At 45.1% G+C, this 69,090-nt stretch overlaps 8 protein-coding genes and 2 pseudogenes across 9 annotated transcripts; 4 read left to right on the plus strand and 6 right to left on the minus strand.

The window, feature by feature from the left end:
* The first annotated feature begins 1,476 nt into the window (after positions 1-1,476).
* Positions 1,477-3,562, plus strand: LOC101754716 (ent-cassadiene C2-hydroxylase). The gene is made up of 2 exons (XM_004982969.3): positions 1,477-2,439; positions 2,550-3,562. The coding sequence occupies exons 1-2, from the start codon at positions 1,543-1,545 to the stop codon at positions 3,168-3,170; spliced, it is 1,518 nt and encodes a 505-aa protein (XP_004983026.1). The 5' UTR covers positions 1,477-1,542; the 3' UTR covers positions 3,171-3,562.
* A 2,159-nt stretch (positions 3,563-5,721) lies between these two features.
* Positions 5,722-7,938, plus strand: LOC101755125 (annotated as a pseudogene).
* An 861-nt stretch (positions 7,939-8,799) lies between these two features.
* LOC101755532 (RNA-binding protein 39) lies at positions 8,800-15,244 on the minus strand. Of its 2 annotated transcripts, XM_004982971.3 has the most exons (14): positions 14,627-14,768; positions 14,214-14,259; positions 13,914-13,986; positions 13,774-13,830; positions 13,415-13,470; positions 12,291-12,504; positions 11,825-11,911; positions 11,674-11,748; positions 11,492-11,575; positions 10,692-10,756; positions 9,940-10,156; positions 9,676-9,764; positions 9,275-9,389; positions 8,800-9,165 (listed from the first exon to the last, which is right to left on the minus strand). In XM_004982971.3, the coding sequence occupies exons 1-14, from the start codon at positions 14,631-14,633 to the stop codon at positions 9,127-9,129; spliced, it is 1,224 nt and encodes a 407-aa protein (XP_004983028.1). In that variant the 5' UTR covers positions 14,634-14,768; the 3' UTR covers positions 8,800-9,126. The 2 variants fall into 2 exon arrangements, with proteins under 2 accessions (XP_004983028.1, XP_004983027.1); XM_004982970.3 differs by lacking the exon at positions 14,214-14,259 and having other exon boundaries at positions 14,627-15,244.
* Positions 15,245-34,318: 19,074 nt separating this feature from the next.
* On the plus strand, positions 34,319-35,524 carry LOC101756206 (expansin-A15). Its single transcript, XM_004982972.3, has 2 exons — positions 34,319-34,551; positions 34,659-35,524. The coding sequence occupies exons 1-2, from the start codon at positions 34,422-34,424 to the stop codon at positions 35,291-35,293; spliced, it is 765 nt and encodes a 254-aa protein (XP_004983029.1). The 5' UTR covers positions 34,319-34,421; the 3' UTR covers positions 35,294-35,524.
* Positions 35,525-38,635: 3,111 nt separating this feature from the next.
* LOC101759741 (expansin-A28) lies at positions 38,636-40,048 on the plus strand. Its single transcript, XM_004986499.2, has 3 exons — positions 38,636-39,009; positions 39,138-39,456; positions 39,556-40,048. Exons 1-3 carry the CDS (start codon positions 38,877-38,879, stop codon positions 39,866-39,868), a joined length of 765 nt encoding a protein of 254 aa, XP_004986556.1. The 5' UTR covers positions 38,636-38,876; the 3' UTR covers positions 39,869-40,048.
* Positions 40,049-41,418: 1,370 nt separating this feature from the next.
* On the minus strand, positions 41,419-42,684 carry LOC101756611 (expansin-A31). The gene is made up of 2 exons (XM_004982973.2): positions 42,495-42,684; positions 41,419-42,387 (listed from the first exon to the last, which is right to left on the minus strand). Exons 1-2 carry the CDS (start codon positions 42,616-42,618, stop codon positions 41,753-41,755), a joined length of 759 nt encoding a protein of 252 aa, XP_004983030.1. The 5' UTR covers positions 42,619-42,684; the 3' UTR covers positions 41,419-41,752.
* Positions 42,685-53,451: 10,767 nt separating this feature from the next.
* LOC101757025 (expansin-A31) lies at positions 53,452-54,690 on the minus strand. Its single transcript, XM_004982974.2, has 2 exons — positions 54,465-54,690; positions 53,452-54,356 (listed from the first exon to the last, which is right to left on the minus strand). The coding sequence occupies exons 1-2, from the start codon at positions 54,586-54,588 to the stop codon at positions 53,722-53,724; spliced, it is 759 nt and encodes a 252-aa protein (XP_004983031.1). The 5' UTR covers positions 54,589-54,690; the 3' UTR covers positions 53,452-53,721.
* A 3,384-nt stretch (positions 54,691-58,074) lies between these two features.
* Positions 58,075-59,216, minus strand: LOC101760151 (expansin-A31). The gene is made up of 2 exons (XM_004986500.2): positions 59,064-59,216; positions 58,075-58,951 (listed from the first exon to the last, which is right to left on the minus strand). Exons 1-2 carry the CDS (start codon positions 59,179-59,181, stop codon positions 58,320-58,322), a joined length of 750 nt encoding a protein of 249 aa, XP_004986557.1. The 5' UTR covers positions 59,182-59,216; the 3' UTR covers positions 58,075-58,319.
* A 3,508-nt stretch (positions 59,217-62,724) lies between these two features.
* On the minus strand, positions 62,725-63,752 carry LOC101760561 (annotated as a pseudogene).
* Positions 63,753-67,238: 3,486 nt separating this feature from the next.
* LOC101760971 (expansin-A31) lies at positions 67,239-68,410 on the minus strand. The gene is made up of 2 exons (XM_004986501.2): positions 68,189-68,410; positions 67,239-68,080 (listed from the first exon to the last, which is right to left on the minus strand). The coding sequence occupies exons 1-2, from the start codon at positions 68,313-68,315 to the stop codon at positions 67,449-67,451; spliced, it is 759 nt and encodes a 252-aa protein (XP_004986558.1). The 5' UTR covers positions 68,316-68,410; the 3' UTR covers positions 67,239-67,448.
* Positions 68,411-69,090: the final 680 nt, after the last annotated feature.

Below are 69,090 nucleotides of genomic sequence, written 5' to 3' on the forward strand. Positions count from 1 at the left end.
CACTGACTTGTATACGTAATTATGTATTAATCATGGCTCGTATATTCGACCGGTTCAAAGGTATCTTTGGCCGGTTCACTTCTCCGGTTCAAAGTTATCGAACCGACGGTTCAATCGGTTTTTAACAATTTGACCAGTAAACCATTAAACCGAAGGTCTCACCGGTTCGATGACCGGTCCGGTCCTACTAACTTTGGCGGAGGGGCGGGCGGGCTTGCGCGGGCAGCGTAGGCCGTGAGGCACGCGGGCCACAGCGCGCGGCGCAAGCAATCGTCGCGCGCCGACGCTGTCCCACCTACGCGCCGCCGCCACCAAGCGCCGGATCCGTGCCCTTGTGGCCGCCCCGCATCACCGGTCCTCCCCAGAACACCGCCCCGCATCACGCACGGGATCCGGCACCGGCCCCATCCGCGCTGCTTCTGCGTCTGCCTCCTCACCGGCGGGGTTGTACTGTAGGCGAGCGCGGCTCCCCGCGGGCAGCACACGCGATGGCTCTGCCGGCAAGCGTGGGCGGCGACGACCCCATTAATCAGTGCGATGGCCCCGCGGAGGCCACTCCCGGCGACCCGAGCGGCCAGACCGCCGGAGCCACAGCCACGAACGGGTGAGCTCGAGCTCCGGGGCGGAGAACAGGCGCGCGAGCTGTGGCGGGGAGGCCCCTCGTGGATGACGGCGATACGTGTCGCTGTGCGGGGCGGCAGCGTGAACGGCACGGGACGCGGCGTGACGGTCCCGGGCGGGCGGAGGCCGAGAGTTCTGGAGTGCCTTGTTTCCGGTTTTTTTTTTACCGAATGCAAACTGTGGGACCCATAAACAGTACCACGGCCTCTAGGAGCGGTCCAAATCCAGGAACATTAGTATATGTAATAGTAGACTATGCTTTTTTAAAAACATTTGTTTTCTATTCGGTAGCTTTCATCGTAAATATAGTACAATTCTTCTTTTGGTATTTTACAGTTGTCTTCGCTCTAGACATTTGGAATATAGCGTCAATATTAATGGTTCCTAGAAAGTTTCATGGTGAGAACGCGTCATCAACAAAGTTGATATGGTAGGATCATTACGAGAGGAGAGAAAAGGAGAGTTTAATCCTCACGACACTCTACCGGTTCGGTTACCAAAATCCATAAAACTGAATGAAACTTGCTCTCGTTTAGAAGACCGTGAAACTGAAAGAAACGTGCACGCTTCAATTATCTTCACTTGTAATAGCGTGAGAGGTGTTTTTAATTATTTTGGAGTTTGAATCGTATAGATATACATAGAAAATAGAAAATAGATAGATAGATAGATATAGTATAGATAGATAGATAGATAGATTAGTACTACTTGGTTGACACATGGTCCAAACGTCAAACCACGATGTTTTGGCCTGGACCGTCTTCATTCCATTTCCACAACGATATAATAATTTAAAAATGTTAGCATCCTCCCCCGGTCATTGCTACTACTACATACTATAAATTTAGCCACGGCAGGCTTCACGACCCCAACACGAGCAAACAAGTTAATCTGCCTACAAAAATCAAGTAGCTAGCCACAATGGAAGACAACAAGGTACTCCTCGCCGTGGCCTTGGCCGTGCTGCTCGCCGTCCTCTCCAAGCTCAAGTCCCGGCTCGTCGCCAAGCCCAAGCTTAAGCTGCCTCCGGGGCCATGGACGCTGCCGTTGATCGGCAGCCTCCACCACCTCGTCACCAGCCCATCCATCTACCGCGCGATGCGCGGCCTCTCCCACAAGTACGGGCCGCTCATGATGCTCCGGCTTGGCGAGGTGCCCACGCTGGTGGTGTCGTCGCCGGAGGCCGCGGAGGCGATCACCAAGACCCACGACATCACGTTCGCCGACCGGCACCTGAACGCGACCATAGCCGTGCTCACCTTCGATGGCACCGACATCGTCTTCGGATCCTACGGCGAGCGGTGGCGCCAGCTCCGCAAGATCTCCGTGCTGGAGCTGCTCAGCGTCGCCCGCGTGCAGTCGTTCCGGCGCATCCGCGAGGAGGAGGTGGCGCGGTTCGTGCAGAGCCTTGCCGCGTCCGCCGGCGCCGGCGCCGCCCCCGTCAACCTGACCAAGATGATCTCCAAGCTCATCAACGACACCTTCGTCAGGGAGTCCGTCGGCGGCCGGTGCAAATACCAGGACGAGTACCTGGAAGCCTTCGACACTGCGGTCCGGCAGACGTCGGTGCTGACCGTGGCTGACCTCTTCCCGTCGTCAAGGCTCATGCAGGTTCTTGGATCGGCGCCGCGCAAGGCGCTCGCGTGCCGCAAGAGGATCGAGCGCATCCTGGAGCAGATCATCCAGGAGAAGAAAGAAGCCTTCGATTCCGGCGACGAGACCGCGCACGAGGGCTTGCTCGGCGTGCTGCTCAAGCTGCAGAAAGACCGCAGCACGCCAACCCCGCTCACAAACGACACCATCCTCACCATCATGTTTGTAAGTTCCACTGCGATGATACCAATTTTGCCAATTCGTCACTTTGATCTTTCCTCGTCTCATTATTATTCATCCCATGGTGATCGATATTTGTGACATGTGTCTTCTAGGACATGTTTGGCGCCGGCAGCGATACCTCTTCGACCACCCTGAACTGGTGCATGACGGAGCTAGTCCGGTCCCCGGCGGCGATGGCCAAAGCGCAGGCCGACGTCCGTGAGGCCTGGAAGGGGAAGACCATGATCACCGAGGACGACCTCGAGGGGCTCAGCTACCTCAAGCTCGTGATCAAAGAAGCCCTCAGGCTGCACTGCCCGCTGCCACTCCTGCTCCCACGCCAATGCCGTGAGACGTGCCAGGTCATGGGCTACGACATTCCCAAGGGCACATCGGTGTTCATCAACGCGTGGGCGATTTGCAGGGACCCGAAGTATTGGGATGACGCTGAGGAGTTTAAGCCGGAGCGGTTTGAGAAAAATAACATTGACTACAAAGGAACAAACTATGAATTTCTCCCATTCGGGTCCGGCCGCCGTATGTGCCCAGGGGCAAACCTTGGAATAGCCAACGTTGAACTCGCACTGGCGAGCCTTCTGTACCACTTTGACTGGAAGTTGCCTGACGGGATGGAGCCTAAGGATGTCGATGTCTGGGAGGCTTCAGGACTGATCGGAAAGAAGAACACAGGCCTAATCGTGCACCCAGTTACCCGCGTTGCTCCAGCTAGCTAGTGCATAAATAAGGTGGACACCAAATGCTGCATATGAGCCAGTTCGGCTATGGCATGAACCATGACTGATCGTGGGCTTATGATTAGTCTGATACTCTGATGGAAAATAAGTCATACTCCCTCCGTCTCAAAATATAGGTCATTTTAGTTTTTCTAGATTTATAGGTGTTTATATGCATCTAAACATACAATATATTTAGATGCATACAAACACATATGAACCTAGAAAAGCCAAAACGACATATAATTTAGAACAGACGGAGTATAAGAAATATGTATGCAGTCGCATATTTAGTTGTCAAAGTCCATGTCCATGTACTATCTGAGTGTACGACAAAAGTGAAGAAGTTACAATGTGCTAATTCTATGATAACAGTAACAGACTTTTTATAATTGCCACCTTCCAATCCATGGACGTGGACTTTGACCACTAATATCTATTATATTATATTGTTCATGATCGTGGCAATGACATTATATGAAAATAATTTTCAAATATGAGTCCAGTGATACTAAATTTGCATAGTATAACAATACATATTATTAAGATAATTATTGGTCTCAAACATTTAAGATGTTTGAATCTTGGAATGAAGGGAATAATGCATTCAGATAGGCTCAATTTAGTTGGTGGCAGACACAAGGTTTATGGAAACTTCCTTTCCATAGTCTACCCCTAAACCCTAGACTCTCTCAAACCAGCGTAAATGTGAATTTAATTTGAATTCGAACTAATCCAAAACTTGAAAAAAATCCTACACAATTTCATAAACCTCATTCTAGTATTGGGTCAAAACCTACTCCTGTCACCGAAACCAGCCCAAAAGGCTATTTTTCTTTTTCTTCATTTTCAACATCACTTCCTTCCCGGGTCAACATTGCCTTTCCACCCTGTCTTCCATCTCAGCGGGTCCGTCTTCCCCTCTCATGTCCGTCTCAGATTGGATCAACTGCATTTGTGAGATTCAAAAAATGTTACAAGTCCAGCATTCTTTGCCGGGCCCACTTTTTCAAAAAAAAAAGAGATTCAAAAAATGTTCCAAATTAAATGCAACAATATAGCAGGTGCTCATCAGTCCCAATGCTCCACCTTGGTGTTCACTAATATACATGGGCCCAATTTGTGTTTAAAAAATGTGAAGATACTTAATTTGCACACTCAAATTTTTAGGAATATACTTAAATTGGGACGGAGGGAGTAGATCTCACGTGGGTGAATGACCTGACTAACCACCCGCCACATTTCACCTCTTTGTTTGAAGTGCACCGCTAATATATTACTAGTAAGTAATATATTCAAATGCTTCAAATCAGTGGTCCAACTGATCGAACCACAAAACTAACAATCTATAGACCTTGTTGGTTCAATTATCGGTATGCTGTCAATAACTATAGTGAGGTGGACACATCCTTTGTAAACATGGATGGAATGATCATGTCCAACCTTTCCTTGAACAAAACAAACACAAAGCGATGGTACTCTCTCCGTCCACACATGTAAGAATTTCTAGATGTCAAAATTTGCTCACAGACTTATGGACATGCGACATAATCCATCAGAATGGACATGATCTACCGCTACAGAATCCCTACTGGCGGTGAAACTACATCAACATCTCCCAGTACGGCCGCGGTAGCTAGACCTAGTATAGACGAGCGGCGTGCAGAAGATCATATAGTATCATACCGTTGAAAGATACTACTCCCTCTGTCCTAAATTACTATTTATTTTGGCTTTTGTAGATACATAGCTTTTGCAAATTATGGATGTAGATGTATGTATGTCTAGATACGTAGCAAAAGCTACATAGATACAAAAATCAAAATGAATAATAATTTGGGATGGAGAGAGTATAAAGATAGGATGGATTGGTGAGAATACGACGACCTCGCCTAGCTGCTAGAGACGAGAGCTCCTGCCTCCTGCACCTGCTATATTTGAACATACTTTTGCAACTTATAAGTCGGCTGAAAAGCTGAAACAGTTGATTTGTTGTGAGATAAAAATATTGTTCGGTGGCTGATAAGCTGAGGTGAAAAGAGCGTTAAGTTTGAAAAGGCCATTATCTAAAAAAGTTAACCTGTGAGATTATTTATGTGCATGTGCGTGACGCGTGATGGGCGCGTCCAACCATGTGCTGGAAGCCTGGAAAGGAATGAAACAGCTAGCTAGCTAGCGGTCTACCGGTGTAAATCAAGACGACGAACAATCAACGGTCAAACAATCCTCTGTAAGTATTCAGTTTTCGGTCTAGCTATGCTAGCAATCCCTTCGCAGTCCAGGCTGAGGTTGGCTAATGGCTAGATCCGTCGTCCACAGCGCCCGTCCGTCCGACGGGAAGAAGCTGCACTCGTCAGGCACGTGCTGTCCGATTTCCACCTATACCGGCCGGAGAGCTAGACCACCCAATATATCCAGAAGCGAAGCTCACGACTTCTATCCGTGGCGTCGCGTCCCTCTTGTCTGGAAAGAATATGACTTCACCCTTTTCCTCGGTGAAAACAGAGCATCTCTGACCGTAGAGCGGAGTCTGCTTAGCGGGTGCTGGGGCATGGGCCGGGGTGCTGCTGGTGCATCCCCTAGCGGCATACCTCTGGCAAAGAATTCATATTATGGCCAAAAGCACCTGCTCACTCCGTTTCAAATTGTAAGTCGCACTCCATTTCAAATTGGTCGCCCGTTTCAAATTGGCCAAAAACAACTTAGGAGCAGAGCAGTGGTGAACGACTTACAAAATCACGTTGCTCGTGTTGGGCGGCGGATGTCCAATTGGTCGTCCGTCTATCAAGAGCAGAAACGTACGTCACTGACTAGACTAGCTAGCTTAAGATTTATTTGAATTCACATGGAGAAAGATCTTGCCTGTAGGATGTAGTATTTTAAATCTCCGGCTAAGGCGTTTAGTGATTGGACTCTGAGCTAGTAGTGTGGAGCTAAATAGAGTTATAGCAGCTAAGTAGTATATTATAGTATAGAAAAGCTATACCCTACCTCAAACAACTATAGTGAGCTATAGAAGTAGCTATAGCTGGAGATTTAAATACTTGGGTAAGATGGCAATCAGGAGGTATAGAATGCAAAGCATATGAAAACAAGCTGACAGACAAACCCACTTCATAGTTCCTTAACTTCGGTGAATCATTCCGCCTCCTTCAACCGTCAAGCCACGACATTTGATCCGGGCCACCGTATTAATTCCCGCATAAACTATGCAATTAACGTTGCATCCTCCCACGACTTCTACTATATCATAATAAACAGATGAAGCCCAAGCTGAACCTTCCACCGGGGCCATGGACGCTGCCGGTGATCGGCAGCATCCACCACCTCATCGCCAACCCGCTGATCTACCGCACGCTGCGCGGGCTCGCGCAGAAGCACGGCCCGCTCATGACGCTCCGCCTCGGCGAGGTGCCCGTGCTGGTCGTGTCGTCGCCGGAGGCCGCGCGGGAGGTACTCAAGACGCACGACACCACGTTCGCCGACAGGTTCACCAACGCCACCGCCGCCGCGATCTCCTACAACGCCACCGACGTGGCGCTGTCGCCCTACGGCGAGCGGTGGCGCCAGCTCCGCAAGATCTGCGTGCTCGAGCTCCTCAGCGCCGTCCGGGTCCAGTCGTTCCGGCGCATCCGCGAGGAGGAGGTGGCGCGTTTCATGCGGAGCGTCGCCGCGTCGGCCGCCGCCGGCGACGAAATGGACATGTCAGCGGCGATCTTCGGGTTCATCTACGACGCCTTCATGAGGGAGTGCGTCGGCAGCCGGTGCAAGTACCAGGGAGAGTACCTCGACGCCTTCCACATGGCGGTACGGCAGACGTCGGGGATGTCCGTCGCCGACCTGTTCCCGTCGTCTCAGATCATGCAGATGCTCGCCACGGCGCCGCGCAAGGCGCTCGCGTGCCGCGACAGGATGCAGCGCGTCCTCGAGCGGGACATGAAGGAGAAGAAGGAAGCCATGGACAGCGGCGACGAGACGGTGCACGAGAGCTTCGTCGGCGTCCTGCTCAGGCTTCAATCTTGCAAATGATGTATATACAATGAACAATGTTATGGCGACGAGACGGTGCCGAATTATAACTGTATCGGCAAATGGCCAAGGCTTCAGCCGCACGGGAAGTGCAGGACGGCAATGGCCAAGGTGCAGGCCGAGGTGCGAGAAGCCTTCAAAGGGAAGACCACAATCATCGAGGATGACATCGACAGGGCCGAGCTGAGCTACCTCAAGCTCGTGATCAAGGAGACCCTGAGGATGCACGGCCACCTACCGTTCCTGATCCCACGCCGATGCCGCAAGACATGCCGGGTCATGGGGTACGACATCCCTGAGGGCACAACAGTGCTCATCAACGTTTGGGCGATCTGTAGAGACCCCAGGTACTGGGACGATCCCGAGGAGTTCAAGCCGGAGCGATTCGAGAGTAACATGGACTACAAGGGGACGAACTACGAGTACCTCCCGTTTGGATCCGGTCGTCGTATGTGCCCTGGTGCGACCCTAGGCCTTGCCAACATCAGCCTCGCACTAGTGAGCCTTCTGTACCACTTCGACTGGAAGCTCTCTGATGGAGTTGAGCCTAAGGACGTCGATGTAAGGGAGGCCGTGGGAATAATCGCAAACAAGAGAACCAACCTGGTTTTGCGCCCGGTTACACGCATTGCTCCAGCAAATGCGTAGATGAGGAAGACACGGAACGCGGTCGCATTGCTCCTCCTAATGCCTAATTAAGTAAGGGAATACTAGCTAGTGCCCAAATAATGTGGACATGATGCGGAAAAATCATGATTGATTGAGTAATTTAGTTATTTAATCCACGAGACATCAAAAACATTGTGTTAAGAAAGTGAGTTTGGTTGGAATGGGAGGTGTGGTTGTGCGCCCCAAATTCAGGTGCTCTCCAACTTGAATTTTGGTGCCTATTTTCTTCCTAATGAAAAGCCGCTCTAGTTCCTCCTAGATTGGCTCTCTTAACACTGTGTTGGTAACGCTAGCATATGCAGCTGATTTCCTGATGGTGTAGTAGTGGTATCTGTGATAAGGATGGCTATGCTACGTACACAAGACTCACTCTGTACAGAGAGAACAATTATGCTTCCTTCCACGCTTACTCCTGTCTATCTCCGGCCATCCCGAACAAGGGAAGCTCATTCATTCTCTGATGGTGAATTCTGGGTTTAATTTGTTGAACCCCGCACAAGAAGAGGATAGAGAAACATACTATCAACTAACGAACGATTACATGGCTCAAGTGTGGAGGGCTTTTATTTTTTGATAAAGCAAGTGTGGAGGGCTTGGAGATCACTTGCGGCAGAGCATATGGTGCACATGCGGCCTGGTTTCGGCAGCTCGCAGCTTAGGAGAAGGCTAAAAAACGAAACAGTTAATGATATGTTCAACACAAACGAGCTTAATAACCTGATTCAACAGTTTGCATGAGCATTTTCAACATTTCCTACAGTAGTCACATGTTCAACCGAAGTGAACATGCCGCCCGCGTAAGTCCTCCACATGCTGTGCCAGTTTCCGCTGCTGACCGACCGATCATTCGATCGGCACGTTCTTCGAACGTCTACGGAGAGGAGACCCGTGGCGGTCGACGTTTGGGAGGCGTCAGGACCAATCAGTAAGATAACACAAACAGCACGCTTTCACAACGATGCCACGATGCCGAAGGATGCCCACGCCGTTCAGACAGACTTTCCAGTTCAGTTCATTTCGACATAAATCACCCTGTCGATCACGCATGCTGTATACTAGGATTCTCGTTCAGAGGCCCAAGAAGAAAAAAAGGAAAGAGGGCTGGTCACCATGTGACGCCCTACAGTACATCAAACATTGGAACTGACGCCAAGTTGCAACTATCCTGCCGTACAGTTACCACGGTGTTCGTCTAACTTCCAACAATACAGCACTTGCTCCGACCAAATATTTGCCAGCTCTTCCCCGCATAAGCTGTTCACAAGTTTGGGAACTTCGCACTGTACTCCTGCGCGGTCTGCACAAAGCAAAAGGGGAAATGTTTTGAAACGAGGATTAGAAAATAGGAACAAGTTAATCCATTAGCAAGACAAGGTGGTATCGAGAAAAATATATGGTCACATTACCATAAATGTTGCTGTAATCATTTTGCCGGCAAACCATCTTCCATGAAGTGCTTGTTGGGCCTTCGCTGCTGCAGTCACACTATCAAAGTGCAGATACACAAAACCTGCAGTATTTCTGTTCCAACAGAAATAGATGCGACAGGTTAGACAATGGGAAGTTGAGAAAACACTGCTACACAAAATGAACCTATAACCAGTAGTTTCAGAAATAATAAGATAAAAAATAAACGCAAATCAAAAGGACTAGTAAATGTTGGTAGACCAAGAGAAAAAAGGCCATTGCTCTGATTAGGAACCATAAATATAATTAAGTTGTCCAAGCTGACTGCAATTGCATTAATATACCAACGAAGGACACCAAAGATGATTTCTAGTATTACAGAATGAGAAAGCCAACTTACTTGTCAACAAAAATGTGCTTCACTGCACCAAACTTGGAACATTCATCTTGGACATCATCTCTGATATCCAAATCAAAATCAGGATCTGTCTGCAAAAATGAAACCGCCATCAGTCAGGATGGAAAGGAGGCGGCAAGTGCATAAAATTGGACATAAAAATGGAAACAGCACCATCACCACTAGTGACAATACATTTAGAATGAGCCAAAAAAAAATATCACAAACACCCAAGACAAAATAAAAGCATATGCAAAAGAGGAATACCTCCACTGTGGGGTCAAACATGTTCTTAAGCAATAAGAATTCTGTAGGTGCTGACATGATCGTAGATTGACTGGTGACAGGAAGCATAGGTGCACCAGGAACTGATCCAACAGCAGGAATAGTTGGTGGTAAAAGAGAAGTAGCTGCTGGGGCCCCAAGAACTGATGAAGCTGGTCCTGGTATAGCCACCCCAGCAGTGCCAATACCACCAGTTAAGCTGTAGTTCACCAAAAAAAAAAGAAGGAAAGTCAAGGAAAACACATCTAGCATATTGTTATGGAAAAGTACAACTAAAACATTGCGAAAACAAGCTGAGATCCATGAAGATCGAACTTAACAGTGAACATACTGAGAAAAATAAGTCCTGATGCTAATATGTAGATGTCACTAAAATAGGTTTGTACAAAATGATGCTACCCAACATGCTTTTATCAGCATCCATAGAGAAAAGAACTATCATCATAACATCTAAGATAATCCAAAGCAATGTAACCACACAACATGCTTTTATCAGCATCCATAGAGAAGAGAACCATCATCATAATTATCTAAGATAATCCAAAGCAATGTAACCCCATCCCCAACCTTACAGAAATTTTTTACGGATTAAGTTGGACGCGTCTAGATGTTGCAGTTCAGCTTCGTTAGCTTGATTTCAGTATAGCTTTCACAACTGACAAAAGAAAATTGTAATTTGTTTATGGCACTATCCTAGTTAAAGTTAGCAACTGAAGCATGAAAGGAATCAATACCTTGTTGCAGTGCCACTCCTGTCCAATTTGAGCATAAGAGCAGCTCTGGAGCTTGCATTTAATGCCTGCACATGTAATACACGTCTCAAATACATGGGCATAATCCTTTAGCAAAAACTGGTATATGTAGGTTGACATGTTAACCACCCCACCCCTTTTCCCCTCTAGCATGGCAAGAGCAGAAAACTTAGAAGCCAACAAAATGGTCTGAATGATGAAAAATAAATATAAGATGAATGTAAGTACTCAAGTCACATATGCTTAGCGCATAGTCATTGCCAGGATATTGCTAAATCCGCAAGTTATGACAAGATACAAAAAGCATAATATAAATGAATCCAGCTATGATATGGATTCAAGCCCAGCTGTTTTCCTCTCTGGAAATATATGTAGCTTGCAGATTGTAGAATATTGAAGATCCAATAATCTGAACTTCTCATGTCAGCAAGATCTGCAAACATGACTCTATCGCAGACAAGTCTAGCTGTCATACAGTATACAACTTACATGGCACGTATTTCGACCTATCCCAATGGCTAACAAGAACTTAGAAATATCAGTTGTTGCATGACGCCTCGAAAAGAATTTCCCAAAGTTGTTACAAGTATCTGAAGAATAACCCCCAAAAAAATCTGAAGCTATGTTTTTAATATATTTAATATTTGTGAGGTTAGAATCCTCAATCCTCTGCTTCGCCCAAATATTAAGGTTTTATTCGTATAAAAGAAAGCATAAAAAAATCCCCAATTATATAAGGTTATCAGACATGTTGAACCAAATACCAAACAAAGTTTACCCACCAAGCCTCCACCTTCATCATCATCTAAATCTCCAGTAGTTGCTCCACCAACTTGTACTCCCACATGATCAGTAACAGCTGAAACCTGATTAAAACAATAACAGAAAGGTATTAGATGGATGAACAATTGTCTACCATGTATTAATCTATTCAGGAAATCATATGAAGGCTATGAAATGTTACCTTAATAACTCTGCCAGCGATATCAAGCTGCCCATTCAAGCTCTGCGCAGCTTTTGCATCTTCAAGCCGTGCAAACTGCATGGGGCAACAATGTGTTGAGCAATTGAGTACAGGAGAGTGTCAATGACAGAACTTCAAGTGAAGAACTTACCTGAATGAAACCATAACCTTTGCAAAGTCCAGTCATTGGATCTACAGGCAGCTGAACAAGCTCCACTTGTCCAAATGGTTCGAATACCTAAGAGAGAAATTAATCATGACACATAAGAGGTAGTGAGGAACTAAATATAAGCCATTCCTCTTAAAAGAGAATAGAAAGAATCCTCAACTAAAACATAATTTTAAATATAGATTTGGGGAACCCAGCAACCAACAAAACTAACACAAGCAGCATTATTGCTTATACTTCAGACAGCATAAGTGACACCCTCAAACTCGCAGGAACTACCAGTAGACCAAAATATATTTAATGAGTGAAGCACCAACAAACCCTAATACATCTAAGCGAACGGATGACAAGATGCAAAAAAAGCTACTTCTTGTTGCTTGAGAAAGGAATGGTGCATGCATAGCTTAAAGGAATAATAAGTAAAATGAGATAAGATAGGATGATTAACCTGTCTCAATTGGTCTTCAGTTATATTAGAGTGAAGATTGCCAACATACAACTTTCTTGCTCCACCTGAAGCCGCACCACCAGATGTCGCATTGGACTGAACTAGGTTCTTTTCAGCCTCAGATGGCTTAACCATCACTGCTTGCCCAAGAAGCGGTTGACCAGACAGAGCAATTGCCATGGGAACAGACATCACGTCATAAAACTCAATGTACCTGCAAATTTAGATATATGCTTAGTACAAACATCAAAGCATCAAGGGAAAGACATTTCCTGTCAAAAAAGGAAAGAAGGTCAATAAGTTGGTCATCATATGTTATGATATTTCATATTTTCACAGAAAACTTCAGGCATTTTGATCAAAATTTGTGTAGGAGGTTTTCGAACTTGGTTCTTGGTTGCCCCCTTTATTGCCTAGAAACCTGCACCAAGTGTTTGTCAAATACACTGGAATCAAACTGTCCTCGACTGCTGACTGACATCAGAATGATCTAATATTCCATCTTACTTGTAAATTGCCGATAATCCCAGCAGGAAGACCAAATTATAAAATTTCAGTGTGCAATCCTGTTGAGTATCACAAACTGATGAAAAATGATCCCCAGGAAAATGCCAAATATGTACTACAAAAGATGCTCACGCAATCATATGGATGCAAATAGATTAAAAAACAAACTTAACAATTCGATAGGAGAAAATCATATATCTATTTTGATAGATGCAAATCCCCAATATGCAAAAGTTGCTCAAAAACAATGTTTCTAGTAACTCCATGTTAGCACTGATGCCTTTGTAGATATACTTAAAGATCAAAGGGCAGGACAATCGTTTAAAAAGATGTCTATGCATATGATGAAACTACCAACTAAAAAATGGCCTGTGATATAATCCATCCTTTTTTCCACTGTATATATTTTTCAAGGTTGAAGGATTTCATGAACGAGTATGTGCTCAGAGTCATCCAGGACACAACCAAAATCCCTAATCCACCCTAATCCAGGACCAAAGTTAAACCCCTGACAATGCCCCACCAAATATACTAACCTCAAACACTTGACACACACACAAGGGCTCCGTGCATCTAAGCTAATAGAATCTGGATTATAAAAGGAATATAGTACTCACCCAACTCCTTTAGAACGTCGTGAGTTTCGGTCCATAATAAGGCGAACATCACGAACCTGCAAAAAGTTAACACAACCAAAAATTTAGAATCTATCAAAATCCCAAGCATACAATAAGTGAAACATTATCCTCTTTTGCAGAGTTCAGACACATGTGACATTGTAAGCATGCAACATTCATAAATACAGCAATGAAGTCCCATCCATGGGTATTTAACAATGAGTTCCATTTCACTAAAATACAGCAATATGTGCCACATCATCTGTTTAAGACTTAAAATGCATGAAAGAGGCACAGCATACAGCTGCCAAAGAACATTTATATAATCAGAAAGTAGTACAAGGCCAGTATGCTCTCACCTTTCCAGCCCTTGAGAAGAACTCATAAACATCTCTTTCGTCTGCCTTCAGTGATAGCTGCGGTAACGCTTACAGGCATTAGCTTAATGAGTTAACCTATAATGTACAAACTAGTGAAGTACATCTTATTAAAAATCAACCTGGAAGGCAAATACAGTCCTCTGGTCCCTTTCTGGATCAACTTCTGGCTCAGCACCATCATCTTTCCTCCGTCTGCACATCAACAAGAAAAGAAAAGAAATTTAGCACAGCAGAATAAGCAATGCATAAAACAGTAGGAAATAGAACTGTGACTGCAGATGGCATAATGTTTTATTAATTTGCAACCCTGATAAGAACAAACCATGAAATGCCTTCAAGCACCCCAACCGTGCCAACCCAACCCCTTTTGTTAATTTGCAAGTGACAAGGATATTTTTTAAAAAACAAGGAATGGTGACCTGATATCTTGAGTCAGGCCCAATTGTAGATACCATCTGAAGAGATCTGCGAGTTCCCATATTAATATTCAATAGTAGATGATACTAACAGTAAACTACAGTCATCTGTAAGCAGACCAACAGTCATAAGTTGCATATCACAACATATAGACATAGCTACAAAATTCCTACAGAAATAGAGAATCCACCAAACAAATACAACCCCAAGCTATATAGCCTCTTAAAGTATGCACGAGGACAAGCCCCACGGTGGCAATTGGTAATTGAAAATCCAAAGGACTTGTTACGAGAAAATTGGCCTCTACGAATCTCAACAGACTTACAAAATTGACAATCGAAAGGGCTATTGACTTGATTTGCATCGGATCTGTCCCAATAGCAATATTGCAGAAGGAGAGACCATGAAATCGAACCTGACATCACGGTCACGGTAATGGCCACGCTCGCTGCGCTCGCGCTCCCGCTCCAGCTCCCTCACCATCTCCTCCTCCTCGGCGCGGCGCCGCTCCGAACGGCTCCGACTCCTCCGCTCCCGTTCCACCTCCTTATCTCTGGGCCGGTGCCTGTCACCCCTCTCCTTCTCCCGGTCCCTCCCCTCCCTGTCCCTGTCCTTCCCGCGGCTGTCGCGGCTCTTCTCCTTATCCTTGCCGTCATCCCGGTCCCGGTCCCGGTCGCGGTGCTCGCGGCCGCTGCGGTGCCGGTCGCGGTCGCTGTCGCGGTCCTCCCCGGAGCGGGAGCGCTTCGACGCGCGGTCCTCGCCGCCCTCGCGGCGGCGCGAGCCGCGGTCCTTCTCGCCGGAGCCGGAGCCGTTGGCCGGCGGAGCGGCGGGCTCCACCGCCTTCTCCAGGTACTCGTACTCGTCGAACTCCATGGCGGCGGTGCGGGATGCGGCGCTAGAGTGGATCCGGTTGCGGCGGCGAAACCCTAGACGGCGCGCGAGGAAGATAGGGAGGCAGCCAGACAGGAGAACTAAACCCTAGAAAAAAAAATGGGTCTCGGCCTTCTGGATTGGCCCTGGTTGTAGCGTGTTTGGTGAAGCGTGTTTGGTGTTTAGTTCACCGTACCTACGTAATATATGGGGCAGTCCCATACCATACCGCCGTACGCAACTTTAAGAAAAATTCAGTGGAATTTGGATCATTTTTACTTGTACAGTGATTACATATTAATATGATAGGGACATCCTCCCTCCATTTTAAACCGTGGGTCATTTTGATTTTTTTAAATTTATAGTTTTTCTATCCATATGTACATACAAGATAAATAAAAACGATATGTAATTTGGAACAGAGAGTAATTAAGAAATCACATATTTAAGAAAGGAAAATAAGCCAAACTTGTTTGAGGCACTATTGTTGACTACCAAATGATCTCCTTTTGTGAACTGCTTTTAGAAATTGGACCAATGCCAAAAGCTGGAGCAAAACGAGTGACATGTGGCCATGTCAAAATTTACCGAAATCGGAAGTACAATATGAAGGGGCCAAGTGTCATTAATGTTTTAAGTTTAGTTGCTACTCATTGATACGAGGAAGATAATTAAAAAATCAAATTAAATTGGGTATTGGTCCTAGAGTTTTTGGTACATGATCTCTCTTGGTACTTTTCTAAAAATCCTCTTTAGATATAGCCGAGTGAGATCTTGGATCGCAGATTTAAATGCAACGAATCTAATTGTTTAAATGGATCATCAAACATATTGGCCGTTTAAAAATTATTGCACCTTTGGAGCTTGCTATTATGAAGAAAAATACGTCAAGCCAACCAATAGAGAGTCGCCACCTTAGAAACAACTTGAGGGGCTGCAAGGCCAAAATCTCGCTACATATTTGCCACTCTAGGTTGTGCCCAACAATTGGCTTGGTCTTCTACTAGGAAGCTGAAATTTTCTAAGCAATGGTAAAATTTGCCCTTGACATAACTTTGTTTTCACTTGCCATCAAACATGGATTAAAGAATGGAGATTGCACCCATGTACCATCAACAAAATTAACATTGGTTAGGTCTTAGAATGGGTCAAGGTTGGTCCAAAAAAACATCATAAGGTTAGTATTACTCCCTCTGTTTAAAATATATATAATGTTTAGGATAAACATATATAACCTTATTTTTTATAATATTATATAGACATGTATATTTTTTTATGCGTCATTGTTTAAGAACTTACATTATTTTTATAACTTATATTTTTAGCAACTTATGCAGAGATCGAATAAAAACTTTTATTATATCTCTATTATCAATATTCACTATGTCTTCGCTCATATGAGACACTCATATGAGGGGTTCAAGCTCTTATCTTGATAAATCTTTGAAGATAATCCTGGAGTGATTTTTTTCCACATGTTTGCAACAAAACATAACTCTTGATGATAGCTCTTCATGTTGGAAACCTTGATGATAGCTCTTCGGGTTGGAAACCTTGGGAATTTGTGTACAACTTGTCGCACAGCTAACCCATGCATATATTTGCCCCTTCGACTGTTGGCTACACTAAACATGTGTTTGGTTGCATGCACCACATGATGCATGCATGGATGATCCTGGATGGGATGGTTCAACCAATTTACTTGTACCATATGGTTCACTCTAATTAGTAGAATAATGTATTAAGTGGGATGGTCTCATCCTGGATGAGTTGGTCCAATTCATCCAACCAAACAAAGGATGATTATTATTTTGAATCATTTCATATATGAATCAAATGATACAACCAACCAAGCACACCCTAAGTTGGGTGATTACTGTGATGACCATGATGAAAGCCTTGCCCATTACCATAGAATCTTCTCCTACCGAAGCAAATGTGGCTTCATATCTCATTACATATTCCTTTGGATATATATGTGTCGCCTTTCGTACCATGGTAAGAGTGGAAGCTTAAGCTTCAGAGGCCAAAGCATGTTCTCTAGCTCTATCGATAGTGGTGATATGGGATCTATTATATAGCGATTTCGACCAAGCTACATTGCCCTCGATTCTCTTAGGACTGGTTGTCGAAGAAGCTAAGCATTGTGTTACTGGTCTTCGTATTCCTATTCATCTTCTTCGTGATGTGTTTCTTGTTGCAAAGCTTGAAGTTCACTTGCCTGCTATATATTGAGCTTGGTTTAACGGTTCTTGAGCTTGAGATGTTCTTTGCCTGATGGTTGGTTCTGTGACTCGAGCTTGAAGTTACTCAAGGAGCACTCTCTTTCTTACTAGTTCCTGGCGAAGGGTTTTGTCTCTTAATAATACTTCTTGAGTGCTAACAGTTTGAGCTTCAAGTGGTTGGGAAATTGACTTGCCTCTTGCTTGAGCATGAGCTTGGTCTTGGGCTTAGGCTCGAGCTTGAGTGGCTTGTGCCGCAGATCTTGTTGGTACTTGAGAAGTAGTTGGGTGCATTACCTTGTATCGTCGAGCCAATGTTGCTTGAACTCTTCAGCAGGTTGTAATGTCTTTGACTCTTCGCACAAGAGGACGGCATCATGAAGATTCACTTTGAGACCTTCGTCAATGACCTCCACATAGATGTTTTCCTAATCAAATATTTGATGTGGTTGATGTGAGAGGACTATCGCAAGAGGGTCAGCCGCTAAAGGGTCATTGCAGAATTTTGCAGGATTGGAAGTGTTGGGAATGTTAGGTGTTTTCCTTACAGCATGTTATACTTCTAAACACCACCGGTGCAAAAAAGATCATTGGATGTTTTACACTTCGCAGAACTGAAAAAGACATAGGAGCCCCCAACGGTCCAACCGCATAATAGTAAGGGAGAAAAACACTACCACCAAAGCTTAAACAAAAATAATATGAAACACGCAAATAAAATAAGAGTTAGTCTTTATTTGGCCCATCAACTTTTGGGTTTGTCTAATTTTGACCCTAACTCCAATACCCTATAAGTTTGGTACCCCAATTTTCAAATATGTCTAGTTTTTTTTTTTGCCTCTCATCCTAGTCAAAAATAGTTTATAGCTGATGTGGTAGTGTTTTTAAATTTAAATAAGCGGAGAATTTTAAATATGGTAAAAATTACTCAAACGCCACCAACAACTACCGAAAACATCCTAAAGATAAATTTGGACACAAGAAATCCCACAAAGTAATTAGAGCTTATGAGAATAGTTCTATAAACTGTCAATAAAAGAATAAATAAATCTTAAATTTATTTTTAGATTTATTAAATCTTTCATTCGAAGAATGCAAAACTTGTATCAAGAGTTGAAGTTATTTTTTAGAATTTTTTCTTTTCCAAAATACAACGATGATTTTTCCCTAATTTCTTTGAAGGTTTCTGAGTATTTTCCCCCCTCGCTAATAATTTTTTCTCTCATCTAAACTAAAAAAATTGTCACATCAGCCCTAAAACCACTTTTACCGACTCATCGACTAAAACTGGATGGTATTGAAAGTTGGGCACCCAAATTATGCGGTATTGGAGTTGAGGGTTAAAATTAAATAAATTGAAGAGTCCAGGGGGCAAGATATGGACCTTTTTAAAGCCAATATAACAAAGATCATAAGAACAGCTATCTGAAAACCTACTACCAATCTGAATGATACCTTCCTTTGTGTTTCTCATATGTTCAAGTGGATAATTCCGATTCGAGGATTAGCTCGTCATTATTTGGTTGCAAGACAGAGACTCAAAGGAGTTGAACCACACATGCGGGGGAGCGGGGGCTGAAAAAAGAGAGCATTGGTGAAAAAACAATGACTTATTTGTTTTTAATTGCCCGTTTGTTCCCCTTCCCCTTGGGATGGATTAATCTACTTTGCCGGTTTTAAAGCCAAATGGATGACTAAATCTATTGAGGATCTTCTTGAAATCATCAACTCCAAGTCGACACTTTTTAGTTTAAGTGCCCCTATATTACCGAAGATGGGTGCCGCTAGGTACAGTTACACCAGTACAACTTAACTACCCTCGAGTTCACACTATTTTTTGTAATATGGTTGCGCACGCACTGTCGTACATACATCTATGGGCATACCAAAAGGTTTGGACAGTCTTAAATAGAGGGCTGGATGCCGAGACGTATCTGACATGGAAACTATGGAGCAGGATGGTGTAGCCTACGTGGAAAGACAGGAACTAGTCGAGAATTAGAAAAAGTACTCGTGGTAACTCCTCTAGTCGAAATTCTTGTAACCAACCGACCTGTAATCCTGCCCCGGCAATATAAGGTTAGGCAAGGACCTCCTACAAAGTAATTCAACTCAACCAACACAGGACGTAGGGTATTACGCTATTCAGCAGCCCAAACTTGTCTAAATCGTGTATCTGCGTTTACTTTCAAGTTCCTGATCTCGGCGAGCCCCACTAACCAAAACACTACCTTGGGCACCCCCTTGGTAGGTTGCCGGGTCTAAACACCGACAGATGGCACGCCAGGTAGGGGATCTCACCGAGAATCCACTGGTGAACTCGATGGCACAAGTCATCATCAAGCTAATCATCGCATTTGAAGCAAGCGCGACATTCGTCTTTGGCTCCTAGATTTTCATCGCAGATGGTACTGGAAATTTCCACTGCCACATCGCGTCAACCCCGGAGAATAAGCATCAAACCATGAAGATCCAGTGCTAAGCTCTAGAGGATCTCGTCAAGAACTTCGGCGGATTTTCAATTTCTGACTTAGTCAGAGGCTGAGGGACAAGTCCGAGTACAACTCGACTTCTTTCGCCAGACGGATTAACCCACATGAGCTGGCACATAAGCCATCGTGCGAATCGGATTGCCACCAAAGTCGATTTCCGTTCGGACTCCACAACGCGGCCACTATTTATTAGGCAGCCCTGTCCAGATCACAGTCTAATACAGATATGATCAAGGACCTCGACTACTACTCGGACTCGGACGAGAAGATTCCTTTATCAGGTCCGCAGCAGGGCCTGGTAATTACATCAACTCCCAAGGTAGATTCGTCTACTGGCCCAACATGAAGCCACCCGTTGTTGCAAAAAATGACGATTGACGCCTCATCGCCTATCTCGACACTCTTCCATACCAGGAAGGAGCTCTTCTGTTGCCCATCTACGAAGAAGACGGCACCATGGAGGTTATCACCTCAAGCTCAGGAAGCTACTCTACAGAACAAGAACTCTTCGCTCTCATTACTGGACAAGAGGACGAAAAGGAAGAGCAACGAGATAGAAACCCACGATATGAACATCACTCAGATGATGTCTTGTAGGATGAACTCACTGCCAACATTGTCAAAGAAGAGACCAAAGCTCAAAGAACATGACGACGAGCAAGCAACGCCGCAAGAGCAGAGCGCGGCCGCCGCCTTGCAGCGGACCTACCAATCATGAACTTGGACAACGCCTTTGAAGCAATTCAAATGCATCACCATTGTACCCTACTCGCCACCATCGCATCTATTGATCTTATCACCCGCGCGATGACGCAGAACAAGTACACTAGGAAATTGGCTGAACTGGCAAAACACGCGTACAAACAACTCGATCAACAGAATCCAATATAGTCAGTCCAACGCACTGCATCCCAGCAAAGTCAACATGGCAGCAGCCATAGAGACCCTCCGTCAAGACCAAGTCAACTCGGAGGCGCTAGGCCAAACCAAGCTGGAGCTAAAGGTAGTCGGGCAGGACCCTCGGGAGGTCGTGGCCACCGTGGGGATAACCCAGAGCCTGAACGTCCAGCAGAAGACCTCCGCAATAGGATCAACGCTAGCCGCGATGCTCGTACCATCATCGACGAATGGCGCCAGGAGCGCGAGCAAGAAGTCAAACATCCAGGAGATAATAAAAGAAGGATAGCCGATGGTTTGCAATCAAATCGGCTACAGAAGGAGCGTCAATGCTGATAGAGACTGCAGTGATAAGAAGAAACAGAGTATTTCCGGTGGGACATGAAAGCAAAGGTTTCATCAAGATGAACTCCTATTAAACAAAAGCAGAATTAACAGTTGATGGCATGGTTGTCAGCAGTATGAGTTGTTGCTCTATTCATGGCGTTATCGGCCACCAATTCTTTTGATACGTCAGCCAATGAAGACAAATTTTGAGTTATTTTTATGATCCTACAGCTGATGACGGGTTGGTCTTTGATAAAAGTGGGATTAATTAACTCAGAAGATATTTTTATTCCACTAATGATCGACAGCTGATGAAAACTATCAGCTATTAGAATTTTTGCTCTTCTAGAGCGCGAGCATCTCGAGCAGTATCATCAACTTCTGAATAAAGGAAATTGGGTATCTAGCTTCTTATTTAGTACGACTTGCCCACATTGCTGGGATTTCGTCGGCTTTCTGGAGAAAATATATTTTTACCTCATCACCAGGCCTAATGTAATTAAAGATCTGTCATGCGAGTTGGCCTTGTTGGGCAATTAAAGCATTGGAAGCAGGAGCCAACGTTAACCAGCTTATCGGCAGCGGAGGCTACTATGTTTGGATACTAGGTGCTAAACTTTAGCAGTGTCACATCGAATGTTTGGATACTAATTAAGAGGATTAAACATGAGCTAATTATAAAACTAATTGCAGAACCCTGTGCTAATTCACGAGATGAATCTATTAAGCCTAATTAATCCATCATTAGCAAATGGTTACTGTAGCACCACATTGTGAAATCATGGACTAATTAGGCTTAATAGATTCATCTTGCGAATTAGACTCCATCTGTGCAATTAGTTTTATAATTAGCCTATGTTTAATACTCCTAATTATCATCCAAACATCCGATGTGACAGGTGCTAAACTTTAGCAGGAAGTATTCAAACGGGACCTAAATGCAACAGCTGATGAAAGCTAGCCGATGCCAGAATATGTTTGGGTTGGACATACTTTTATCGGCTATTCTTTAATCAAAAGTGCATGGGCCACAATCGGCTACCAGTGATGTATTTAAATTAGCAAAGGGGAGGGAGCCGATAGGCCCAATTAAATTAAGATGACGAGAGGACTCTGGAAATCTGGCTAATACGGGACCTGCTTCTTCATCGGCAGCAGGAATCTTCAGTGATATGACAGAAAGCTCTTACGGCCGATGAGTGGTTTTGGCAAGTAAGGAAAATGAATTCTTCCGCACAGAGACGTCAAGGTATTGTTAACGTTATTATATCGGCTATTAATTTCGAAGCATGAAACGTTCGTACTCCGAAATTAGGGGGGCCTACGTGTTGACAACAAAAACTTCACGGTTACTGCAGCAAGTTTTTGGTGTCCACAGACTGATCTGTTGTTTCCACTACCAGCGAATTCATCAGCTCAGAGTGGGATCAAGGCATCAAGCCGACGAGGTTCTTTATATTTCAAGAGAAGTCGATGTGACTTTAAATATTGCAATCAGATGTTATTGGCCCTAAAGACAAGTATCGGACTTCTATAATTAGTTTCGGAACATGAAACCTTCGTACACCAAAATTGAGGGGCCTGTGTTGACACCGAATTTTGACTGATAAATCCGGTGAAGTCCGGAGTGAAGAAGAACCATCGGCAATCAGTATGCATCGGCAGGAATCCTGTGTGATGATCATGCATCCAGAGTAAAGAAAGGGAAGGATGGCGTTAAGAGGGAAAGCTAGCATGTGCATGCAAGGATGATTAAAATAATTGAAGTCTCAGGTAGCCACGAGATGGCATTCAGACTGTTGGAATTAAATATTCCCTAATCTAGATGCCTTGGCCGAAATCAGTACATAATAGAAACTTCATCGAGAAGGATTATGCGGAAAGGGAATTAGAGTCCATGTATCTTAATATTTCCTTTTATTTAGATATTTTGTATTAGGCAAGTCTTGTACGACTCGTGCTAGGAGTCATTAGTTCAGGGTATAAATATGTGCCCAAGGTCATTGTAATTATCATCCAACGATCAATCAACAAACATATTTACCTTTACGCATCTACCTTTCAGCTTCACGCCATTGCCCTAGGAGTAGGAGTAATGTAGCTTCTTGACGAGTTCCTTCTAGCAAGCTGGGCTGCATCGATTTTGATCTCTGGCAAGCTGCAAGTTTCGTCACCAGGTGTTCTAGACTTTAACTACCGGGCGCATCGCTGTGGTTTCGTCTAGTTTCATCTGCCAGTTATCGAGTATATTGGATCTTCGACTTACAGCGCATCACTTCTGTCTCGATCTACGGTATTCATCAGTTATCATGCCTTGATTAAGATTGCATCGACTGATATCTATTTAATCTATCGTCTTGCCGTCCGGTTTGCTTTAATTAGCTCTAGATTGTATCATCATAGACGATAGATCACTTAATAGCCTGTTGCATCTTAATCTTGGCTATCCCTCGAGTGCTGTTGGAATTGAGTTCCATTGTGATTGGATTCATTGGCTGGCGGGGTTTACATTGACGTCCTGCTGAGTGTTTCTAGGCTGCAACTACCGGGTGCATCGCTGTGGTTTCACCTAGAAATATTGGTAGCAACATTAGTTTGAATCTCATTGGCTTGTGGCTCTGCCTATGGTGGAGCAAGAGCTCGACGTCGCTCCATTTCCTATCGGCTTTCTAGCCGATGGTTATTGCTAAATTATGTTGAATCGGCTGGATAGCCGGTGAACTACTCACGCTCATCAGGATACTGGAATCAGCCTCGCAGTCGATAATTTATTCATCATGCATTATTCTGCTACACTATCATAACTGTTGGTGCCAGGATCACATCGGCCTGATCGGCCGGTTGCCTCGAACTTCAGAAGGATTATCTTCACCTTGTCAGTTGAATGGTCAAACTGACTGGCACGCCTGCGTACACCACGTGCGTCGATCTACAGGACCCGCACCAGAGTGAAGCAAATCTCCCAGACCTTTTTTGTGTTAGTACTAAAGGTCACCACCCGATTTTTGCATCAACACACTTTTGGCACACTCGGTCCAATATCTCTTTAACGAGGATGTCGACAACTCATGGAATATCGAGCAACTCTGTTGATTTTATCCCTAAATTTTAATTTACATGTTCATGTGAATCAGCCATCGACCCTAGTTGTAGAATTATAATTCAATAAAGCAGTCATATTTTTTGTTGTAATTCGACTAGCTATTTCTACCTAAAGGCGACTTGCAGAAGCAAGTTTGTAGACCTATTCAGCTTCCTAGGCAAAATCGTCCAATTGTGGCTTCTAATAACAAGTCTACACACTCTGGCCATTATTGCCCAAGTGCGGCTTGTAATAACAAGTGTGCAAAAATTTTAATGAGTTATTCAACTCACTGGATAAAATTGCCCAATCGCGGCTTGCAAAGCAAATCTGCAGTAAACTTCATGAGTTAGTTAACTCATTGGACAAATCTGTTCCTTAGTGGCTTGCAGAAAAAGAAGCTATCAATACCTCATGAGTTAATTAAACTACTTGAGTAACTATTCACTAGACAAGTATGTGTAGTCCCGACTTTTAATAATAAGTCTGCATTTCTAGGCTTTCCAAAGCATAACATCAATACAACTCAAAGAAGTTGTAAAGATAGGCTCTACTCGTCGAAATCCTGAAGAGACCTCTATTAAAGAAGTCTATTGCCCAGGCAGCTTGAGTACTCGTGCACTACAAACAAACGAACACAAAACAAGAGTACTCATGTCACACCCGATTTTAAGGACAAAATCGAGTGCATTGAATACATGTGCGCCAGGATCAAGTTACACACATGTACGACAATAGTGAATAGCAAAGACAGTGCTAAATCGAATAAAGAGAGTATTAACCATTATTACATGACCGAAAGTCTCACATAAACCATAAAGTCTAATTATTACGCAGCGGAACTCCACAGATGACGACGACTCCACAGGCAGCTGACTGAAGAAACGTACGCCTAGAACTCCTCGAAGTCGTGAAAGTACTCCTCTTCCCAATTAACTTGGTCTGAACAGCGGTTTTGCAAGGGTGAGTACACTTATGGTTGGTACTCAACAAGTCGTGGGGAATAGTGTAGTGTAAGGCTAATTCAAGGTATGGCTAAGGCATAAATAGCATTCGCTTTTAATTAAGTTGGTCAAATTTTATTAGCAATTAACTAAGTATAAGTTCATACCACCCGAAATTAAACATGAACATAAAGTAAGCAAACAAATGCATGAAATGATAACAAGTTTAATCCATCTTTCGATAATATTATCATGTGAGGGTCCAGGCCGCTCTTAACCGTGAGCACGGCTGATCAATCAGTTTAACACTCTGCAGAGGTGGCACATCTTTACCCACAAGTCGCGTAAAAGTTCAAAAGAACTTTGGACCCAACCATGCGATGCTAGCTAGGCACCATACCACACTTCCGAGGTGTGATTGCATAGGGACGCTATGAGGCCTTTACAAAGATTCGCTAGCAATGTGGTAACCCGCTAAGGTTTCAGGTCGAAGCGAAACATATATAGCAGTCCCCTAGAGGGCATAGTGTCTTAGCCAAGCCCACTTCCCAAGAGAGCGAGTGCTATATCCCATCAACGCCTCCCCTCTTGCCCTTCCAGTGAGGTAACCCCAAGCTAGAGTTTCTAATTAATCAGCCAAGACCAGAGCCATTTAGTCTTGTGGTAGCACTGTTTTCCTGGGTGGTCGCTCCATGTTCCGATTAACAAATAATGATCTTGTCTTAATGAAAGGTATAACAGAAGTAAATCAAGATTAAGCATTGTGTGTAGTTAAACCACCATGTACCAAGTAAGCACTAAGCATGAGCTACCCAACATAAAGTAAACCGGTTGGTCAAGGCAAAGGTAAATCAATCTAGGCGAACCTTAATTGGGACCCATCAATTTAACCCTAACATGTGCATAGCGTAAATGTCGAGTACGAGAAAGTAAAGGTGTATAGGACAACAAGGTAGTGATCAAGGACACGACTTGCCTTCTTGGCCTTGCTCCTGCTGTTCGTACTCCTCGAAGGCTTGATCGGCAACTCCCTCGAACTGCGGGGCGTCTACACGCGTCACACGAGCACATACAAGCAAACATGGGCAAAAAGTAAGAAAACAGTACACCAAACATAGTTAAACAGAGAAAATAAGCTTGAAAAGATGATCTACGCTTTAAAACGAACACGTGGATATAAAGAACGCGAAAAACGGAGTTAAGATGCAAAAGATATGATTAAAACAAGATCCAGGGACTTTTCTGTGAGAAAAACAAAACTTTTAGGGCCTATCCGCGAAAACCGAGGGCTTATACGTAATTATGCGTATAAACCGAGGGTCTGACGCGTAAAAACACCAAACCCGGACGGCGGGTTGATTTCTGGAAAGCTCAAGGGTCAAACCGAAAAGTGCGAGGGCAGATCTGTAAATACTTTCAACGCGATCTGGACCGCGGGTTGATTCGCGGAAAAGGCGAGGGCTTAAGTGCAAAAGCGGCGCGGCACGACGACGCTGACCGGTACGCGGTCTGATTTGACTCACGATCGACCGTCGGATCTTGATCCGACGGCTGCGGTCGACGACGACTCGCGACGGCGGCGGAAACCAGAGCGGCGGCGGCGGCGAGCGGCGGCGCACGACGGCGAGCGGCGGCGGGTCGCCGGAGTTGGGCGAAATCACGCCACGGTGCACGGTTTAACGCGCGGAAGGCACCAGAAGAAAGAGGAGGGTGCGGCGAACTCATTTTGGGGGTTCTCGTCAACGGGGGCTCACCGGCGACGGCGAACGGCGGCGAGGAAGAGGCGGCGGCGCTAGGAGCTCGGGCGGCTAGGGTTTAGAGTTGCGGGCGCTGGTGGAGGAGACCGGGAGGGGGCGACGGCTTTTATAGGCGCTAGGGGATAGAGCGGCGCGGGTTTAAACCCCCCCGATGGACGCGGAGCGGATGAAGTCCGGGGCGGAGACGGCGCGCGGCGGTTGCGGGAGTTCCGGCCGGATTCGGCCGGAGGAGGAAGAAGGCGGTGGGGCCCACCCGTCAGCGGGCGCGGACGAAGGCGGACTGGCGCGGTGCCGTGGGCCGGTGCGCGTTCATGGGCCGCGGGGCGCGGGAGAGGAAGCGGCAGGCGGAGCCGGAGCAGTGGGCCGGCGCTTCGCGGGCCGCGGAGGAAGAAAAGAGAAGGGGCCGGCGGAGAAGGAAAAGAGGAGGGGGAACGGGCCGGCACACCGGAGGCGGGCTGGGCCGAAAGAGAAAAGAAGAAGGAAGGAGAGAGGAGTTTCGGCCCAGGGAAAAATAAGAAGAAAGGAAAAGAAAGAAGAAAAAGGGAAAAGAGTTTTAGGATTTGAATTTAAATTTGAAATTCAAAATTGGATTCAAACTCAAGCAATCAAAATAAATGCACCAGCATGAATGCACAAATAAATCCTATGATGAATTAATTGAATTAAGGAAAATGAATTTAAATGCCTAGAATTTAAATAACACCTTAATTTGAGCATATTTTAATTAATTTGAATTATTGAAATTTTGGGTGTTACAACTCACAACTAGCGCCTGATGAGGCTCATCAAAGAAGCCTTGTGCATAGACACTCACATCTACCATACGAGCAAATATCAGGGAAGATTGTGAGATGCACTAAAAATAATAAGTCAAAAGCAACAAAGATTGCAACAAGACTTAGAAATGTTTAAATTTCAAAGCATTTATATTATATTTACATTACAAACTAATGTTTGCTTTGATACAAGCTACTTAAGAACTAGATGCTTAGCTACTTCTTCTACAATAGGATCCATCTCCTGCAAGTACTCCTGAAAAAGTTTGTCAGAGCAGTTCTCCGCTATAGCCTCCACAATATAAGTCAGATCAGCTTGAGGATAGAAAGATCTGGCAAAACTCAATAGTTGCTTCGAGACAGACTTCACCATCTTCTGAATATAGCCAGCAAATTTTTCTGGCACGTCCTTGAGTACTTCAGATAGCGGACGGGGCTCTATACCCTCAACTGGAGGCTCCAACATATCCGCTATTGGCTGGGCCGCTTCAAATATCTCCTTCAGAGCGAGTTTTACGGTTTCCAGCTCAGCTTCGCGCTCCTGGATAGTCTTCATGGCATTGACCAAGTAAACTTCACCATCTTCGCGCATTTTCCTCTCTTTCTCCAGTGGTGCTCCAGATTTTCATATTTCAATACTAGCTTATCATGCTAATCAGCTACGTGGTAATGCACGTTCTTCCAATCTATGACTTGTCCTTGGATATCTTCCTTTGACTTTTCGAGCACTACACCAATAATACACAAGAGGATCAATATTACAAACAGAATCAATACTCGAAATCCAACGAGGAGAGCAATTACCTTTGATGTACTGGTTCAATGATTTGTTGCGCCCCTTTAGATGGTATTTCTCCTCCTCGAGTTGCTGGATGCGGTTATGGTACTCAGTGGCAGCGCCATCATACTTCATCAGCAGTCAGGAGGAGTACTCCCTCTCCTTGGCAATTTCCTTTTCAAGGGTCGTAGCATGGAGTACCGTATCCCCATAGCCTTCAAGCATCAGAGACTTGCGGCGGGAGCATTTGATGACATCCTGCGCCACACAAGAAGTACTCATATCAAGGCATTGGTACTAATTGCAAGTTATGTGTCAATGGAAGAAGTTGGATAAAGCATACCTCTGCATAAACACCGATACGGTGGTGCATCTCTATCATTCCAGCGACCACATCCACGTCCAGCAGTGGGTCATCGATCAGTTGGATATCTTCAAAACAAAATTTTCCAGCCGACAGAGGATCCGCACGAGCTTGGGAATTAGTTGTGCTAAGCGGAACCATGGCAAGAGTGGTCGACGGACCTAGCTCGGAAGACACGTTGGCAGCTATAACTTCCAAAACTGTCGCCGCTTCAATCTTTGCCTCTAGCTTGGGGGCTACGAGAGTAGCCACAGTGCTAGAGATAGTCGCCACCACTTCTTCGGGTGCTTGTCGCTCGAGGGCTGGCACTACAACGTCAGTCAAAGATGATATGACATCTTGCATCAACAATGCTACAAAAGACACAACACCTGGACTACTCGTCATCACGGGCTGATTCTCCGGCTGTGGACTTGCTTGGGCAGGGGCAACATGCTGGACTGAGAGGCTATCACCATCGGTCACAGGCCTCAAGCTAGGCCCTCCAAGGACCATATTAGAGGATTTTCTGCATAAGACAAAGCTTTAGAGACACAACAAGTCGATCATGAGCTACAATTAATACTCAAAGGGGCAGCAAGACATAACTTGTAGATCTGCTCAACTTCAAAGAGGGTTCTCCTGTAAGGCATAGCGGTTTTATGGTTGGAGACGGTCCCTTTGGCACGGCTTGAATGGTCGCAGGACGATCATTGCTAGCCTTAGCCACCGCATCTGCTGTTTGAGTTGTTCTTGCGCCGTCAGGGTCCACCACAGCAACAAGAGGCTCCGGATCATCTTCAATATTGATCAACTCTTCGATGGTCAGCAACCTGTCTTGTGCAGCTAGAGCAGCTGCCTTTTCAGCATCCGTCGCCGGCTCGAGTACCTACAAATGACCAATGTTATTTTGAGTAGATACGGTGGTGATATTGGAATCGCCTATTGGGAGTACACGATCCTAATGATCTTGTCCTTTCTCATAAGTAATTACCGTGGGAGGTTTGACAACAGCAGCCTTCCTCCCCATCTTTGATGTTACGAGCTTCTTCTGTCGCATATGTTCGGGAGCTGAGTGGTGGGGGACGGTGGCACTAGTGCTCGGAGATTGGACAGTGGCGGCGATAGGGCTACAGTGTGGAGATTGGAAAGACAATTGGCAAAGGTAAAATGGAAGGAATAATTTCTTTCGTTATTTATCATCGCGGCGCGGTAACAACAATGTGAATAATGGAATTTCAGATTTAACGGATCCACAGATTTTGAGCATCTGATTGGCAGTTTCCTTTATTTTCAGAAGAGATAAGATTTCCTTTCGGAAATGGTCACGTTAACCAGAGGTTGACCCTTATACCCACCAAACTAGTCAGTAAAAGGCTCAGAGGCTGTGTGCCACGTTCTGTTGATAAAAAGTTTTTTCTCTAGGTTTTACGGGGAAAATGATGCAAATTACAGATTGACCCTCATCCTGATTTTTCGATTGAACCTAAGGCTTGAGGGTTACTCCATATGAAGTGCGAATTTTCGTCGCACTTCCATATAGAAATTTATGATTGAAGGATAAGAGACTGAGTCAAATAAGGTCTGAGTACATTCTAGCCGCATGGCAGTCTTTATGTACCTTTGAAGATTCAACTAGATGAAGTATTCGAAGAGCATCAAAACTAGTCAATGAAGTCTACAAGAGTAGTCGGAACTGCTGCATTTGACTAAAAAGTACTTGAAGGCTTGTCATATATACATATATGGGCCCACCAGAAGGTTTGGACAATTTTAAATATAGGGCTGGACGCCGAGACGTATCTAATATGGAGAATATGATGCAGGACGGCATAGTATACGTGAAAAGATAGGAATTAGTCAAGGATTTATAAAAGTACATGTAGTAATAAGAGTAGAACTCGTCTAGTCGAATCCGACTAGTACTGTTACCCTGCCTCCAGCAACATAAGGTGAGGCAGGGACCCCCTCCAAAGCAATTCAATCCAACCAACACATAGGACGCAGGGTATTATGCTATTCAGCAGTCCAAACCTGTCTAAATCGTGTGTCTGCGTTTACCTTCGAGTTTCTGATCTCGGTAAGCCCCACTAACTAAAACACTACCTCGAGCAATCCCCTCGATGTCTCTCCTTTTGCTTATAGTTTTGCCAAATCTGACTTCAAATAGCGGGTTTGCAAGTCATGTCATTGCATCATAGAAAGATTGTTATATTTGATGCTTTTGTCGCCTCGCCTCCGCTCGTGGCTCTTCCATGGCCTGCTTCATTATGCAAAAATCGACGAGTTCGTTTGGACCCAGCTGTCGAAGCGAAGAACCTGAGTATACCAAGGAAAAGCAGGAAAGGCATTCTCACTTCCTTTGAAGATCGCTAAAGCACAAAGGTTAGAATCTATTAATTAGAATGACGACCGAAGTGGCAAACCCCCAGCAATAGATCATGCAACAGTTAAAGTAAAGATTATGTAACAACTATAATAGAGACAATTATATACCAAGTTAGATTGAATGTCTGGTAAGCAACTTATACCTAATATCAACTTATATAAAGATTGCATAATAAAGATTGCATAATAATATGTTTAAATACTTGATAGGAGCATTATATTGACAATTCATCAGCATGTTTACAAAAAAGTTAATTGTGCCACCATATATAATAGTACATTTAAAATGACTTGAAAAAAAATATATGCTAGTTTTATTTTGTACATCCCGTCGTAATGAATAATATGGTGAAGATTAAATTAGTTCAGGACTGATAGGGTCGAACCGCAGCTTTCACTTTAACAGGGCGGTGCTCTGACCCAATGAACTACAATCTTAATAAGAAGATTCGACTTGTCTACTGTGCTTAAGAAATAGACTCCCAGTATAAAAGCTAAAATAGACTAAATTAAAATAGGCAAATAAATGTGCATTCAAAGTGGTTGTTTGTATATGATTGCAAAAAAGTTGTCATGTGATATACGAGCTAGTCTCTTCATGCGTCAACCCTGTAGGCCACCCATGAAGATGCGTTGAGATAATGCTGACTTAGGACTTGTTTGAGCTTTTTGGCAACTTCTCAGTGTGAAAAATAAGAAGATTAAACAAACAACGAATTTTTCATGCAGCCTTCGGAAAGTCACAACCTCTAAAAAATTGAGTTTATATGAAAAATTGCAAAGCTCAGTTTTTAAGCTTTTTTAACTTTTTTAGCCTAGAAAACTGAACACATTTAAAATCTTTTAGAAGTTATAGTTGTCTTTTCAGAAAAAAAGCCAATAATAGCTTTTTCGGAAAGCTTCAACCTGCAGTCAGGCTTTAGCCAAGTTCACGCGGTCAACCGACCAGGCGCGTCGCCGTAGACATAGTAACAACGAGAAAAAGAAAATCGAAGCACTTTGGGCCAAGCAAGCCCATATGAGAACTTGTAAGTTAACTTTGGAGTAAAATGCACGACCAGCCCACGAACTTCGGTCACCAAACTTTTAAAATGCACATTAAGATTCCCAAACTTACTAATCAGTTTACGTGAGATCCAAACTTACATAACTCGCATTAAACTGCTCACGTGGCATACTGCGTGTGCGTTGACGTGGACCTGGCATGTAGGGCCCACATGTCAGGCCCACCTCTCTTCTCTCTATTCCCTCTCTTCCTTACTGCCCCTCTCTTGGCGAGGTCTAGGAGGCGGTGGAGATTGCATCGCAGAGAGCCCAACTCGGGGGCCCCATTCGCTGCCGTCGAGGTCCCGCGCTCGAGTGCCGCCGTCCGCCGTCACCGAGGGTCGAAGCTCGAGCGCCTTGTCTACCGTCCGCTCCGGTGGGGTCGCCGCCACTACCGCCGCTCCTCCATGCAGCCCCTATCACCGACACCCGGGCAAGGCCTCGGCCCCGTCCGCTCCGGCGGGGCCACCGCCTCCACTCCCCCGTCCAGCCCTTGGCACCGACACCCGGGCAAGGCCTCGGCCTCGTCCACTCTGGCGGGGCCGCCGCCTCCCCTGCGCAGGCTCGTGGCCCTAGCCACCAACAGCCTGGGTGCGGAGCCTCTACCACCTCCGCTCCGGCTTTGCCACCCCGACCAATGGAAGCTCAGGCACAACCTCGGCCGCTGTCCGCTCGCGAGGCCCGCAAACCCAGCCCACGACAACTCGCGGCGGATGGGCAGGATAGAATGACGGTGCGGGGAATCGGCGCAGAGCGCAACGGAGAGGTGTCAGGAGGCAGGGAGCTTGCCGGTGTTGCCGGTTGGACCAGGCGGCACGGCTCGGCCGCTCGGGGCTATGGCAGGGGCAGGCTCGGTCGAATGCGAGAGAGGGATGAGGAAGAGAGAAAAATGAGGAGCTATTGTGTGGGCCCCACGACCACGTCAAAGGTGATTTGGACCTCACTTGAACCGATTAGCAACTTAAGGAACTCAGATGTGCATTTTAGGAGTTCGGAGACTTTTATGACACCTAAGTTGGAGATCCGGCTGTACATTTTACTCTTAACTTTGCTATGTTGGCCCAGAAAAAGCATGGATAAGGGGCCGAGATGAAACATAATTAAGCACTAGGATTCATTCGAGTAATGCTGCACCTGCTTCCTCTCGCGGAAAATAAATAGTCAAAATACTCCTCCGGCAGCAAGGTTACCGCCGGCGGCCGGGTGGCATCACTGGTGCATGCAGCACGCCTCAGTGTGCCTCACCCGTGACGCATGTCGCCATGTGCCGCGCGCGTTTTGGCCGAGACCCACCCGACACCAGAGGTCTCCTCTTCCCACCGCGCATGTTCGATCTCAGCCTCGATCAGGCTCGCAGCAGTCGGCACAACAAAGCTTGGCGCGCGGCAGGCGAAGCTTGTTGTAGCAGTAGAATCCACATCGCCGGAGTCCTGAAGCCGGCCGGCCGGACGCTACCTCCGGCCGCCTCCTTGGGACTCCTTGGATTAACTTAATCACCCACCATCGCGGCACGATCCCACGATGCCGCGGCGTGTTCGGTCGCCCACCGGGCCACCGGCCGCCGGCCGCCGGACTCGTCACGTGACCGGCATGTGGTGTTCGAATAACAAATGGGTTCAGCAGCTTCGTCGTCAGAGCGACGCAGCTGACGCTGTGATACTATCTGTCGAGCCCTTGCTTATCAGCCTGTTGCTTATCACCGCGTCCAATAGGCGACCGACAGTTCATCGCCGATCATTCTGTCCACAGAATTCAACCCATTTTATAATACTCGCCGAACTCGGTGATTCTTCTCGCCGCTGCTGTCAGATCGAGCAGCTGACTACGATCGATCGATCGACAGACACGGAATGGGATCAGAATCCTCCAAAGCTCTAGATGGCCATATGCATACAAGCATGTTACGTTCCGGAATTAACGAGCCCTGGATCGAGCTCGAGAACGCGGCCACGCCATGTCGCCATGCAGTTGCACCGCCGATCGATCTGACTGAGATGCGCAACTGTAGCTGCGCGCGCACGTGCCGTACGTCGTGCGCTCGTCGATCGATCTCGCCTGCTGCAGGCTTCGTTCTCACGATCTGCCGATCCGTCGACCTCAGCGGCTGGTCAGCTCCATCGACTCATTGAGCGCACTTGTTATTTAAGAACCGACCGCCGGGCCGGGGCTACTGACTTGTAGCAACAGTAGCTCACACCACTTGTCAACAGTTCCTCTTCGATCGTGAGCTTTTCGTGTGATCGATCTTCACTTGATCATCCTACTGTTCGTGACGCAGGGAGCGGCGGCAATGGAGACGCCCAGACCTCTAGCGGTCTTCCTCGCCGTCGCCACGCTGCTCGCGGCGCCGGCCGTCGTGGCGGCCTGGTCCAAGGGCACGGCCACGTTCTACGGCGGCAGCGACGCCTCCGGCACAATGGGTACGTGACCTATATACGCACGCGCTACCTAGCTTCAAGCCTTCAAGTATTGAACAGAACAATTTCTCCTGCACGGTCCATGCATAATGAACGATACATGTAAACAGGCGGCGCGTGCGGGTACGGCAACCTGTACTCGACGGGGTACGGCACGGCGACGACGGCGCTGAGCCAGGCGCTGTTCAGCGGCGGCGCGTCATGCGGGCAGTGCTTCCAGATCACGTGCGACTCGCAGACGGACGGGCGGTGGTGCCGGGCGGGCGTCTCCGTGACCGTGACGGCCACCAACCTCTGCCCGCCCAACTACGCGGTCCCCAGCGACAACGGCGGGTGGTGCAACCCGCCGCGGGCGCACTTCGACATGGCGCAGCCGGCCTGGGTCCAGATCGGCGTCTACCAGGGCGGCATCATCCCCGTGCTGTACCAGCGGGTGCGGTGCGTCAAGCAGGGCGGCGTGCGCTTCACCATCACGGGGTTCAACCACTACGAGCTCGTGCTCATCTCCAACGTCGGCGGCAGCGGCTCGGTGGCCAGCGCGTGGGTGCAGGGCACCTCCACCAACCGGGTGCCCATGAGCAGGAACTGGGGCGCCAACTGGCAGTCGCTCGCCGGGATCGCCGGCCAGGCGCTCACCTTCGGCGTCACCACCACCGGCGGACAGACCATCGTGTTCCAGAACGTGGTGCCGGTGAACTGGGCGTTCGGCATGTCATTCATAAGCAACCTGCAGTTCTCCTACTGATTGTCATGTCACACCCTGCACTTTATTATTAGAGCCTAGCTAGGATGGAGCACTGACTGCTGGCTATAGCATTCAAGCCGTCAGTAGATAGATTATTTGGGAAAAGCTCTCCGGCTGGAGCATTGCATTTGCATCATGTGCAGATATGTTCGTTTTCAGTTTGTACGTGTAACTTGATTGATTGCAGTAACTCAGACTCCACGTCACGCACGCTAGCGCATAGCTAGCCATGTACACCCTCTGAATTCAAAAATAAAAAAAATTGTAAATCGTTTTTGATTTGCACAAAAGTATTAAGAATGTGTTTGACTACGACTCTCCTGCGTGCCCTGTTGAGTGTTGAGCGGTGAGCTTGAGCGATGCCGGCTTGTTCCATGAGGAGAAATGGTGGTAGCACTACGGGAAACAGAAAGTTCGCCGAGTGCCTGGGGCACTCGGCAAAGGCATGAAAACACTCGGCAAACCCTTTGCCGAGTGTAACACTCGGCAAAGGGCACACGGCAAATATTGTGTCGGCAAAGCCTAGTTTGCCGAGTGTCAAAACTCGGACACTCGGCAAACATGTTGCCGACGGCGGAAAACCACTCGGCGAACATCTGGACTCGGCGAACCGCGGACTTACGGCGTCGGACTAACGGCGAGTTTGCCGAGTGCCAAACGGGTGGCACTCGGCAAACACCTAGTCTTTGCCGAGTGCCAACACTCGGCAAAGGCATGGAGTTTGCCGAGTGCCACAAGCCTGGCACTCGGCAAACACGGTCTCTTTGCCGAGTGCCGGCTCCCGGGCACTCGGCAAAGCGGCCTATGTTTGCCGAGTGCCGGCTCCCGGGCACTCGGCAAACCGGCCCTCTTTGCCGAGTGCCCTGACCATAGCACTCGGCAAAGGACCTTTCCTACACCTGGGAAATGCTCCTTTGCCGAGTGCTATGGTCACAACACTCGGCAAAGGCCCCTCTTTGCCGAGTGTAACACTCGGCAAAGTGACCAGAACCGCCCCTTTTTCGATATTTTGCCACGTATAACGGACCCCTCCCAATTCACAAAACACATATCACAGGCATTTGTAATAAACAACCACATGGATAATTCACAACCACAGGCACAATGCAGATCCGGGGCACTCGGCAAAGGGGGGTTTTTTCCCGAATTTCGAACTGACACTGGGAAGTGGACCCGGGGTAACTTCGCCGAGTGTCCTGTTTCTGACACTCGGCAAACCATCCCTTTGCCGAGTGCCCTACGTAGCACTCGGCAAACACCTACCTATATTGCATGTACAACAACACTTTTAGTAATTAAAAGTACGTAAACTTTGTGTAAACCTAGTCCAATTCACTAAACATTGCGTATTCCATTTTTTAAGTAATATTGTACCATTATTTCATGGATTTATAGCTCATATTTAATTTATATCTATTAAATTCATATACGTCCAATTAATGAATAAAAATTACCAAACGGATCTGAAAATTTCCCAAAATTTAACATGAACCTATCTATGTTCTCTATAGCCTATAAAAAATAATTTGGACTCAATGAGAATTACATTTATCGATTCATCTCTAAATCTTACCGGATCCTTTGAACTTCTCTGAAACCGCCTCTCCGGAGATGCTTCGAATTGTGAACATCATATGTCAAAACTTGTGCGAAACCTTTTCAATTTTTTACCACGGCCTCTGCATATGAAATCAAAACATCTTGCAAAATCTCATGATTTTCAAACTTCGTTTGTATTTTTGAGAATTAAACAATCATTTGGCCACACGTTCGTAGTCGTGTTTCCTTAGCAAAATGTTCGAAATTTCTTTTCATTTTATGGGTGAGACCTCAATTTAGACTCACTAACATGAATATGATTTTTTCACTCATATTATTCCATTATTCCAACCACCTGCAGTTCAAATTTGACTTAAATCAAAAAATTACTCTAAATGAAATTAATTGATTAAATATAGCAAACAGGTCAAAAAATAGTCCATCTTCTACCATGCAGTGCCAAATGCCATACATGTGGAGTGTAAAAAGTTTGGAGGGTGGAGGAGGGGAAAAAAAATTTTGTTTGCCGAGTGTGTAAAAAAACACTCGGCAAACCCTATAGTTTGCCGAGTGTACAACCTAGCACTCGGCAAACTATAGGGTTTGCCGAGTGTCCCACCAAGACACTCGGCAAAGACTATAGTTTGCCGAGTGTCCCATCATGGCACTCGGCAAACTAGTGCTTTTGCCGAGTGCCCTATATTGACACTCGGCAAACGCTAACGGCCGTCACGGAGGGGCGCCGCCGTCGGCACGGGGAAGTCACGTGGGCGTCAGTTTGCCGAGTGTCAAAGTTTGCCGAGTGCCGCCTGGGTGTTTGCCGAGTGTTTTTTGGAGGGCACTCGGCAAACCGGTTGTTCGCCGAGTGTTTTATTTTTGCCGAGTGTTTTTGGTGTTACACTCGGCAAAACGGTTCTTCGCCGAGTGCCCGAAAAAAAGCACTCGGCGAAGTTATTACACTCGGCGACTTTAAGGTTTCCCGTAGTGTAGTCTGGTGGATATCATGGAGGCAGAGAGACGTCGGGACAGAGAGATCAGAGGGATGGGGTGATAGTGTAATACAGAAAAATAAAAAAATGAGTTCGCCTACTATACTAAGCAGTGGTTCTAGTAATGACTGATGCCGTAAGCAAAATTTTCGGATGGAATCCATTATGCAGATACTTTGTAACTGGGCCATACAGGCCAGGTACCGGGCCGGTCCACTGTAGCTGAAACATAGGGCCCACCAGTTTATCTGTTTAGCTAGCCCATTTAGCATCATCCTCTCCTTCTAACAACAAACCCACAACCCACTGACACACGTCACGGCCCATTTCGCTACGCCAAGACACGCCGTACAAGGATCACCGCGCGGCCGGCGCGCTGCTAATCAACCGTACCTCAGCCTCTGCACGGTCCTCCGTCCCCAACCGCCATCCATGTGGCCACTTGGCTGCCTCTCGTGGCCCCATGTGGGGTCCTTCCCTCTCCTCTTATCTCGCCATGCTCTTCTCCTCCTGAATCCTGAGCCCTTGATGATTTGTTAATCCTGCAACTGGGAGGTCCCTGCTCGCGATCCCTTCGACATTACAGCATGATGAAACCTAACGGTGCCCATTACTTAATGGAACTAGGCAGTCTCTCTTAGGAGTTAGTTGGGCACTAATCATGCGCGCGCGCACCATCATATCCAGCATGGACCTCCATCTATCTTCATTCTATCGCAACATGCATGGCGCCCGCCTAATTGTCAAGGCTTTGACATGGCGCCCTGCAATGCATTTGCATGCACGCGCATGTGAGCTTCGCTAGCGTTAGGACTTAGGAGGGCCGCCGGGCAATCACCGCCCTATATTCCCTGCCAACGACCATCATTCCGATCATTCCCTGCCATGGTATCGGCCTCGTCAGCTTCAGTCCTCCTGCTCTTATTTAAGGCGCCGTACACTGCCCGTCCTGGTCGTAACAATCCATCCACCATCGTCGATCGACTTCTAGCTTCTCTTGTCCTCTCTCTAGATCCCCAGCTCATCTCACAGGTGCCATCATCGCTGCCAACAAGATGGGCAGCGCCACGGCGATGCTGCTTGAGTTCGTCGCCGTTGCCGCGCTTCTCGCCACGTCGGCGACGGCGCAGTACTGGAACAGCGGGACGGCGACGTTCTACGGCGGCAAGGACGGTTCCGGGACGATGGGTACGTACTGCTACCAATGCAGCATGTCGGCGCGCCGCGTCGCAACCAGCAGCCTCCGCCACTGCAGATGGCGAGCTTCATTGCAACAGCTTCGTTCCTGACGGTACTCTGCAATTCTGAGCTTGCAGGCGGCGCGTGCGGGTACGACAACCTGTACAACCAGGGGTACGGCGTGCTGAACGCGGCGCTGAGCCAGGTGCTGTTCAATGACGGCGCGTCATGCGGGCAGTGCTACAACATCAAGTGCGACACCAGCAAGTCCGCGTGGTGCAAGCCCGGCTACTCCGTCACCATCACCGCCACCAACCTGTGCCCGCCCAACTACGCCATCACCACCAACGGCGGCGGCTGGTGCAACCCGCCGCGCGCACACTTCGACATGTCCCAGCCGGCGTGGGAGCAGATCGGCATCTACCGCGCCGGCATCATCCCCGTCCTCTACCAGCGGTACGTTCGTCGTAAATGCATTATCGATAAACCTCGCCGCCGCCGCCTCTCGCGACACAGCCCAAGCTTAATTACATTACCATACCATGGCGTGTGCAGGGTGCCGTGCTCCAGGCAGGGAGGGGTGAGGTTCACCATCTCCGGGTTCAACTACTTCCAGCTGGTGCTCGTCACCAACGTCGCCGCCAGCGGCTCCATCCGGTCCATGTCGGTGAAGGGGGCCAACACCGGGTGGATCGCCATGACGCGGAACTGGGGCGCGCTGTGGCAGTGCAGCTCGGCGCTCGTCGGCCAGGGGCTCTCCTTCATGGTCATCTCCACCGGCGGCCAGACGCTGTACATGAACAACGTCGTGCCGGGGTGGTGGACCTTCGGCATGACCTTCGCCACCAACCTCCAGTTTTACCAATAGTTCACAGCGCATAATTGCATGTGCGTGTGCCTGCCTCTGGGATTAAATTAATTAATACATCAGTTGACTTAATGGGGTGTGTATGTCTGTAATGTGGGGGTTGATCTGGGATTTTGATCTGTGTAATCACATTTTGTCGATTTTGTTTCTACTACCTGTACATGCACATCAGTTTATTTGTTGTCGGTTGATATATATTACATTATTTTTTTTCCATTTTGATTTGGACCTGAGAATTAAGTTTATCAGAACATTCTATTCATTATTATGTATATAGTAACTCATTTGACAGCAACCAAAACTCCTGCTTTTTTGTAAACCAGTCCAGCATTGTTACAGATGCATGACAAACCTAATTGACAGTGATTGTTTCTTTCTAAAATCACTCCTTCAGCATGTGATACACCAAAAAGTCAGAAACCTACTAACCAATTAATAAACTCCAACAGAAGTGCCCAATGAGATGCTGACACTATTGGTGATCATCTGACACAAGAACAGAGAGCATTTTATTTCCAATGGAAATACACAGAAAATTATTAGTTCCATGGCACTAATAATTGCTCCGTGTATTTCCATTGCAGAGTGGGATGTGGGAATAACTGGTCCATATATAGGATTTATCTCTTGACATGTACTCCCTCCGCCATGAAATACAAGGCATCCTAGATATTTTAGGACATATTAGGAGGAGTAGCAAAAGACACGTGTACCCCTGTTGTCTAGCTCTTTTAATGGCAGTTGCATATAACAATGAACTTATTTTTAGTAATAATTCACCAATCAGCCACCTTTATCTTGTTAATTATGGAAAGAATGAAATAAGCAATCATCCAAATGTGCCTACAATGCGAGGACAAATTTTGAACTCTTGGATGTTGTATTAAAATGAATACTATAAGTTATTACCTTAGTCAGTTGTTTTCAATAAAAAATAATGCCCTAGATCAAATAAATTAAACTACATATTTCCTATAACTTGCACTAGTTTGTAGAAAACCGGACCCATTATCGAGAAAAATGAAGTTGCAGGCCAGTTTGACAATAATCCAACTCTTGGCACATGATTACCATCCCAACTCTCTAAGGAAGCATCTATTTTAATTTTCAATATAACCTTTTATAGAAAAGAAACTTTATTCGCCTATATCATCTGCCATAAATTTCAACATACATCCAATACAAAAAACTACATTAATGATGATGTTTAAGATTGAAATGATCTGGCAACATGAACTTAATTTTCTCAATGATATATTCATGCCATACATTGACATTTTACCGCTTTATTTATTGGTAACCTTGTGAGGTCAAACACTTTACTTCCCTAGTAAAAGATAAGGATGTTGTTGGATGCTTCCATCAAGTTTGTAAATCTTTATATATCTATTTACATGTTTATGCATGCTTACCTTCTACATATGAAATTATGTTCCAGTAGATTTTTGGTGCAAATATTTTAAATTTAGTGTTCAGAGAATTCACACCAATATCCAGAAATATATTGCAGTACTGGTACATTTATAACGTATTCTGTCATGCAAGGGTAATGGTTTTTTGTTGACTCAGCAATGAATCTCCATTAATTCATTTATAATATTACATGTATATTTGAGACTCAAGTAAAACAAACATTTAAAAACATTGGGAACAAAATTGTAAGAGAAATAAAAATACACAAAGAGGTGGAAATTCGAAATTATACATTTTGCGCACCTCCTGCAGTCGGAGCATCACCTAGGAGAGATGCCAGTCAGGCGGTCACCAAGGATGGAATGACAAGTTGAGCTTGCTCCGTCAAAATCATGAGCTAGCGCTCACTCGCCACTCAACCGAATTGCAAGAAATGGCGAAGAATACTAATTGCTCTCCTGCTTGTAAGTCTCAGTAGGCGAAATTCTGGTAGTTGTTGGTGAAGGTCTGGCCGAACTGCCACCACCCTGGCGCGACGTTGAGGAACTGAATGTACTGCCCGCCAGTGCTGGTGACGGCGAAGCTGAGCCCCTGGTTGACAAGCCCGGCGAGCGCCTGCCAGTTGGCGCCCCAGTTCCTGGACATCTGGATCCACCCCGTCTTCTCGCCCTTGACCCAGGCGGCTCCCACGGAGCCGCTGCCGCCGAGGTTCTGGATGTTGACGAGTAAGAAGTAGTTTGAGCCGGCGATGCTGAAGCGCACGCCGCCGCTGCGCTTGCACTGGACCCGCTGGTACTGGACAGGGATGATGCCGGCCTGGGCGATGCCGATGTTCTCAAACGCCGGCTGCGACATGTCGAAGTGGGGGCGGCCCGGGCCGCACCAGCCGCCGTTGGGGAGCGCGTAGTTGGGCGGGCACAGGTTGGTGGCCGAGACCGTAATCGACGTGCCGGGCTTGCAGTACTGGCCGCCCTGGCGTGACCCGTCGCAGGTGATGAGGTAGCACTGCCCGCACGACGCGCCGTCGTTGAACAGCGTCTGGCTGAGCGCCGCGTTGAGCACGCCGTACCCGGCGTTGTACAGGTTGTCGTACCCGCACGCGCCACCTACATGGATATGCATCGGATCAGTACGTGCCGACTGCCGAGTAATAAGCAAAATGTGCATCTATAAATCTTAGCTTTGTACCGAAATGCGATGCATGGAAGCTTACCCATGGTGTCGGAGCCGTCGGGTCCGCCGTAGAACGTGGCGGTGCCTTGAGACCAGCCGGCGGCGGCGAGCGTGAGGCACGCCGCGAGCGCTGTGCACAGAATCAGGGACTTGGCCATATCCATGGACGCCAATGCAGAGTTAGCTGCAGAGAATGAACGAGATGGAACGGAGCAGACGAGGAGGCTAACTGTTTCTGAGCTTGAGGGATGAGGTGCATGACATCGGAGGCCGCCTGTGCTTAAATAGAGAACGAGGCGCGCGGAGGCTAACTGATGGAGCAGGAGTTTATTAATCACAAAAGGTAGGGGATTAGGGGAATAATGGTCTTGCCGTGTGTCAGAAGTCGGAACGCAGGAAATCCGTGTTCCACCGAGGCACATGCATGCAGATGATGCATCAGGCACCTCCAAGGCTCTATGACTTTGTCGTTGGGGTTAACTCGTCTACCTCCATCAAGAAGATTCCCGCGGCAACGAACTCAACTAACTGCAGTTGCGTCCGCATTAGTTGAAACCCTGTCCTGCGCATGTTCTGTGACTCTGAAGTTCGGTCGAGCAACCGATCGAAACGTGAACTCGTTGGCTCATTCCAAGCGACAAAGTTATTTTTTCAATATTGATTATCTTGTGGAAAAACACAGCTAAACTTATCATCAGTCTGCCGGCTGAAAATTAAAGTGGACAAAGATGGTAGTGCCGTCAACAAATTCAGCGCTAATAACGTGCCAATTGAAATGCCATGTCGGTTGGGAGTACTCCCTCCATTCCAAATTATACGTTATTTTGGTATTTCTAGATATAAACTATGTCTAAGTACATAGCAAAGATTATGAATATAGAAATGTTAAAATGACCTATAATTTGGAACGGAGGGAGTACGAGGTGGCAAGTTTTCTACACGATGGCAAGAATAATACCGCTTCTCAAACACTCGAGGGAATATCGCAAGTTCAATGAGCTCAACCGTCTCTATAAGAAAGAAAGCTAAGTTCAATAAACACTAATTGGAGGCACATTTGCAACACGTAAATTTTGCAGGGTTTATGAGGTGTTTTAATTAATTAATTATGTGAAGTTTCTATATTCGAATTCCCTAGCTTTTAACATAGGGCTCATATTTCTGCTCTAAACTTCTCCCATGAGGTCACACCATGTATACAACGTGTTGTTTCAGATAGAATGCGGATCTCCCTTGATTTCCTCTTTCGCTAGGTGGAAAACAGAAGCACATGATCTTAGCGCGGTTAGTCTAACTTTGTAGTTAAGGCACATGACTGGATCGGCACTTGCTAATTTAAAAACCTAAATTGGGTTAAATTCCAATACAGTTCCCATTAACTTTCTTTAATCCGACGATCACACAGTGCAGCACATGATGATAAGTGCAACACTACATTGACTTCAAATCCAATGGTTTATTTACCGATTCAATTCTTCTCGTTTTGGTTGTCCAACATGATCAAGCAACTTCCCTAGCTCACATATCATATCCACCCAATCTAAAACAAGCTTAGCTGAAATTATCAAATATTGGTAGACCTATTAGTACTGCAATACAAGTGATCAAAATTACGTGGTTAGGCACATTGCTGTTGCACGTTGTACTCCTATCTAACTGGTGGAGGAAGTTTGTTCAGTACTATCTGAATGAAAAAGAACTATACATCACAATTATTTCTGTGAAATCAATTAGTATCTCTATTAATAAAAGGACAAACATATTTCGAACAACTCTGGCTTATTATCTAGAGCCAACCAATTTGATAAGATGCATGATTATTGTCCCTTATAGTTTCTACTTTTTACAGTTCAAATTAAAGTATAAATTGCATATCTAATTGTAGAATGACTAAATAAACTCCTTGTTTCACACAAGACCCGTAACTCTGATAAACTTCTACATGAGAATGAAAAACCTCTAATCCTCTTAACTCTGTCCTTTTTCTTCAAAGCCTGAAAACCACAACCATGTATACATGTCATGTCAGATTGTCAATCTTCCCTAATTTTTCTTGGGCTAAGTGGAAAACATAAGCACATGATCATATGAGTTAGTATAATTTGGTAATCAAGGCACATGATTGTCTTAGTACTTAGGTTAATAAACAACGTACATTAGAGATAAGTCCAATAATCTAGTCAAGCTCAAAAAATGTACCTTTTGGTTATATAAGTGCGATCTCAGGTACAATGCAGTTTGTGATGCGATAGTTCTAGATTGTCTTTTGTGATGTAATTCAATATAGAACCCCTGTTCAATCAAATGATTGCAAAGCACATGATCATTGCAACATCATCCAAACATTGAGTTGCATATTGCAATGATTTATTCACTAGCTCAAATTCTTCTCTTTTGTTCATACATGATGATTAGACAACTCCCATAACTAACTGCATCAGCTCCATCCCAATCTAGATTAGCACATGGTAGTAAGTCAATCTAGATCCCTCACTGATCGATGCTAGTGCTGAGTCATAAGCAAGGGAGACGCCATGTTCAGTTTGCCTTGTGCCAATGCACCAGCACTACTATAGAATATGCTATCACCGTCGGCCTATCATAGCCGGTTTTGCGTGGGCTAGCGGTGATAGAGCTTTATCGCCAGTTTTGAAGTTGGTGGGGGCAGCAACCCTCAGAACCGATGGTGATGCTCACTTTCATCACCGGTAAAACTGGCAGTGAAAGTATCACCGCTGGATTTTAACACCAGCCGGCGCTGAAACAGCGCACGAACGTGAAATAACCTTTTGTTCCACTTAATTCCATCTCACGTCCGCACCCCCTCCTCCCCTTCTGCACCCACACGCCGACCCCTCTCCCCCTCAGTCTCTCACTCTCTCCCTCCCTCCCGCCGCCCTCTCCTCCCTCCTCTCCCGTGTCCTCTCCTCCCTCACTCCCGACGCCCTCTCCTTCCTCCTCCCTTCCTGGCGGGAGCAGCGCCTGGAGGGCCCAGCGGCGGCGACGGTGAGCTCTCTCTCTTGCTCCCTCCCTCCCTATCTCCCTCTCCCTTTTTCTCTCAGTTGGTGGGGACGGGGCTCAGCCGGTAAGGAGGCGGGGCCGCAGCGGCGGCTAGCGGGCTGCAGGTATTTCTTTTTCTTTTCTTTTCTTTTTTCTTTTTTCTAAATGGGCATCACCGCCGGTTCCCCATCCTTCGGTGATGCCCTCTACCATCACCGCTGATCTTTTACCGTTGACCCCCAAAACCGGCGGTGGTGTTGGTTTGGGGGCAGCGGTGATAAGCACATCTATAGTAGTGCAGGGTAAGAATTTTTTTGCCACTAGGTAGGCTCAAAACCACCATATAATCCTGGAAAATTTATCTCTATTTCTTCTTATTTAAAATGCTATTAATTCCTCCTAGTTTGATCAAGTTTTTAGTCCTTAAAAAGGTGCAGAGGTCATTACAATTAAAATATGTATCAATGACATATCTTCTCTGTAGGTAGCAACAATTAATGATTATTGAGATATTGGCTTGCACATCAACATGATTTGATGCGCCAATCCAAATTATGTCAATTTTATTCATCAAGGCAAACATGCAACGCTTAATAACTAATTCATCTTCACCCCAATCTAAACCAGCTTAGCTGACATTGTCAAAAAAACGCGGATTATATAAGTGCATTTCTTCAAAATTGCAACGGTAGCTATGCATTAGACCAAAAAAAGTCTTAGCCATTGTGAAATCATGATTTGCATGGATGATAAATTGATGTTGTTTAAGGATAGGTTGACGAACTTCTACAGGGAATTAGCAATAGATAAAGTATTTCAAGTTCTGGTTATCAATCATTAGCTTGCATAAGTCAAAATCTGGTAGTTGCATATGCTGATGTGCATAAGAATGTTACAACATGCAGGGGCGGAGCCAGGGACTCATTTTTCTCATTGTCTGGGGGCCAACAGTGCTATTTTTTCTCAAAATTTGATCTAATTCAAAATTTTCAGTGGAAAATTTCAGACCATAGAGGGGGCTGGCCCTGCCCCCCTCCCTCCACCACTGACAACATATGCCATGAAAAATCTCCTTAGGAGACAACAACAACTACTTAAAGACAAACACTCACTGCTGGGAAAAGCGCCTTCAATATCGGATCGAAACCCCGTTTAGTACCGGTTGTGCAACCAGTATTGCTAAGTCGGTACTAAAGTGGGTAGACCAACCGGTACTAAATTAGCTGCCACGTCGCGCGTGGCTGAGGCCAATTTAGAACTGGTTGGTCTCCCCAACCGGTACTAAATTCTTTTTTCTTTTCTGTTTCTTTATTCTATATTAGTATTTTGTATTTGTTTCCTTTATGTATACTAGTTCTAATACGCAATATATAAAATTGTATTTGATCTATAATATTACATTTGAGATAATATTATACATAGATATATTATGCATACACATATATGAATAATATTACATTGCATCAACTCTCCAAGTTCAACATTTTGGATCAACTATTCTGAACCCGAGTCCTAACGGTGATGCAGATTTGATCCATCATTATGGAACTCTCCCGCTAGATTTATTACCTCGTCCAGAAGAAATCCACTGAGTTGTTCTTGAATTGCCCTGATTTTTTCCGTCTCGAGGAGTTCTTCCTTCGTGTGCATAATCTATGTCATTAGCAAATGTTATTATATTAGATCAATAGATCTACATAATTAAAACTAATTTATTGTTAAGAAATTTGTATACGTACTCTGAATTCGTGGTCAGTTATACGCTTGGGACGTACAAAGCCATAGATGAACTCACATACGTAGTATCCGCATAAATTATTCCCTGGATTCTATCTCAAACACTATATATATGACAATGAAAAAGAATGACTAATAATTATACAATTAATAATAACTACAATTTTTCTATAATTTCTAGCTAGTAGCAATAAAATAATTATACTATAATTTCTAGCTAGAAGAAATAAAACAATTTTATGCACATTTCTATAATTATACTCTAGCTTGTAGCAATAAAATATTATTCTAAGTAGTAGAAATTTACAATTTCTAAGTAGCAATAAAAGAAATTATTCTAAGTAGCATTAAAAGAGTTATTCTAAGTAGTAGGCAGTTTACATTTTCTAGTATTCCACTAATAAAACAATGCATGGCAATGTACATTAATTTCCTAGAACTATTTATAAATTTTCTAATTTTCATAACACAATTTCTATATTCACCAACACTACTTATAATTTTTTCTATTTTTCCTAACACCATTTCTATACTTTTCCTAGCAATATATTAACAGAATAACATTTATCCTAAATTCCTAAAAATAAAGAAATTAAAAAAAAGATGATGTTAGCGCGACCGCGAGCTTACATTAGTAGAGACGGTGCCTGCGGCCATGCGTGAGGGGCGTTGGGCGGTGGAGGAGGGCTGCAGCGTCGGTGGAGGAGGGCCGGCGGCCGGTAGAGGAGGGGCGCGCGGCGTCGGTGGAGGGCCGGCGCCGGAGGGTGAAGAAGGCAGCGGTCGCAGTTGGAGGGGGCACACCGCGCTGGTGGAGGAGGGGTGCGCGGTGCCGACGCTGGGAGCGCGGGGTGTCGGAGAAGGAGGTGAAGGCGCGATGGGGTGGGGACGTGTCGACGTAAGGCGCGACGCCTGGCGACGGTAGCGGGCCAATTAGGCCGGGGATCGTGGGATGCGTTGCGGCGCACGGTGTAGGGTCGCGTGACGACGGGGACGATGGTGGCGTGGAGGACAGGGCGGCGACGGTGGAGGATCTGGCCAGGGGAGGGGACGACATCGTAGGTGTGTCATACGTCGGGGATGGGGTGCCGTGGGGATGATGGCGTAGGGATGACGGCGCGATGGCGTGGCAGCGTGTGGACGACGGCGGGGACGACAAGGGCGACGAGGAGTGGCTAAGTGTTCTGGGGAACGAGGGAGGAAGATGATGGGGCTTTATCCCCCCTTTAGTACTGGGTGTAGCCTTCACCCGGTACTAATGGGGGCTTTTAGTACCGGGTTTAGCCCCCACCCGGTACTAAAGGGGTTGCCCAGGACCTTCTTCTGCAACCATCTCTTCTTCAGCCTCACCCATTGCAGCATCTGCAAAAGCACCTCCTTGAGTCCAGTCAAGAATGTAGTTATCATCTTCTTCTTCATCATCATGTTCCATCATAAATCCTTTTTCCCCGTGCTTGGTCCAAACGAAATAGTTAGGCACGAATTCCGAACTATATATGTGGGTGTGAATAGTCTTTTTGGATGAGTAATCCTTCTCTTTTTGCAAATTCGGTGGACAACAAATGAAACTAGACAACGGCTTATTGGACTCTGCTAGATCGAGAAAACCACACGAGCTATTAATGTACTTCATGGAGCGTTTGTCTATGCTGTACATCCATTGTTGATCCATCTACAAAGTATTACCGAACCAAAAATTTTCTGATCATCTATAGAATTATACATGAAACATAACAAACATGATACAAATTTCATTAAACTCAAATGTTGTTGAAAGTTTAGATAGAAATAGACAAATTTAAATTTCAAACCCAAACAACATGATACACCACGATAAACTCAAATGTTGCTGAAAGTTTAGATAGAAATACACAAATTTAAATTTCAGACCCAAACAACATGATACACTACGACAAACCATCCACTGAGTACTATCTAGGAGGAGTTTAAGCATCCTTGGGCGGTGAGGACGAAGGTTTCGCTAACCCAGTCTCATCCTGTAGTTTATTTGTGTCTTCTGCAACGGTAGTACTCAGTAGACCTGAAACCCCTGGGATTGGCGGCGGAGCATAACAACCACCAAAAAGAAGTTCATAACACGCCGCAACAGCATCTTCATGACATCTTTCCAAATAGCGAAGCATTACTCTCTCCCACGTGCTCATTTTCTTCGGCTTATCATGAGGGTCAACTATGGTTTTCCCTTACTGCAAGAGGAACGACGATTGCCCCCACCATCGCCACTACCTCTAGCAACAGTAGCCATCTCTATGTACCGCAATTTATTTAGCTCAAATTTGCAACTGACTAAAGTATGAACAAATTATACTTTTCCCCACAATTTGTTTAGCTCAAATATAACATATAAATAAAAAATTTCTCCATTGTAGCTTATTCTAAAAATGACTAATTACATACCTCTATTTCATCTTATTATCTCTATGTACCACAATTTATCTCGCTCATATTTGCAAATGACTAAAATATGAATAAATTATATTTTTTCCCATAATTTATTTAGCTCATATTTATAAAGAACTAAACAATGAAATTATTCCACTAACCTTATATCAATTTCTTTGACTAATACGGAACATAGCATTCAAAAAATTGTAGCTTATTCTAAAAATCACAAATATGAGATCTAAATAACACATGCATATAAATGAAAAATTTCTCCATTGTACCTTATTCTAAAAATCACAAATTACTCTAGTTCTAAAGTATAAAACTTAGTATACTAACCATGTATCAAGGGAGGATGAAGTTTCTAACCCTTAGAACACTTGAATGAGTGAAATCCTCACGAAATGGTCAAAAATCCGGCAGCACCTCCCCTATTTTGCCATGAATGGATAAAGCCCGAGCTGGAGGAAATGGATCGGGCAGTAGGAGGAAGAAGACGTCTGATTTATAGGAGGGAAGTTAGTACCGGTTGAGGGCTCCAACCGGTACTAAACGTCACCCATTAATACCGGGTGGTGACTTTTAGTACCGGTTGGAGCCCCCAGCCGCTACTAAAGGGGGTCAGGGGGGCTTCCGGGGAATTAGCCGTTAGACCTGATACTAATGCTCAAATTAGTACCGGGTCAAGAACCAACTGGTACTAAGTCTCGGGACGAATGTTGAGTTTTCCAGCAATGACTTATTATATGTTTGAAGTTTTAGAAGCATTTTTTGTAATGATTAATGACATTATGTATTTTCTTTGAATGTATCAACTCATGTCCCATTGGCTAAACTTGCATTGATTAGAGCCTGCTTTTTAGAGAAGCTGGCTTTTGAGATACCAAAAATCAAGTGCATGATACGAAGGATCTTCCAAAAGCAATTGCGACCCACAAAGATCAAAGAGACCTTTCCAATTTCTTCCCAATTAGATCACTTCACAAGATAATCAATAGACCCACATAGACATCTTGAAAAACACCATATTAATTAGAACCATCACTCCGACACTACTATAGATAGGGCTACATGATGCGCATAGTAGGACCATTCCATCATCCCTGTTCCCCTTGATTTTCTTTGCATTTTCTTGGTACCCTTGCAAAACAATGTGCAACATCCAGAACACTTGAAATTTGTGAGTTATAAATAAAATCATTGCTATGAGTAGGAACTTCCAAAGTTTGGATGGAGTTTGGAGTTGGTGTTTAGCAGACTCCAACATGCATGCGGACACTGTCTAGTTTTGGAAACTTCTTACCATTGCTGCAATCATGGCCCAAACTTTATATACATTGATGTTTTACCATGACCTTTCATATCTGCTACAGTGCAATCGATCTTGCCCCGGTTAGTTACTTGGAAACATCGGGTCTCAAGTTATATCCACTTCTACCGCCATATATAAGTTGTAGAAAAAAAACAGTCCTTATTCTTCATTAACAATTACCTTAGTTCCTGTAAAAAAACAATTATCTTAGTTCCCGTAAAAAACAATTACCATAGTTGAGTGTTTAAGATTCGATCAGTCCTTATTCTTCATTAACAATTACCTTAGTTCCTGTAAAAAAACAATTATCTTAGTTCCCGTAAAAATACAATTACCATAGTTGAGTGTTTAAGATTCGATAAAAAAAGGTCTTATAGAATTACACTAGATCTATGACATCTCATGGTACGTAGATTAAGGAAACACAATACCAATTGTAATATAAATACAACTCAATTGTACCAACATATGGGAGAAAGATGCAGAGTATGAGAAATAGGAGTGGGGGATGCCACGCATAACAACTGTTTGTAGCTACATCAACTGGCCAGCTCTAATAATAATAATAATAGAGCTGAGTGACAACCAGACCCCTCACTGATGCTGGTGCTGGGTCATAGCCAGGGAAAAAAATTGTGTGCAGGATGGCTGAAGCCATCCCGGTACAGCCCTGGTCTAGATGGTGGACGCGTGGACAACGCTCGTATCCAAGGACAGGCTCTGACCGATCGACGCGACTCCATGATCAGCGGGAGAGCGCGGCTCCAGGCAGAGCGCGGGGACATGGCTTGGCTCCATTTTTTGTACGCCACCGCACATATTAGTCGTCCGCCGCCTTGCCTAGTTGGCTGTTGCCTTTGGTTGTCTGCCAGATGTTGCTTTGACATTTGTGGCGGAGAAGGGCACAAAGGGGAACGACGATGTGCGTGCGCCGCACCATCGACACACTTCCTGCTACTGTGCTCTAGGCGTAAGTTCTCTACTAATCCATTCATTCAGTTAGCACGAATTCCTCCAATTTCATGATTTATTATCACTGCACAACTTAAGACTTTGTGCCACCAAAATGTAAATACTTTATTTGGGTAGTTTATCATCAGAAGTAGCTTGAGATATATTGTTTCCCTTGTCAAACATTTCGTTGCATTAGCAGTAAACTATAGTACATTGCGTCAATCCAATTTTCAGAATCAAGTACTGAAATGTACTGTCTATTTCAGTTTCAGATCATGCTGACAAATTGGCTGCTGATTAGAAAGGCTGAATCAATTTAGAAGATGCTGATTTTGGTTGGAATTGGTCAGCGGCCCTCGCAGGACTAGTGTAGTGATCAGATTACAGATGCATTGTGATGGATGTATCATCTGAATATGTTGAAACTTCAGAAATTAAGGTTCATGTGAAGAAGAAATTTCTGCAATGAATGGATCTCTATGACTCCTTTCCTAGGCCTTTGAATAAGTAAAGGTAGCTGCTCGTGCTTCTAAATGATGCCCATTTAGTTCAGGTTCTGTATATTGTAGTCATCAAATTACAGTTGTACAGATATGGATGCGTTAAAAAGAAGATGGATGCGTTAAAAAATGATAATTTTTCTGATTTGTTGCAAAATAGAATCTTCAAGTGTTATCTGGATGATGATCAGCCGTGCTTGAACAATCAGTGGTGGCTGCAAGGTATGTTGCAGCAGGGTATCATCGGGAGGCATCAGTGATGGCTGAGACGACCTCCGTGGCTTCTATGCAGTAGAATCATCACAATTGTGTGGTGGCTAGGCACGTGGTGCCGCCATTAGCAGATCAGATGCTGGGTTCCGGAGTCAAGCGTGCGAGTGTGCTGAGTGCAAAAGAGATGTGCCGTCTGATCGTCTAGGTGTCCACGCGTCCACCATCTAGATCAAGGCTGCACCGGGAGGGCCTCCTGCACATAATTTTTTTCCCCCACAACCAGGGGCGACGCCATGTTCAGTTTGCCCGGTGCCAATGCACCAGGGTAAGAATTTGTTTGCCACTAGCTAGGCTCAAAATCACCATATAATCCTGGAAAATTATACAAGTCTCTTGAGCGGTGCATCACGGTCACTTTATTTAGTGCTAGCTTTGCCCCTGGTCACATGTGACGGTTGATGTTGTTGTGACCTGTCACTAATTAATACTAACTCATGAGTGACGGTTAATGTTGGGTTCACATACCGGTCACTTATCTATTGTCTTCTTTGAGAGGGTTTGGGTTTTATTAAACACATTCAACAACTCCCATTTTTGTCACTTAGATGAAATATTTAAATGATATGGTAACATATGAAACCGTAAAATGAAAATCTTTCATTGGGAAACTTAGTTTTATTCATTTAACTCAATAATCGTTAGATAACATGTCACTATTTGAAATCACGCAATGGAACCTTGCACCCTGACCAACGGCTTGCTTATTTAACCGGGAGATTCGAGCCTATGATTGCAAGAATGTAATGGCTCAAAACCATGGAAAGACGACGCTATACTAACACATCCACGTACTACTCAAGTTTGGAAGTCTATTATAGTGCGGAAACAGATTTAAATTTAGTATGTATGTATATCAAGATGTCAAGTACACAATAGCATAATATGCTGTATCTACAGTGTAGGGTAAATAATCCACGTATGCCAGCCGTTTTCTCCTGCAGTGTGCAGTCGGAGCCAGGCGGTCATCAACAAGAATGCAATGGCAAGTTGAGCAAGCTCCGTCAAAATCACGAGCGTACTCGCCATACGACCGAATTGCAAGAAATGGCCAATGAGACCAAGCGCTCGATCTCTCCTGCTTGAAAGTTTCAGTAGGCGAAATTCTGGTAGTTGTTGGAGAAGGTCTGGCCGAACTGCCACCACGCCGGCACGATGTTGAGGAACTGAATGTACTGCCCGCCGGTGCTGGTCACGGCGAAGCTGAGACCCTGGCCGACGAGCCCGGCGAGCGCCTGCCAGTTGGCGCCCCAGTTCCTGGACATCTGGATCCACCCCGTTTTGTCGCCCTTGACCCAGGCGGCTCCCACGGAGCCACTTCCGGCGAGGTTCTGGATGTTGACGAGGAGGAAGTAGTTGGAGCCGGCGAGGCTGAAGCGCACGCCGCCGCTGCGGGAGCACTTGACCTGCTGGTACAGGACAGGGATGACGCCGGCCTGGTAGATTCCGATGTTCTCCCACGCCGGCTGCGACATGTCGAAGTGAGGGCGCCCCGGGCCGCACCAGCCGCCGTTGGGCAGGGCGTAGTTGGCCGGGCAGAGGTTGGTGGCCGTGACGGTGATGCTGTTGCCGGGCTTGCAGTACTGTCCGCCGGTGCGTGATCTGTCGCAGGTGATGGTGTAGCACTGCCCGCATGACGCGCCGTCGTTGAACAGCGTCTGGCTCAGCGCCGCGTTGAGCACGCCGTACCCGGCGTTGTAGAGGTTGTCGTACCCGCAGGCGCCACCTACACACGTATGCATTGGATCATCAGTGCGTGCCGAGTAAGCAAAATGTGCATCTATGCAGATCTTTCTAGCTTGTAGCGAAATGTGATGCATGCAAGGCAGCTTACCCATGGTGCCGGAGCCGTCGGGTCCACCGTAGAACGTGGCGGTGCCGGGAGAGCCCTGGGCCGCGGCGAGCGCGAGGCACGCCGCAAGGACTGTGCACAAGATCAGGGACTTGGCGATATCCATGGACGCCAACGCCAATGCACAGGTAGAGCTGCAGAGGAGATGGAAATGGGAGCAGACGAGGAAGCTGGGCAATGGAGGTTGGATGCTAATTGTTTTTGAGCTTGTGGGATCGGATGAGATGCATGGCTCGAGGAGGCCGTTGCTTAAATAGGGATGGAATGAGGCGGGCGGCTAACCCAAGGAGAGCAAGAGTATATTAGTCACAACAGGGGAATAATGGTCTTGCCGTGTTTCAGCCGGTCGTAGGAAATCCGTGTTCGATTCCATCTAAGCACATGCATCCGGACGTACGGTGCATTATCTGGATGCTAATAAGCTCCAAGGCCTCTGACTTTGGCGTTGGAGTTAATCATGGATGAACGCCTTAATTATACGTATATTTTTTTCATGTTTTAATTCCTCCGTCTCCGTCAAGAAGATTCGCGAGCAACGAACTCAACTAACCAGTATTCCTTCCACATATAGTTTGACACTGTTTCAGATTGTTCTGAAATCGATTGAGCAACCGATCAAAACGTTGTTTATTACAAGCAACAAGTTATTTGAATGTTCACTATCATGTGAGACAACTAAGCCTGAAACTCGTTGGAGAAAGATGGTTGTAGCTGTAAAATTCACCAATTTATTATCTGGTTTGCCTTGCCAGCACTACCAATGTGCCAAGTGTAATGTCAGTTGTGAAGTTTGAATGTACTACGTGGCAAGATTTCTAGCAGCATTTCACAAGGGGATATCACATATTCACATATCACAGGTTCACCAAACTCTAGCAGCGGCATCGCTGTAAGACAGAAAAACAAAGCTCCTGTGCTGAACTTCTCACGTGAGATCTTTGCATTGTAGTGTTCTCACTAATCTCTCTCTGTGTGTGTGGAAACCATTACATGTGTCAGATTCCGGATCTCTCCCTTGATTTCTCTTGGGTAAGTGGAAAACAGTAGCACATGATCGTACAGGTTAGTACCCCAACTTGGTAACTAAAGCTCATGATTGTTTCAGCACTTAATCCAAGCCTCTTTGATGTAATAGTTCCTATTAACTTTTTTGCGGTGCGATGCGATACCCAACCGCTATTCAATAATGCAACATCCACGATTTGACTTCCACGCAGTCCAATAATTGATTTACCAGTCCAATTCTTCTCGTTTGGTTGTCCAAAATGATCAGGCAGCGTCCCTAACTAACGCATCATCATCTCCACTCGATCTAAACTAGCTTAGCGGAAAGTATCAAATAGTGTTGGATTATACCTGGTCAAGTCTCCGGATTACACAGTTAGGTAGAAATCGGTTGCATGTTATACCCCTAACAAACTAGAGAGACTTCGTTTAGTTGTATCCACAATCAAAGGAACTATCACAGTGTTTTTCTGACGAACTAACTCATACTTTTCTTTAGGTGTGAAAAGCAAACCCATGTATGCATCATGCTGTGCGACATTGTTGATCTTCCTTATTTTTTCTGTCATAAGTGAAAACATAGGCACATGATTGTATCAGTTAGTCTAACTTGGCAGTTAAGGCACATGATTGATTCAGTTGCTAAATAAACAATCTACACTGGAGAGAAGTCGATCCAACAATCCCCTCTGACAATGCCTTTTGGTTTTTATATAAGTATGATCTCAGGCGCAATGCATTTTGTGATGCCGTATTTATATATTGTTGTCTTTTGTGTACAGAATCCCCTGTTCAATCAAATGATTACAAAGCACATGATGTTTGCATCATCATCCAAGAATTGACTTTTCACATTGAATGGTTAATTCATTCCTGAACCAAAATTCATAGGCTCTTAATTGTTCAACCACAATGATTAACTAACTCGTCATCTCCGCCCCAATCTAAACTAGCCAGCTTATATGAATTCATCATTAAACGTAGAAGACAATCCAAATTACACAGGCAGCTATGCAGTCAAACCAATCGGAAATGATCAAGTAACACGGGATGGTTCAAGTAGCGAAACCTAGCTACCTCATGCCGCCGTGGTGTGGAGATAAATCCCAACATGAGGTGATGCTTGTGAAATGGTCCTTGATGGGGCCGCCATGGCCACATTGGCTTATGTCCTAGCACAGATTAACTCACTTTGGCGTACGATTCTATAGAACATATTGATTAACAAAATGATCATGGACAATCAATCTATAATATTACCATTACTAATTGGAGGTGTTAATTCTCACGAGGCGCGCTAGAAAAGAAGGATAAATATCAGAAATTCCTACAAAAATAAAAACATCCGAACATTAATCATGGCAGGCTCTAATCATCAATGAATAATAACCATGTATTATGTTTTGCAAACAATTACCCACCAGTTCCATTATGAAAATAGTTTAAAATAACAATCTAAATTCATATAAAAATTTATCCAACTCTGACATTATGACAAATAACCTAAAGTAACTCCCAAATTTTTACCGAAATTACTCACCTATGGCATTAAAAATATTAATTTAAAGTAACCCCATAAATTTGCATCTAAAATAATGTTTCCACCAAATCTGCATCTAAACTGTCTATATCTGTCATTAAAAAAATATCTCAAACTAAACCACTATATATATGATTGTAAGTTACCCATTTCTGTTGTTGTTAATAGAGAAATGCAAACTTAAATGCATGCACGATGTGTGTCACCATGTTGAACTCAGTTCTTGCTTTATCCAAAAGGGTTAGCCTGATGTTTGTCTTTGTTAGGGAAACATTATAATCAAGTATAACTTATATTGGACTGGAATTAATCATCTAAAGCCTTATTGCTATTAACAATGAAGTAGAGTTGGGATGGAAAAGGAGGTAATGCACGTGGCTAGAGATTATGGTTTTGAATTTGATGATTTGATCCCATATGTGGACCTCACGGGCACATATTTTGTGTAAAAAAATCGCGTGACTTGCAATGATGCTCGATCGTTCGCATGATTTTTGATCAACTACTATCACTGACCGTTTCCTTTTTTTGCCCTGATTTATGAAATATAACTGAGGGCTCATGTTATGACTATGATTGCACCGGCAGTGCTGATCATGGATTATATAATTATTACTGCCGGTCAAACTGGCAGTATAACTGTTTTGAACTATAGCATTGATCGATCGGACCATTTTGAGGATCTTTCTGGTAATCTTTTTAATCAACAGAAAGCCCTATCCCAAGCTGCAACACCCTGCAGCCTAAATGATAGAAAGAAGCCCAACCCTCTAATGTGGTGAACACACATGCATAAAACTTATCTTCATTTTCGATCCTCACTTTATCCAAAAGATGCTTAACACTTCAGACTTCTCATGATTCTTGGTTGTTGCTTTATCCAAAATGTTTAATCTGGCCTAGGGCTTATGTGTTCGGTCTTCGGTGGAGCAACTCAAGCTTATATCCCTATAATAATGGATAGAAATCTATCCAGATACGACAGTATAATATGTATTGACCACAAAAATTTGGAAGTCGCCACATAACACACTACAGAACTTATAGTTCGATGTACAGTGTTGAAAAGCATAATTCTCAAAAAAAAAGTGTTGTAACTACAGGAGGAATTAAAATTTTGAGGAGGGCCTTAAAGGTCTGGGTGGGATCCCTTCTTCATCCTCCCTGCCATTTACACATGCAGTTCTGAGGCCACGTAGGAGAGATACAACACACCCTACATACGACCGAATTTGAACCACAATAGATGGCTATATAACGAGGATCGATCTCACTCTGCTACCTGTAAGTTTTCAGTAGTCGAAGTTCTGGTATGTGTTGTAGGTCTGGCCGAACTGCCACCATCCTGGCACGACGTTAAGGAACTGAATGTACTGCCCACCGGTGCTGGTCACGGCGAAGCTAAGCCCCTGGCCGACTAGTCCGGAGAGCGCATGCCAGTTGGTGCCCCAGTTCCTGGACATCTGGATCCACCCAGTGTTGTCGCCCTTGATCCAGGCTGCGCCTACGGAGCCGCTGCCGGCCAGGTTCTGGATGTTGACGAGGAGGAAGTAGTTGAACCCGGCGATGCTGAAGCGCACGCCACCGTTGCGCCAGCACTTGACCTGCTGGTAGACGATGGGGATGATGCCGGCCTGGTAGACGCCGATGTTCTCCCACGCCGGCTGCGACATGTCGAAGTGGGGGCGCCCCGGGCCGCACCAACCGCCGTTGGGCAGCGCGTAGTTGGCCGGGCACAGGTTGGTGGCCGTGATGGTGATCGCCGTGCCGTGCTTGCAGTACTGGCCGCCCGGGCGTGACCCGTCGCAGATGATGAGGTAGCACTGCCCGCACGACGCGCCATCCTTGAACAGCGTCTCGCTCAGCGCCGCGTTGTTGATGCCGTACCCGGCGTTGTACAGGTTCTCGTAACCGCAAGCGCCGCCTGTATACATCAAACATACGCATGCATTAGCGACGGCCGACGCCATCAGCACGTAAGTGTGCAGTTTGCAAGAATGCTCTTGCACCAAAATGCAACACATCAGTAAGCTTACCCATGGTGTCGGAACCGTCGGGTCCGCCGTAGAACGTGGCGGTGCCTTGAGACCAGTCGGCGGCGGCAATCGTCAGGCACGCCGCGAGCGCTGTGCACAAGATCAGGGACTTGGCCATTCCTGTGGAGCACGAGATGGCAGTGAGGGTTTTGTTTGGTTAACTTTGAGCTCTGGGATGAGATGCAAGGTACTAGGGATCGCCGTTGCTTAAATAGGGAAGGGGAGGCAGGAGGCTAGCTAGCTACTAATTAATCACTACAGCTGGGGGATTAGGGGAATGATTGTCATGCCTTGTGTCAGAAGCTAATCAAAGAACGAAAATCCGTGTTCCGTGTGGAAGGACATGCATGCGTACGAACTACCTAGGCTCGAGGGCCTCTGAAAATTGCGTTGGAACGAGCTAATCATGGATGTTGGCGGCGAGTAGTATTTTTATCGTCTCCCTATATAAAAACATGCTGGGTATACGTAGTGTAAGTAGTGTTGTAGCTGCCTCCGTCAAGACGATTCGCGCGGCAACGAACGAGCAACTAACACAAATTCCTTCCACCTTATTAGTTGAAGCCAAGTCCTGGGCATGAATGTGGTGCAACCGCCGAACAGTAACGTCTGATCAGTTCATTCGAAGTGAGATTAGTTGGACAGTTGTTTAAACATTAGTTTTCCTATACTATGATATAAACTTTGAACTAACCCTCGCAGGACACGAATAATGGAGAAAGATTAAACGGATCACTAATTCATGGGTGAGAAACTCACTTATTCATAAATAAGGTCAAACGTGCCAGTTGTAACTCCATATCGGTTAGGAACGTTTGACGTCGTACCAGGGGCCCATAAATTTTCTTTAACTTAGTAACTTTATATATATGGCTTCTGAAATATTTCAACAAAGGACTTGGCCTAAAAACCTATCTAGAGAATGTAGTTTCAACGAACTCAATCATCACTATGAAAAAAAAATGTTCAAATTCAAGCACGGGAACTTTGTTTGTAATCCACGAATTTGAAATGATTCATTAATTTGCTGTTTCATCTGAACTTCCTATATTCCCTACCTTTAAACACAGGGCCTATATTTCTGATCTTTCACGAGAAGGGAAATTCTCTGCAAGGGTGGACAATAGATCAGACATGTGAAGGTGTATGTAACATCTTGTGTCAGAGTGTTGATCTCCCTTGGTTTTTCTTGTGATAATTGGAACATAATATGGGATCTTATATGTTAATGTAACTAAGGCAAATGATTGGTTCTGCTGTTGTTTTAGAATTAATAATGTACGTACCTTTTTTAGGTGACTAGTGATGTATTTAGGTAAACACGCAATGGAATGTAACACGACTCTTGATAGTCTCTCTGATGACCTTGTTCAATCAAAAGATCACAAGTACAAATATATATCGCAACATCAAAGCGTTGACTTGCACATTGCAATGATTGATGTAACAACCTAAATTCTTTTGGTTTTATTCATCCAAAATGATCAAGGAGCACCCGTTTGACTCATCATTTCCACCTGACTAGACTATCTTAGTTGGTTTTGTCAATGAAAGACGATGGCTACTCCAAATTGGACAGTATCAAGCAAAGTGGTTAAACCAACCAAAAATCGTGTATAATAATCATAGAAGAGAGATGTGGGCTAGGGGTTATATGAATGATGTGGTTGATAATCAGTGTGCAAGAAGCTATTGATAGAACACATGAAGGAATTCCGTGTTCCATCGAAACATATGCATGCCAATGCATCAATCATGCATATCACCGGAGTAACGGACTGCAGGCACAGCCATCATGCCCCTAACCCAAAGGATTCTAGACTATGACATTTTCATTATCTTAATAAATGCTAAGTAGTCGAAATTAGCAACCTAATTCTGTTATAGAAGATTAATGCAAGCTGCAATGGCCAATCAACTAATACGAATTCCTTCTACATCAATTGAAACCTAGTCTTGCACATAAATTTAAAGTCAAACAATTGAACAAAAACGTGATGTATCATTCAGAGTGATATTAATTACAATAGGAGTCAGGATAGTTGTTTAATATTTGTTTTCCTTACGTAAACCATAATTAAATGTATCCCTCTGCAGGATTGGAATAGAGGAGAAATATCCTATGATTCACTTATTCACTGTTTAAGAAAATCACTAAATAAGAACTGAGGTGCCAGTTAAAATGTGCCAGTTGTAACTAATCCAAACCAATTATAAATTTTCTTAGTGTTTTATTTGTCCATAAGAGGCTATTTGGGACCCATGAATAATTTAGTGTTTTACCTCAATCTTTCATTGAACTCACTTCTTTTGAACATAGTGTCCACAGTTCTCCATAATGAATCTCAACTCTCAAGGGGTGTACACATTGGAGAAATAAAACTAAAGCAATTTTAGTTCTAAAATGTGTTTTTTGTTATGAAATTAATAATAACGATTAGGCATATTATGGTTTTAAATACCTTTTTGGATGTAATGTAATACAAAAGCCCAACCTATTCACATATATCAGTCACAATCATATATATATATACGATTATTGCAACATCAAAGTATTGACCTCAACATTGTAATGATTAGTTTGATTCATCGATTACTACTTAAGGTTCATCCAAAATAATCAATCAAATTCCTAACTCACTTATAATCTTTATAAATATATCATTTGCGACGATCAAGCTAATTAAGATTAAATAATTAATCTTAATCACAAAATGCATCAATGACAAATATAGAGAAAAAAGTGGACCAGTAATTTTAGACCATGGTAATACTCTACTAGCATCCAAGATCACCCTTCTAACAAATCTCAAGACAACAAAAGAAACGTGATGTTTCAGAGTTACATTACAATTTTAATTAAAGAAACAAGCTAAACATCTAGACTAAAGTAGAGGGGAATGAGATAAGCCGAAATAAGGACTGCAATAAAAACTTTCAACACTAAGGTTGGAGCTCCCCTGACTAACATTGCACTGACTAACATTGCACACTGCAATATAAACTTTATCGTCCATCGGTAAAGAGTTATGGTGAAGTGATTGTGGAAGAAAACCATGAGCTCCACTGAGATCTTTGTTATAATGTGAGAGTTACAAATATTAGGAACGGCAATAAATTATTAGGTTTTCCCAAACGACTTGCGTCCGCCTCCTTTCACCCGGTGTCTAGAATCTACGTTGACAATATGTCCGCACATATATATTTGTTTTATAAAGATTGTATTACTAGATCTAATTTTATAAATGCTTTCATAATTCTGAATTGATTATTGTAGATATTGAAATAAAATTATAATAAAAATGTAATGATCAAGGTATTTTTTTTGTCTCAACAACCACAAAAAGTGAAAACATCAAATAGAAAAGAAAGACAATACTATATGATGACATAAAGTAACCTGACATAGGCCTCCTTCAGTATAGCTAGACGATTGAAGCTAATTATTATAAGGTTCAAAATCTTGGCCTAACGACTCTATAATGTATTAATATCCACAATTCAAATTTGCAAGCCAACAATATTGTGTTGAGAGAGAACATTAAATTTAGTGTTTATATATACCGAACCGTATATAATATCATCACATATGTTAGAACAAAATAAAGCCAATAACTGTATATAATATCCTAACATCATATCTACGGTGTTGAATAAAACAGGAAGTGCATATAGCTCCACCAAATGAAGAACACACACACCGTCTCGAGTGAGCACGCACTCTACCACTACTTGCACGTTTTCACTAGTACACGAAGTTCTGGTTAGTGGAGAAGGCCATGCCAAACTGCCACCAGCCGGGCACGACGTTGAGGAACTGAATGTACTGCCCACCGGTGCTGGTCACGGCGAAACTGAGACCCTGGCCGACGAGCCCGGCGAGCGCCTGCCAGTTGGCGCCCCAGTTCCTTGACATCTGGATCCAGCCCGTCCTGTCGCCCTTGACCCAGGCGGCTCCCACGGAGCCGCTGCCGCCGAGGTTCTGGATGTTAACGAGCAAGAAGTAGTTGGAGCCGGCCATGCTGAACCGCACGCCGCCGGTGCGCGAGCACTGGACCCGCTGGTAGAGGACGGGGACGATGCCTGCTCCCACGCTGGCTGCGACATGTCGAAGTGGGGGCGCCCCGGGCCGCACCAGCCGCCGTTGGGCAGCGCGTAGTTGGGCGGGCACAAGTTGGTGCAGTGGCTGAGACGGTGATACTGTTGCCGGGCTTGCACTACTGGCCGCCCGGGCGCGACCCGTCGCACGTGATGAGGTAGCACTGGCCGCACGACGCGCCGTCGTTGAACAGCGTCGTGCTCAGAGCCGCGTTGTTGACGCCGTACCCGGCGTTGTACAGGTTGTCGTACCCGCACGCGCCTCCTGTGCATCATCAATTCATCATGGACATCCATGCATTATTAGAGGCAACGTAATTCGGTAGTGCTTGTTCGAACGTAGCAATGTGTTGATATAGTTCTTGAGCTGGCTGGCTCTTGTAAAGTTGTACCGGAATGGAATAGGTGGACGCTTACCCATAGTGCCGGAGCCATCGACTCCGCCGTAGAATGTGGCGGTGCCTGGAGACCAATCGGCGGCGGCAAGTGCGAGGCACGCCGCAACCACCGTGCACAGCATCAGGGAATTGGCCATTGCCGTGGACGGGGACGAGATGGGAGTGAGGTGTGTTTGTAAGGTAAGGACGAGAAGAGCAGAGGATGTTAGGGATGATGCATGGCGTCTGGATACGATTGCTTAAATATAGAGGGAGGCCAGAGTTATGAAAGGCTTACGGAAGGTCGTAGACGGTTTTATTAATCACGATAGGTACGATGGACTAGGGGAATGATTGTCGGATCTTTGCCTTGTTGACAGAAGCTACTCATCAGAACATAGAAAATCCGTGTTGCATTGAAGCACAGGCGATGATGCATCACGGACGGGCATGCTTGGCACCAAGGCCTCTGACTTTGGCGTTGGAATGGAACTAATCATTGATGCTGACCTTAATCAACCGTTTTCATATGTTAATTGGTCTAAATTAGCTACCTCTTTCAAGAAAATTCGCGTGGCAACAAACTCAACCAACTGGAGTTGCATCTACGTTAGTTGAAAGTTTCTCTTTCTTTCTTTTTTGAGGTCCTGCATTAGTTGAAAGTTTCGACCCTCACCGGTGCATGTTCTCTATGAATCCAAAGGTCAAGCATCGATCCAAAGCATGAATTGGATTCAGCACGCCATGTTGACGGGTTGAGAATTTAGAGATATATGTTGTCGCCATTATTAATTTTCTTTACGATGACAAGGTCTAATATATGGATTCCAGAATATTTGAAGGACTATTTCTCACCTTCATTTACTTCCAAAACTGTGCCTCTAGGTAATCTTTGTGATCATGTAACAACGCAATATGGGGCGATGCCTTGTTCAATCCAACAATGGCAAGTTAACATTGCAATATCTTAGTATTGGCTTGGACGGTTGCACATTGTAATGATCCTTACCAACTTGTTTTGTTCATCTAAAATGGACATGCAAAGCTTAACTAGTCCATCATTTCCACCCAATCTAAACTACCTTAGCTCAAATAGTGGTTGATTATAGTACTCGAAGTCGTACAAATTATTGCATGGTTGGTTAGGTTGCAGAGTGTGCTCCTATTTATATTTGTGCGGTACTTTCCAAATATCCAAATTCATTAGAACTATCTTAATTGAAATGAACTTAACCGTTACTATAAAAATAAAAACAGAAAAAGGGAGGCAAAGAAAAAATAGAAACATCATTAGAGGCTTGTTTGAAGCGAATTATTTTGACATGATTCACAAGATGTTTTCTTTAGTGTCCCAACCACCTTAGCACCTTTTACGGTCCTGGTTTAAATAGTAGTTTAGGCCAAATTGAAGAATAGCCGTGAAGATTCCCTACTATTTGACACATGGCCCGGGTTTTATGCTAAACAACATCCCATGAGAAGGGAAAACCTATAAATTAAACTCATACATCTAGCCACTCTTTATTTTTTTATTTTGTGAACCCGGTCCCTCTCTCCTACTTATTTAAGGGCATTTACATGGATATATAAAATGTTTCGTCAGATTGTAGATATCCCTTCTTTGGGCTAGGTGGAAAACAGAAGCATGTGATGCTATCACTTAGTCTAACTAAGTAGTTATTGCACATGATTGGTTCAGTACTTGGCTAATGTAACAAGCTACATTAGTTGAGCTGTTTGAGAGAAAATTCCAGGCTTCTTAGATCCAAAAATGGACTTTGTCCAATGATGCACATAGGTACAATGCGCTTTATAATGTAATGCCTCTAGATGGCCTTTGTGATGTAAGGCTATATGTACATGACCGTTGTCAATTCAACGATGGAAAGCTCATTATCGTTGCAAAATTAAGCATTGACTTGCAGATTTACAGTTGGGATGATTGATTCACCGATCAGTATATTCTTCTTGTCTTGGGTGCCCAAAATGATCAAGCAAAAAAACAAAAAGAAGAGATCAATCATCGCCTATCTAACGTTACATCTCCAAACTAATCTAAACTTTAGCTAAAATTTCAAGTGAAATTGGATTATAATAGCACAGGTCATCAAAATTACGTGGTTAATTAGGTACATTTCTGTAGCATATGCTGTTCTCATATCCAACTAAAGGAAACTGGAAAGTAATATCCATTATTGTAAAAAGATGTGGGGTCATGTTTTGTTCAAAGGGAAAAACATAGAAGCATGGTCTCATGTTTAGAACCTGCTGCATTCGTTCCCAAGATCGAACACTCACCATAATCCAAACCACTTTTTTCATATTCCTCAAAGAAGACAGAAGGTGTATGATATGGACCCATATACCATCGTGATTAATCCCAGAGTAGAACACAAAGCAAAACCTTACTTCCTCATAAAAATATTTTCATCCTGTAATGTCTCTTTGTTACCACCATTTATCCCTACAAATATTGGGAGTCCATGAAGTGAAAACACACTTGACATTTTATCAACATAAATGGCAAACGTTTCTTCTCAAATAATGTTAGGTTTTTTCCTTTCGCCTGAGATTGTTTTGATTTGGATGCATTCTTGTGATTCATACAACTCTCATTTTATCATGTCGAACTCTTTTTTTTAACACACAGGCAAATGACAAGTATAATCAAGAACATAAAGCATGACAGACTAATTATAAAAACCCAACGACCACAGTTGTTTGCAGGACTGCTCATACTATCCTGGGCCCTTATTTTCAAACGGAACTAAATTCAGATCATATTTTTTATAACAAATTCAGATCATATTGAACATTGGAAACAGAAATTAGGGTGTTTAGTTATATTCTTGGATTCTCTGAAACAAAGCAACCAACATTTTTATTAAGGTTCTCATCCACTTATGCTGTGTCTTTCTTGTGCTATATTAGAATTTGTCGATCTGACTATCTGAGCAATTTGATCTCCTAGCTAGAGCTATACGCTTTTCTTGCTTCTTTTCCTTTCCCCAATCTAGAGAGGACCAGAAGAAAGCAAATCCCGGAATTATAAGATGGAAAAGTTCATTTTGACTTTTCCCGTTCACACTACCATGTGGCGTCGTATGCCAGCCACCCTGGCGCAGCTATCTGATTGTAGAGGAAAATCACTGGTTCAATGTTGGTTCAGAGCCGGTTTCAGTTGCTTAGACAAGAAAGCTTCCTGTTACCGCAGATTGTTTACATACTAAACAATAATTCTTTCTCCTAGACTATACTTCCTCCATTCTCAAATACTCCCTCCGTCCCAAATTGTAAGTCATTCCAAGAATCTTGGAGAGTCAAAGCATCTCAAGTTTGACCAAAATTATAGAGAAAAATATAAAGATTTATGACATCAAATAGATATACTATGAAATATAATTGATAAAGAATCTAATGATACTTAGTTGACATCATAAATGTTATTATATTATCATATAAATTTGGTCAAACTTGAAATACTTTGACTCTCCAAGATTCTTGGAATGACTTACAATTTGGGACGGAGGAAGTAAATAATATTTCGGATAAGCAAATTAGTTCATTTTTTAACTAAATAACAGTGCCCTGAACGTCACTTGTAAAACTCTGTTAATAAAACATATGCAGTGCACATTCTTGTTCTATAAAATCATGACATGTGGTATCTACAGAATTGAGAAACAAAGGCAAGCCTTAATACGATCTATTTGACATTCCTTCTACCTCCAAAGACCCTTGCCATTTCCTCCTGCAGTCGGAGCATCACGTAGGAGATATGCCAGTCAGGTGGCCAACTAGGATGCAATAGCACAAGTGCGTAAAGCTCCTTCAAAATCAAGAGCACGCACTCGCCATTCGATGGAGCGGCACGAAATGGCAAAGGGAGAGAGAATTCCACGGTTTGTAGCTAGTGGACGAAATTCAGATTGGTGGAGAAGGCCATGCCGAACTGCCACCAGCTCGGCACGACGTTAAGGAACTGAATGTACTGCCCACCGGTGCTGGTCACGGCGAAGCTGAGCCTCTGGCCGACGAGCCCAGAGAGCGCCTGCCAGTTGGCGCCCCAGTTCCTGGACATATGGATCCAGCCCGTCTTGTCGCCCTTGACCAAGGCTGCGGCCACGGAGCCACTGCCGGCGAGGTTCTGGATGTTGACGAGCAGGAAGTAGTCGGAGCCGGCGATGCTGAAGCGCACCCCACCGCTGCGCGAGCACTTGACCTGCTGGTACAGGACCGGGACGATGCCGGCCTGGTAGACACCGATGTGCTCCCACGCCGGCTGCGACATGTCGAAGTGGGGGCGCCCCGGGCCGCACCAGCCGCCGTTGGGCAGCGCGTAGTTGGGCGGGCACAGGTTGGTGGCCGTGACGGTGATGCTGTTGCCGGGCTTGCAGTACCGGCCGCCTGGGCGTGATCGGTCGCACGTGATCTTGTAGCACTGGCCGCACGACGCGCCGTCGTTGAACAGCGTCGTGCTCAGAGCCGCGTTGTTGACGCCGTACCCGGCGTTGTAGAGGTTGTCGTACCCGCACGCGCCGCCTGAGACATACAAACGCATATATTAGCGACATCAACGTCCGAAGCTATAGGAAATTGTGTAGATTGTTCGTGTACGGAAATGCATTATGCATGCACGGAAAATCTTACCCATTGTGCCGGAGCCATCAGCGCCGCCGTAGAACGTGGCGGTGCCAGGAGACCAGCCAGCTGCGGCTATTGCGAGGCACGCCGCGAGGACTGCGCATAGTAAGATCAGGGACTTGGTCATTGCCATGGGTGTCAATGCAGAGCTAGCCAGCTAGGTCCAGAGAACGAACGAGCTGGAAGTCAATGTGCGTGTTGTAAGGTGGCTGGGTGATCGAGGTTAACTGTCTCTTCGAGCTTCTGGGATGAGATTCATGGCGTTGTGGATACCCTTTGCTTAAATAGGGGAGGAAGAGGAGGTGCTAACTTGTTTTGTCAAGAAGATTTGCGCGGCAACGAACTATCAACTAACCATGCATCACGTATTGCTTCCAGCTCTTCTAAGAAATGCGCCTTCTCATCGTCACCTTGCGGCAAGAAGAATTGCAATGTCCCACCCCCGCCCCCGCCCCCGCATCCCGCCGTTCCGCCACCCCTCGCCGGCGCCGCTAGCCCCGGCGGCGCCGCCCAAGCTCCTCCGCCGACAGACTGACCGCGTCCTTGGCCATACCCCACGAGCCGCTCCACCCCCGTTGCCTCTCGCGTCCAGCCCCCCCCCCCCTTTTCCCAATCACGCTCCCCCGATCCAGATCTGGATCTTCCGACTCCTGCTCCCGCCGGCCGATCCCATCCGCCCCTACCCTGCTCGCCTCTCTACTGGCGAGAAACCCCTCCTCCCCCGCCGCCTCGCACTCGCCGGGCCGGATCTTGGGAGGATCTCGTCGTCCCGCCCACGCCAGATCCGGTCCCAACCTACGCGGAAGTGGTAAGGCGGGGGGCGACCGCCTTCATCCCGCCGCCTGCCCCGCAACCACCTGCGCCACGCCAGCTCAGATCCACCATCACCATCCCGCCAAGGAGCAGTA

Source organism: Setaria italica, chromosome IX, assembly GCF_000263155.2.
Source record: "Setaria italica strain Yugu1 chromosome IX, Setaria_italica_v2.0, whole genome shotgun sequence".
In the NCBI taxonomy this organism is placed as follows: Eukaryota; Viridiplantae; Streptophyta; class Magnoliopsida; order Poales; family Poaceae; genus Setaria; species Setaria italica.

What these genes read in the sequence shown, in the direction of transcription:
- LOC101754716 (XM_004982969.3), top strand. Translation starts at nt 1,543, where the DNA reads ATGGAAGACAACAAGGTACTCCTCGCCGTGGCCTTGGCCGTGCTGCTC. An exon ending in CCATCCTCACCATCATGTTT is followed by an intron (nt 2,440 to 2,549) that starts GTAAGTTCCACT and finishes TGTGTCTTCTAG; the next exon opens with GACATGTTTGGCGCCGGCAG.
- LOC101755532 (XM_004982970.3), bottom strand. Translation starts at nt 15,084, where the DNA reads ATGGAGTTCGACGAGTACGAGTACCTGGAGAAGGCGGTGGAGCCCGCC. An exon ending in CTGAAGACCAATTGAGACAG is followed by an intron (nt 11,912 to 12,290) that starts GTTAATCATCCT and finishes TTTCTCTCTTAG; the next exon opens with GTATTCGAACCATTTGGACA. An exon ending in AGGAGTGGCACTGCAACAAG is followed by an intron (nt 10,157 to 10,691) that starts GTATTGATTCCT and finishes GGTGAACTACAG; the next exon opens with CTTAACTGGTGGTATTGGCA.
- LOC101756206 (XM_004982972.3), top strand. Translation starts at nt 34,422, where the DNA reads ATGGAGACGCCCAGACCTCTAGCGGTCTTCCTCGCCGTCGCCACGCTG. An exon ending in CGACGCCTCCGGCACAATGG is followed by an intron (nt 34,552 to 34,658) that starts GTACGTGACCTA and finishes ACATGTAAACAG; the next exon opens with GCGGCGCGTGCGGGTACGGC.
- LOC101759741 (XM_004986499.2), top strand. Translation starts at nt 38,877, where the DNA reads ATGGGCAGCGCCACGGCGATGCTGCTTGAGTTCGTCGCCGTTGCCGCG. An exon ending in GGACGGTTCCGGGACGATGG is followed by an intron (nt 39,010 to 39,137) that starts GTACGTACTGCT and finishes CTGAGCTTGCAG; the next exon opens with GCGGCGCGTGCGGGTACGAC. An exon ending in ATCCCCGTCCTCTACCAGCG is followed by an intron (nt 39,457 to 39,555) that starts GTACGTTCGTCG and finishes TGGCGTGTGCAG; the next exon opens with GGTGCCGTGCTCCAGGCAGG.
- LOC101756611 (XM_004982973.2), bottom strand. Translation starts at nt 42,618, where the DNA reads ATGGATATGGCCAAGTCCCTGATTCTGTGCACAGCGCTCGCGGCGTGC. An exon ending in CGACGGCTCCGACACCATGG is followed by an intron (nt 42,388 to 42,494) that starts GTAAGCTTCCAT and finishes ATATCCATGTAG; the next exon opens with GTGGCGCGTGCGGGTACGAC.
- LOC101757025 (XM_004982974.2), bottom strand. Translation starts at nt 54,588, where the DNA reads ATGGATATCGCCAAGTCCCTGATCTTGTGCACAGTCCTTGCGGCGTGC. An exon ending in CGACGGCTCCGGCACCATGG is followed by an intron (nt 54,357 to 54,464) that starts GTAAGCTGCCTT and finishes ATACGTGTGTAG; the next exon opens with GTGGCGCCTGCGGGTACGAC.
- LOC101760151 (XM_004986500.2), bottom strand. Translation starts at nt 59,181, where the DNA reads ATGGCCAAGTCCCTGATCTTGTGCACAGCGCTCGCGGCGTGCCTGACG. An exon ending in CGACGGTTCCGACACCATGG is followed by an intron (nt 58,952 to 59,063) that starts GTAAGCTTACTG and finishes TGATGTATACAG; the next exon opens with GCGGCGCTTGCGGTTACGAG.
- LOC101760971 (XM_004986501.2), bottom strand. Translation starts at nt 68,315, where the DNA reads ATGGCAATGACCAAGTCCCTGATCTTACTATGCGCAGTCCTCGCGGCG. An exon ending in TGATGGCTCCGGCACAATGG is followed by an intron (nt 68,081 to 68,188) that starts GTAAGATTTTCC and finishes TGTATGTCTCAG; the next exon opens with GCGGCGCGTGCGGGTACGAC.